The sequence below is a fragment of the Fundulus heteroclitus genome, unplaced genomic scaffold, assembly GCF_011125445.2.
Source record: "Fundulus heteroclitus isolate FHET01 unplaced genomic scaffold, MU-UCD_Fhet_4.1 scaffold_225, whole genome shotgun sequence".
NCBI classification, from domain to species: Eukaryota; Metazoa; Chordata; class Actinopteri; order Cyprinodontiformes; family Fundulidae; genus Fundulus; species Fundulus heteroclitus.
The window spans coordinates 11,159-83,247 of NW_023396637.1; the positions used below are offsets into that span (position 1 = coordinate 11,159).

Genomic DNA, 72,089 nt, shown 5'->3' on the forward strand with positions numbered 1-72,089 from the left:
AAGCATGAAGAGACAGTGGAAAGAAAAAACACCCATTAGCGGGAAGGAAAAACCTCCAGCAGAACCGGGCTCAGTATGAACGGTCACCTGCCTCTACCGACTGGGAGTTACAGAAGACAGAGCAGAGACACAACAAGACAGACATAAAAGCACAGAAGCACACATTGATCCAGTAATCTGTTCTACATTAGATGGTATCCCTGGATGATGTCACAGTTAACAGAACGTCAGACCAGATGTACCTACTATGAAGAAAAGAGAGAGAGAGCAAAAAGTTAAAAGCTGAAATGACAACAGTCATTTCAAATGCAATGCAATACTAGAGAACAGTAGACTGGAGAACAGTAGAATATCAGAATCAGAAGAAATACTTTAATAATCTCAGAGGGAAATTGTTGTTTCAGTAGAAATCAGTAGAGTGAGAAAAATACTATTGCCTTCATTGCCTTTGTGCTTATAAAGGAAGAAATGGATCCACCACTGTCAAAATTTAAAATTGGAGGTTAAAACTTACTGAACACCCAAACAAAGCCAACATGAGTATTGAGTAGGGCTTGTTTCTGAACACCACCAGAAACCATCCAGGGGTTGCTAGAAGATAATCAAAGGAAAATGTTTTATTACAGTAATTCTGAGTTGCTAAAACACATTTTTTGAAACTTTCTCTCGCTTTCCCAAAACCTTAAACACAAATCACCAAACTTAAGCTACACTGTCAAAACCTTTGACTTGTCTTGCTATATCAAACAATTGCTTCAGAACTATGTTATCTTTACCCAAAACCAAACAATGTTTTCAGATATCACACGCATCCAGCTAATGCATAAACACTACACAGCAGTCATTACACACTACAGAGATAAATGCAAAACACTCAAAGCAGAGCAGGGGAAAATTAGATTTATTATGAAGTACTTGCACAATCCTGCACACAAATATAGTCACAAACAAAATATGCAGCAGATCGATAGCAATGTCTTGGAATCATTCTGCCTCAGCATCATGCCTCTGTGCATGGTCAGGCCACAGGACCTCATCAACGTCACAGGCAATCCTGTCCCTTGCTAAACAACGGGGAAAGAATCCTTTAGCATGACGAATCCAACCTTGAATCGATTCCACTCCAATGTTGTCACATGCTGCATCCATTGACTGAAGGAGATTTTTCTGTGCATAAGGATTTCTGTCATAGACCTTCCACCTCCATGCAGAAAAAAATTCTTCAATGGGATTAAGGAAGGGCGAGTATGGTGGGAGGCACACATTTATAAAACGTGGGTTATTTTCAAACCACTCACGTATTCTAGGACCACGGTGAAAGTTCACATTGTCCCAGATTACCACGTACATGGGATGCTCTGCCTGCTCATCACCTCTCTCTTCACGTCTCAGTAATGCTTCCTGTAGAGCATACAGAAACGTTATAAGATGGGCAGTGTTGTAAGGTCCTAAAGTCACATGGCGGTGAATAACCCCGTAGCTGCTGATGGCAGCACATATGGTCACGTTGCCACCACACTGCCCTGGCAACTCTACAATGGCTCGTTGACCAATAATGTTGCGGCCTCTCCTTCTCCCTTTTGGTGAGATTGAAGCCAGCTTGATCCAAGAAGATGCACTCATGAGGCCTCTCCATGGAATCCAGTTGAAACATTCTCTATAGAAATGAAAACAAGTTCATTTTTGATATAACGTAAATGACATAGCATTCCAGGCTTCATGACTCTGTATACATGTGCTGCATTACATTCAACACAGTAAAGATGTACAGTAACTCAATAGTGCTGGATAATCTCTGGACATTACGTATTACTTACTTGTACATATTGATATCGTAGCTCTTTTACCCTCTCAGAATTTCTCTCAAATGGTACTCTGTAGGCTTGTTTGAGACTTATGAGGTTGCGTTTCAGGACACGGTCAATAGTGGAGAGACTCACACTGTCGATTCCTTCAAAGTTCTCGTTGTCTTCCTCAACTCGCTGTTGTATTTCTCGCAGACGAATGAGATTATTTTGAAGGACCATATTGACAATAATGGTCTCCTGCTGTTGTGAGAATATACCTCTCCTTCCACCGGCATGTGGCAGTCTTTCAATTCTAGCAAATAAAACATCTTGTTAGAATTGTACAGACAGACCTAATGCAATGTAACCGAATATGTAAAATAAATAAATATATATTTTTATGTAACACTATTATTAGTTTTACTGTAATACTGCAAGAAAAGGGCCAATTTTTAGAGATGTTACAGTAATTTACTGAGACATTTCACAACTATACATACTGTACTGTAAGTTTGAGGGACCACAAATGATAGTACACTTACCGGTTGTGTTCTGTGAATGTCCTGACAATGGAGGCCACAGAGAACCTGCTTATATTTGGTTGAACACGTAGTCCTGCTTCCCTCATACTCATTCCATGAACCAGAACATGGTGTATGATTGTTGCTCTAATTTCATTGGAAATGATGGCTCTTGTTCTTCCTCCTTCTCTTCCTCCTCTGTCTCTTCCTCTGTCTCTTCCTCCTCCTCCTCTGTCTCTTCCTCTGTCTCTTCCTCCTCCTCCTTCTCTTCCTCTTCCTTCTCGTCCACGTCCACTTCTACTTCCACCTTCTCTCCTGCCCTCCATTGTGAAAATCACACATGCCATTCAGATTTGACATGGCTTTATATCCCCATTACTGATTGGGTGCAACACATTACTGATTTGAAACAGGTGTGTTAAATATTGAGTGCTTGTGTGTTACCGATGACAACAGTGTGTTACTTGTCTTTCACGTTTGGGGCTGTGTTGTGCCATTCTGAGTTGAAGTGCACCAAAATGCTACATGTGCTTTTTGAATGACAATGTGTTTACAGTTTTGCACAAAGAGCGATTCCAATTTGCTAGCTGTGTCTAACCACATGAGAAGTGTTTAAAGTTCTACAAACTGTGTGCTTCAATCAATAAAGTGGTTTGTACACTTGCAGCTTTGGTTTTGCGAATGGATTTTAGTGTTTTAGCAACTCAGAAATACTGTAACACATGGCATCTTCAATAAATTTAACCATATTTATGTCAGCTAAAGAAAGACAGGATGAGAAGGACAGATTTAGTGCACGGACAATCCTTTTCTGACCTTCCCTAATTGTAGCTGTCTCCCTGTCCTTCTGTTAGAAATGGACAGGATAGACAAGGAAAAAGACAAAGTCCAAGAGTCAGAAAGACGGGGGTAAACAGAAAAAGAGACACTGAGACATAGACGGAGAGACAAAGAAAAGGGAATGACAGATACAGAGGCAGAAAGAGACAGACAGACAGACAAAGACAGAGAGAGAGAGAGAGACCGAACGAGAGAGATAAAGACACAGAGAGAGATGGAGACAAAGAGAAAGACAGAAAGAGAGAGTGAGACACAGACAGACAGAGGGACACAGAATAGGAGAGACAGTGATCAACAGAGAAGGAGAGACAGGGAAAAAGAGACAAAGATGGAGTGACAGATACAGAGAGACACAGAGAAAGAGAGGGGGACACATAAACAGTAAGAGAGAGAGAGAGAGAGAGAGAGAGAGAGAGAGAGAGGAAAACACAGAAAGGGACAAACATAGAGACAGAAAGAGAAGGACAGAGAGGAAAGAGAGAGACAAAGATGAGGGGGAGGCAGATACAAAGAGACAGATTCAGATATAGAGAGAAATGGAGACAGAGACAAAGAGACAGCAGACCACGTCAGATAGAGAGAGACGCACAGAGACAAACAGGGACAGAGAAAGACAGACAGAGAAAGAGAGAGACGGACAAACTGGGATAAGGATAGTCAGAGACAGAAATAAAAACAGGGCAAGAGGCTATCAGAGAGAGAGGGACAGAGAAACAGTAAGTGTTTTTCTCAATCTGTCCTCCTGTCCATGGCATGACCAGGAGGACAGATTGAGAAAACAGATTTTGTGTAGATGTGTAATTTTACCTTTTTAGAAGTTCCACTGATAGTCCATCAGCTTGGAAAGCAGAACGGAGATATGTGGGTTCACCGCTGCCTGTTCCTTTGCACCAGCCGTCATGTGGTTTTGGATTTTACTTTTCCTCTTGTAGCTTTTGTTCCCCTTTCTGGATTGAGGCCCATGAATCGTCTGAAAACAGATAAGGAATACATATATCAGTGTTCTTCATTCTTACATATTTCCTTTTTAGATAAAATGCATGAGACATACCAAGTAATTTTAACAAAAGGATTAGTGAATTTGTTCTCACCTTTAGATAAACTCTAGTATACATATTGTCTCCTCTGGATGCTCAAGGTTAAAAACATAAAACTGCAGAAAGTGTAGCGAGACCAGCCTGGAACTCAGGTTGTGTGCCTTCACAAACAACTTCAGGCTCAATGCTTATCATCCACTGATGAAGGGAATTTGTGTCTCCTGAAAAAAAAAATCTTCACTGATATTTTACATTTTAATTTACCGTTCAGGTACTTTGTTTGTTCAGGTCCCTATTTTTATGTGTTACCAATACATTTAATAATGTTCAGACTATTCAGAATTGTACAGACAGGGGCAACACAACAAGGTTATACAAAATTGTATTTTAATGGCACATCTGACCTTTGTATACTTACATCTGCATAAAGCAGAAGCCCATCCTGATCTCAGAAATGTACGAGGAGAAGCTTGGCCACTATGATCCCAACTTCTTCATCAGCTGATCATACATTTTTAATGTGTTAATTTGTTGGTTTGGTCCTAAATATAGTCAATAAGGAGAGTTCCAGAGTTAAAAATAATTCAGATTTTCTCATACTGCCACAACCTAAAAAAACAAACCTATTGGATCATTTGAGATATGTTTATTCAATTGTTAAACTACCAGTAAATTGTAGCAAAAACAAGGACAGTTAAGGCTCCCGCCTGATGAAAAAAAAGCACCAATCTCTTTTTTTTTTCCAGCTGAAGAAAACTCTTTAGCCATTATTAAAGGTCTAATAACAAACAATATTTTATGTCGCACACATTAAACTCAAATAAAGTAGCAGCAACTGGTTATTAAATTCAAGAACACAAGATAGATCAATTATTTTTTGCACATAGATTTATGAGGGTAGCCTTAGGGCAGCCTAAGCTCTGACATCAAACCATCCGAGTGAGATGCTTACTCTAACAACGAATCAGATGTAGGATGGGTGCACAGAAATGTATATATTTTTTCAGATTGAATGTTAAGTACAGCAAGATGCAATATATTTTCATTAGCGGAGGTCTCGCTAGCAACTACATTATTTAAGAGTAACGGCAGCGCGAGGATGAATCCATTCCGCCATCATCAAATACTATTTAGGTAGTTGGCTGAACATAAATGTAAAAATGCTAATTATTTTAGGAATGAGTGTAATAATGCTGCCAGGCTCCCTGCTACCGAGGGCCTGGCTACAGTCTGTGGATGAGGCCTGGCTACAGGCTGTGGATGAGGCCTGGCTACAGTCTGTGGATGAGGCCTGGCTACAGGCTTTGGATGAAGCCTGGCTACAGGCTGTGGATGAGGCCTGGCTACAGGACACGGGTGGCGCCGGGCTACAGGCTATGAGCGGCACCGGACTACCGGCTGCTGACAGTAAGAGAGTCTATAGGCTGGAAACTCTGGGGAACCTTGGAGACCTTGGAGCCACCATGGGACCGCTGCTGCTTGGCTCCCCTATGAGGGGCTAAGGGACGGCCAACCCTGAACCAGGCGAGCATCTACCGTCCTCCAGGACATCCGCCGGACCACCTGTCACACCAGGGCCGTCCTCCGGGACGTCCTCCGGGACGTCCGCCGGACGGCGACCCCAGCGGAGCAGAGAATCAGGCGATCGGTGACAGAGCCGGACCCTCGGAGGACGGCGCCTGTAGAGGACCCTCAGAGACCGGCTGCGGACCAGCATCCTCAGAGGCGGACGGCTGGCGAGGACCCTCAAAGGCGGACGGCTGGCGAGGACCCTCAGAGGCGGATGGCTGGTGAGGACCCTCAGAGGCGGACGGCTGGCGAGGACCCTCGGAGGCGGACGGCTGGTGAGGACCCTCAGAAATCGGCTTCTGAAAGGCAAAGACCTAGGAGGTGCCGGGTTAAGGGCTGAGGAAGGTGCCGGACTACAGGAAACAAGCGGCGCCTGGCTACAAACTATAAGAGGCCCTGGGTTACAGGCTACAGGAGGCCCTGGGCTACAGGCTACAGGAGGCCCTGGGCTACAGGCTACAGGAGCCCCTGGGCTACAGGCTACAGGAGGCCCTAGGCTACAGGCTACAGGAGACCCTGGGCTACAAGCTACAGGAGACCCGGGGCTACAGGTTACAGGAGACCCGGGGCTACAGGCTGCTACCGAGGGAGCCTGGCTACAGGCTGCTACCGAGGGAGCCTGGCTACAGGCTGCTACCGAGGGAGACTGGCTACAGGCTGCTACCGAGGGAGCCTGCCTACAGGCTGCTACCGAGGGAGCCTGGCTACAGGCTGTGGATGAAGCCTGGCTACAGGCTGTGGATGAAGCCTGGCTACAGGCTGTGGATGAGTCCTGGCTATAGGCTGTGGATGAGGCCTGGCTACAGGCTGTGGATGAGGCCTGGCTACAGGCTGTAGATGAGGCCTGGCTACAGGACACGGGTGGCGCCGGGCTACAGGCTATGAGCGGCACCGGACTACCGGCTGCTGAAAGTGTCAGTCCTTTAGAAACGACAGCCAGTATAGGTACTCCAAAAGCTGGCTGACAGTAAGAGAGTCTACAGGCGGACCCTCCTGGGTCGACGCGTCACAGACTGGCGGTGGACCCTCCTGGGTCGACGCGTCACGGGCCGGCGGCGGACCCCCCTGGACCGATGTATCAAGGGCCGGCGGCGGACCTTCCTGGGTCGAATAGTCACGGGCTGGCGGCGGACCCTCCTGGGTCGACGCGTCACAGACTGGCGGCAGACCTTCCTTGGTCGCTGCGTCATGGGCCGGCGGCGGACCCCCCTGGACCGACGTGTCACGGATCGGTGGGCGGACCTTCCTGGGTCACCACGTCATGGGCCGGCGACGGACCCTCCTGAGTCGACGCGTCACGGGCCGGTGGCGGACCCCCCTGGACCAACGCGTCTCGGGCCGGCAGCGGACCCTCGTGGGTCCCCTCTCGAGGCTTAGGCGGAGGCGTGTCCTCCTGGGCCTCCCCTCGGGGCTTAAACAGAGGTGGCTCCCCCTGGACCTTCTCCTGGGGCTGGAGCGGAAGTGGGTCCTCCTGGACCTCCTCCTGGGGCATGAGCGGAAGCAGACCCTCCAGGGTCTCCACGTCACCAGCTGGCAACAAACCCTCTTGGGCCTTCTCCTCACCAGCTGGCAGGAAACGCCCCTGGACCTCCTCCTCACCGACTTGTGGCAAACCCTCGGGGACAGGAACGTGGACCGAGGCGTCAGCCGGATCCTTGGGAGCAGGTAGGGTCGGCTGTAGAAAGCCTTGAGAGCCGCCCTATAATGGCCCTCAACGTCCTTAAGTTTAGCATCCAGTTCCACTGAATACTGACAGAAAAGGGCATCTCTGAGGCGTCTTATTATTGGAGCAAAAATCTTTATTTTGTCCTCCAGAGACCTGTACTCAGCTTCGGGGGTGCCACTGGGTGGAGCTGTGATAGAATTGGTTGTAGAAGGCAGGGAGCTGAGGTATGTCGTGCAAGAGGGCAGGCAGGAAACGGCAGCATGAACAGCGGGCACAGCTGGCCAGGACAGGAGTTCGGCAGCAGACGACCGCTGAGTTGGCTCGGCCGACCGCGGCACGGAAAGAGTAGAGGACTGGCTACCAGATCAGCATCTTGTCAGGGTTTTGTTTACCGATGAACTCAGGACGCACTCACGGGACTAAAAGTTTGAGTCTTTATTGAAGGAAGTATGCTGGGTGGTGAGTGATGAAGACCGGAGGTTCAGGACTGCAGAAGGTCAGGGATGAATGTGATGGCAGGAGCTGACGGCCCGGAGTGAGAGAGAGTCACGACTATCCAGGCAGCAGGGAAAGCTTAGTACTGCTCGGCTAGCAGGCCCCGTAGCCACAACAGGTTAGCAGTTCCTTGGAGACACCAGGGCACAGAGCTGAGCTTCTCCAGGGCGGCTAGTCAGGTTAGCAGAACTTCAGAGACACCAGGGCTTCTCCAGGGCGGCTAGTCAGGTTAGCAGAACTTAGGAGACACCAGAGCACAGAGCAGAGCCTTTCCAGGATGGCTAGTCCAGTTAGCAGTTCTCTGGAGACACCAGGACAAAGAGCAGAACTTCTCCAGGGACAAACAGCAAAGTAAGAGTCTATAGAAAACTGGCAGGACTAACCTTAAACAAGAAAAACAAATCTTCCAAGGCAAAAACAGGGACTGGCATGGAGAGGTGTGGAATGATGACGGCCCAGTCCTGAACTGAAGGCAGAGGGAGGTTTAAATAGAGCACTTCACAGGTGGAACAAGGGTCTGGCTAATTGACTGGTAAATTATTATCAGGTGTGACTGACTGCTGAGGAGGTGAAGTGAAAATTGACAGAAAATAACTGATGACTGAAAACTAACAATAAATAAAGTCAAACCTAACCCAAAAGAGATGAAAAAATGAAAATAACAGAAAAACAAAGCCAAACCAAAACTCAACCATAACACATCTACGCTTGCGACGACGTGACGCCGGTCCTGGCAGAGAAGAGGAATCTCCATGTCGGGGCGGAGCAGCATGAGCCCGCAGCGACACCACCAGCCCCACATCCAAAGAAGAAGGCAGTGGTGGATCAGAGAACAGATCTGGACGGAGCTCCCACAGCACATCCTCATCTACCTCCAGGAAGAACTCTGGATCCGGATAGAACCGCTGTGGGGAACAAAAGCTGGAGCTCTCCGGTGAGTTACTGCTGTGATCAGGCATGCTGGAAGGAGTACCGGGGTGGCAGACAATAGCTCTTCCTGAACTTAACTTTTATGTCTGAGACAGGTTAATTTTTGGCCAGAAGCTACTGTAATGATTTCCTCAGGTGAACCCGGTATTCAATCAGACACAAAATGTAAACGTTCAAAGGGTTTATTGCAGGAGTGAATAGTGAACAAACGGACAGGTAAACATAAAATCTTACGACTGAATCCCGTTCAAGGCAAGCAGATTGACAGAGTCCAGAGCAACACAGGCAAGGAAACACTGATGAGCTTCTGGCAGAAATGGCTTGGCAGAACCAGGTATAAATAGGCAAGTAAACAGGTGGGCAGAGTGAATCTAATCACTAGAGTGGGCAGAGCTGAACAATGAAAGAGAAGTAGCTGGAAGTGGGACTGAGCTAAAATGGACAGGTGACAGGTGAGAACAGGTTCAACAAAAACAGTTCAACAACCACTCAAAAACACAGATAAACAACCCTAAAACCTAACCAAATAATAAACATAAACCAGAACAGAACATTACAATGAGTGATTACAAACGAAGTCTAACCAAATAAAGCAGAAACTAACATGTAGCTGTCTGGATGAGGCTCACTTAAAAAATCTTTTAATGTCGTATCACACGCAGTGTGCCAGAGTTAGGCACAGATTGTGCCAGTTTGCGGTTGTCATGGACGTATCAGACAGAAAGTGACGTATTAACCCCGATAACATTATAAATATCAATTTCAGCTAAATATCTAATGATCGGCATATTTTTGGCAAAAAATAAATGTCAAAAAATGGAACTAAAAAGCAGTTGTGCTGCACATAATGCTAGCTTATAAATGACCGAAGATAACTTTAGCAAACAACGCGATAAATGCACGAGAAGCTCAGAATCATCACATAACATTTATGTATGTCCTTTAATCGACACAAAAACTGCAAATAGTACTTACCCAGAGAAAGTCCTTGCTCCTCCCGCTCTCCTACCCGGCGCGAACATTGGTCTCTTGCCGGTAAATGTCCCACAATGCAGCTGTAAATTTAAATTTTACAGTACAGTTATGCACATGATCCGACGGTCCAATCAAATTCAATATTCTTTCCAGAAGCATTTCTGTCTACAGCTAAGAGCTGTATTTTCAAAACCCAGCCTCATGGCTGTATTCTCATGCTGTAGTTTTTACAGCAATTCATTACAGTGTATATACAGAGCTATATACACAGTAGACCGTGCGTTAATGTAACACGGAAGGTCTGGAGATGCTACGTTGGTGTAGCTTGTAGGTCCTGAACGGGGGAGGGAGAGAGGCAGTGTCAAGTGTTATGGGGGTCTCTAGGCCTTGTTGATAAGGCTGTTAGTGGATGGGAAATAACTGTTCTTGTGGCGTGATGTTTTGGTCCTGATGGACTGCAGCCTCCTGCCTCCTGAAGTGTCTGAAATAGTTTGTGACTGGGGTGCGAGAGATCAGCCACAATCTTCCCTGCACGCCTCAGAGTCCTGGAGGCGTACAGGTCCTGGAGAGATAGAAGATTGCAGCCAATCACCTTCTCTGCAGACCAGATGACACGCTGCAGTCTGCCCTCGTCCTTGGCGGTGGCACCAGCGTACCAGATGGTGATGGAGGAGGTGAGGAAGGACTCAATGATGGAGGAGTAGAAGTGCAGTTGTCGGATCTCTGTTATGCAACCCTCCGTTTGGTCACCCTCTGTTTGTTCCCTGTTTTGTGTCAGTTTAGTGCCTGGTAATTTTTTATGTAAGCGTCACCTTTTAAACTATTTTTCATCTCATCATGTTGTTACTCTGTGTGTTTTCACCTCCAGGATTCCAGTCACAGGCCTAACTATCCACAGACCCGCCCCCCACCTGCACCAGCAGTTCAAGCCGCTCAGGCTCCTCAAGCTGTAGTTGAGCCTTCACAGGTACTTCTGGTCTGTTTTTGGTCCTGATGAAAAGTTGCAACTAAAAAGTCATCATTCAATTGTTCATACCTACTTATCCCTGCAGAGTCATGCGGGGTACACACTGGAGAGGTTGCTAATCTATCACATATCAGAAAAGAGACGCATTGGAACAGCAATCATGCTGGCACACACACACACACACAAACACACACGCACACACTACCATTGACTGATGACTCCCATTGATTTTCATTCATTTTTCAGCCTTTCTTTGCCCTAACCCTGACAATAACGCTAAACCTAACCATAACGAGCACATACCAAACCGTAACCTAAACCCCATTCATACCTTAGTCCTAAACCTTACTGATAGCAAAAAACAAAGTGAGGAACAGCAAAATGTCCTCACTTTGGTACCGACGGTCCTCACTTTGATGCTGAAATCGGAAAAATGGCCCTGACTCTGATGACTAAACAGGAGTGTGTGTGTACATGCTCTCGCTCTCACACACACACACACACACACACACGGGCGTGCGTGCGTGCACACACACTCATGACTAAGGACAATTTAAAGAAACCAATTTACCAAACATGCATCATTTTGGAATGTGAGAGGAAGACAGATTACCCAGAGAGAACTAACACATGCATAAATAAAACATGTGAACATGCAACTCTATGCTGAAAGTCCCCTGGCTTGGGTTCAAACCAAGAAGCTTATTTCTGCAAGACATAATATCTACCATGCAGCCCTGCATCTGAACATGCTATTGTTAATTTGTTTTTCAGCATTGAAGCATTAGACTGATGAAAATTATTTTTGCAACCCTTTATCTTAACTTAGACATAAGAGGCCTGTTTACACTACACTTTTTCAACCGAGCCGAGACCAGTCCGAGCTCGGTAACCGAGATAACTCGTGTGTAAATGGTCAGCAGCCTGAACTGGACCGCGCTAGACAACCGGACCGCGCTAACTGCAGACCAGTTCCTGAGCAGGTTTCGGACTGGTTTTTTTAATCCCGGTTATCTGATAACGAAGAGCACATGAGCAGACCGCGTCATCCCCTTACAGTCAGCTGACTGTCCGCGGTTTTTCCGGTGTGTCTGGCTGCACGTCCCGATTCACACTCGATTCAGACAAATTTCGGACATTCATAAAAATACTAGCTTCCTTACCGTGCCACACGATTTCCAGTGATGATTCTGCTTAGCAGTGTGATGAACCTCAGTGTCTGTTGTTGTTTCCTGCGTCTGTAAATCTTTATTAGACGTTCGTTTGTCTTATCCATGTCCCAAAAGCCGACCCTGTCTAACCATAACATCCTGAATGTTACGGGCACTGCCATTTTGATTTGCTCGGTCCCGCCTTCAATCCCAGAGAGCAGCAGTACCGCAGATCGTCACTAGGAGGCGAGGAGCAACCAAGGAACCGGGATAGCATTAAAATAATGCGCACATTATTTTAATTTTTACATTAGACTAGGTAACCTAAACCTGTTCAGTAACCAAGGTGGAATCCCTCTACTCTTCCCCAACCCTGTCAAATTAAATTTGATTCCCCATTCCCATGGACAATCATCCATCACTTTCATACCTTACAAATCCAGGAGTACCAGTGTGGGGTATCAGAGGGCAGGCCGGGCCTTCAGTCACCAGAAAACCTCATCCTCTCTAAAGGATGATAAAAACTGATGTGACCCCAGGTGACATCACGCTCTCGGCCAATCTGACCGAGAAGTACCTCTATTAAAACTAGGAGTTACCATTACCAGCTAATATTAAAGGATGTTTAGAGCCAATCAGATCCTGGTTCTTCCTATATCAAATCAAAAGGTGCATAAACCATAGGTCTTTGTGTGTCTGAAGCAATCAATTTCCATTATTTACCATAAAACCATATTGATCAACATGATGTAACATTAAAGTGTAGATCTCATAACACAAAACAATCAAACATGTGAGTCAGTGGAACTTTAGGCAACTCCTTCCGTTGAAGAATAAGGAATCAGAGTTCTCTGGCTTCTTCAGCCCCAGTCCTCTTCTTGGTTCCCTCTCGCAGGCTGGTCGATTGAGCTGGATGGTAATGAATGTTCAGTTCTGGATGGGCACTGAGCATTTTATTTTGCATTTCTCTCTAATAAAACACTTTGTGAAGATGGTTGGTAGACACGAGCCCTTGTTTCTATTGAGGAACAGAAACAAGGTGCAATTAGTGTTCTTATCAAAACCCCCATTGATGTGTCATTTATTAAAACATTCTCCAAGCACTTTCACATTCAAGATATTTCTGTGCACAATTATTTAGCTGCCAGAGTTCTGTAATTTAATTATTAATTGAAAGAGTAATCGTTAAGTCCAAATGTATTTGCCGTAGTTTTCCAGTAATTCTTAACAGAATGCATTTTATGTGTGTCTTAACTTTTATTGTCTGACAGTTGAAGTTCTCTGCAACATAATTTTATCACCATATTCGTTTCATATCATTTCCCGTTTTATTTTGCAAACCCAGCTGGGAAAAAGGAAGCCTTTCCATGTGGAAGCCTTTTCCAACTCCAGCTTGCCTTGGATCAAACCTTTCCCCTCTCTCGCTCTCTCTTTTTTAAATAGAAAGAAAGGGAGGTGCTGTTCTGCACAGAGAAGACAAAATATTAATACCATGCTGTTACTGTTCAAGGATGCCAAAGTTCTACAAAACAAAGCAGCGAGCAGGAGAGGTAGAGAACAGGAGCTTTTTTAAAACATTCTAACATTGTTGAACAACCAAAGCTACTTAAGCAAATCAGAATTAGTTCCCAATTTAATCCTAACATAAAGTAAACCATACATGTGATTATTTGCCTTTTTTTAAACTGACGATTAAGGACTTTGTTTAAGAAGTTCTTGGATGAACGCTTCTCTGCGCTCCTATTTGTCTAGGCCTGATATCTGATCTATGTGTTTGAGTGCCTGGTCAGGAAAGGTTAAGGTTCTCTGAAGCTTTCTGTTTTCAGCAACCCTGAAAACCCAGAACCCTTTACAGTCAGTGTTAGGTGTCAGGTAACCTGTGGGACCACCTCGTGGTCTCTCTGGTTCCACCAGCTGTGTCAAGTTCACAACAGCTCCAAACCACAGCAGCTCGTCCCTGAGTGCCGTGCCCCAGGGGTCTCCACACCCCATTTGTGTGTGGAACGTCTCTGGTTGTAAGGATCTCACCTTATGTGCCGTTCAAGGTGTTCTTTGCACAACAGGAGTTCCAATGTTGGGTGTCATTGCTGCTTTAATGTTCCTCAGAGAAAACCTTCATTCATCGATATCACCTTCAAGCTGTTACCCTTTTATCATCACAGCCTCCCAGCAATCCTGACCAGATCCAAAATGTCCCCATAATTTAATCTAATTCAATTAATCTTACTTTTTTTCTGTATGTAAAAGGATAACTATTAAATTATCCTGATCTAAAAGCCCTCTAGGTTAATAGTTAGCCAAACTCAGTTTTATGTGTTTTCCTCAGTATGTTTTAACAACTGGTTAAAAGGAACTATTGAGTCATTTGTGTTCTAGTTGAGAGATATTAAATCTCCATAAATATTGTAACAATTGTACACCGGTGCTTTAATCCCAAATTTACCCATGTTAGTTAGTAGTGGCAGAACTTGGCTTACTCTAAGATGTTCATTAAATGAAATGCTATTTAAAAGTTCAGATTACTCTACTTATATAGTAAAAACTAATTAATTCATTCATTTATTTATTTAACTGTTTATATAATACCCACTTAATTTATTAAGTTGCTCTATGATTCCATCAAGTTGCTTCTTTCAAAGTTTTCACCTTTACATAATTTTAATGTGTTTCGTAATGTGTGTTTTGTTTTAATTGGGGGAAAGATCAGGCGTATGGAAACGCCAAGGGAAGGAGCGGGCGTATGGAAACGCCAAGGGGAAAACACACGGCATATGGAAACGCCAAGGGAAAACACCGCCGGAGCGTGAGGGAAACGCTGGGGCCCAAGGGAAAAGGATCGCCAGGGCGTGAGGGAAACGCCGGGGAGCTAGAGAAAAGATCGCCAGGGCGTGAGGGAATCGCCGGGGCGCAAGGGAGAAACTCGCCGGGGCGTGAGGAAAACGCCAAGGCGCTAGGGAAAAGATCGCCGGGGCGTGAGGGAAACGCCAGGGCGCTAGGGAAAAGATCGGCAGGGCGTGAGGGAAACAGCGGGACGCAAGGGAAGAAATTGCCGAGGCGTGAGGGGAATTTCTAAAATAACAGGGAGCAAAGGGCGTCCTAATACACCGGGAACACGAAGTCTACAGGGGTCAGAAGGCGTCCTAACACGCCGGGAACACGAAATCTACAGGGGTCAGAGGGCGTCCTAACACGTCGGGAAACACGAAAACTACAGGGGTCAGAGGGCGTCCTAACACGCCGGGAACACAAAAACTACAGGGGTCAGAGGGCGTCCTAACACGCCGGGAAACACGAAATCTAAACACTAAGAGACAGAGGAACAGAACAGCGACACCTGGGGAAAACAAGTGAAACGAAAACCACGGAGGGCTAGAGAGGACTAGACTAACCTAACTGGGCAAAACTAAGATAAGGAAACAGGAGAAGTGAAGCGTAGGGACCTTGGAAAGCGCAGGGGCCTAAAAGAGTGCAGGGACCTTTATAAACGCAGGGACCTTTTAGGAGCGCAGGGACCTTTTAAAAGCGCAGGAACCCATCCATAGCAGGAACCCAGAGAGCGCAGGAACCCAAACAGCACAGGAACCCAAACAGCGCAGGAACCCAAACAGCGCAGGAACTAAGACACACAGACATTAAGGGGATAAAACAACAAAACTTAGAAAAACAAATACGGAACTAAGACCTGAATTAACAAACTTGACAGGGATCCACAGGGCTAAACAGAAAACTACTGGGCCAAACAGGAACTACAGGGGCTAAAGCTAGAAAACCAAAACAAACCAGAACACTAGGAAGGGGACCCAAACCTAAAGAAAAACTATAAAACTAAGCAAAACAGGGAGATGAGGGCAGGTGCAGCTAAACTAATGAAAAACTAGATAACTAAAGCTATAAAATAGAACACAAACAACAGAAGATCTAAGGTAAAAACTAGAATTCAGAAGCAAAACGTGAAAGACTAAAGGCAAACCTAGAACAATAGAACTGAGCTGAAAAGAAATAAAACCCAAAGCAAAACAGAAAGTCAAGTAATCTAAGCAGAACAACAAACCGAAACTAAAGAACTCTAAGAAATCTAAGGAACACTGAAAAGCTCTAAAACCAAAGAATGTTAAGTAACTCAAAACCCCAGGGCCAAAATAACTCAAAACAACAGAAACTAGAAAAACGCTGGGCAGCATAGTCTAGACATGCTGGGCAGCGGCAACAGTTACGCTGGCAGCGGCGACTGGAAGCGCCGCCTTTAATTGCTGGGCAGCGTCGAGGGCGGGCCTCGCGGAGAGCGATCCCGGAAAACACGAGGAGAGGCAGGGCGTCGCCACACAGCTATCTGGGCAGGACTAACCAGAAGCGGGGTATCCATGTAGTCCCCGAGCAGAGACGGAGCAGATGCTGCCAGCATCTGCACCAAGCTCTGTGTGTGATCGGGTTCATCCTTTTGGCCGGTCCGTAATGTCATGATTTGTCTTTGGATGAACCCGGACACAGCACACACACACAGAGCTAGTCCTTAAAGTGAGTTTATTGAACAGGTTGGAAGGTGAATGACGAGAGTCTTTTATGGACGGAGATGAAGGGTGCAGAAGCTGGCTGACAGGAGGAGTGAGGGGAGTCTGACCAGGGAGGAATGCCGGAGCTGAAGACTTGAGACCAGGGTGAAGCACTTGAGACCAGAATAACAGAACCGAGAGCTTGAGACCGTGGAACAGCTGCTGGAACTTGAGAACGTGGAACAACTTGTTGGAACTTGAACGTGGAGCAGCTGGGGGAACTTGAGAACGTGGAACAGAACGTGGGACAGCTGCGGGAACTTGAGAACGTGGAAGAGAACGTGGAACAGCTGCGGGAACTTGAGAACGTGGAACAGCTCAGGAACTAGAGAACGTGAAACAACTTGTTGGAACTTGAGAACGTGGAGCAGCTGGTGAAACAGAACGTGGAACAGCTGCGGGAACTTGAGAACGTGGAACTGAACTTGAGACTGTGGAACTGCTGCAGAACGTGAGACCGTGGAACTGCTGGAGAAGGTGAGACCATGGAACTGAACTTGAGACCGTGGAACTGCTGGAGAACTTGAGTAGAACGGAACCCAGGAGACGTGAACAGGAGAAGAGAACTTAAGCAGGAACAGAAGCGTGTCTAGAGTTGAGGCTGGCTGGAACGAAACTGAAGTGAAGGCTTCTGACGGAGCAAAACATGAAAACTGAGCTGATGCAGGGTTCTGGCAGAGACTGAGCAGGAGAAGAACACTACGGACCGGCGAGCAAGAACAACAGAACCCACACTGTCCCTGTCTCGAGAGCCAGCTCCCGGCGTAAACGGCAGAGGAAACAACGGTGCGGGGAAGGAGGCCTACATGCTGGGCTAAAAGCTTACCCACACAGACCAATGCTACCGAGCCTTGTTCTGGCCAATGTAAGACAAATTCAACGAGATCCAGTTAACAATCACCGCATGTAAGATGGACAGCTTTGTAGTGGTTTTCACAGAAGCGTGGTTCGACAGCAATGTCCCCGATGCTGCGATGCATCTAGCAGATTGCACGCTACTCAGGACAGATTGCACAGCTGCTGCAGAAAGGATCAAGAAGGTTTTTATTGTCACGGCATGATACTGTTGTGAAATCTTTTCAGGACATACTCCGGCTTAGGACACACAACAACCATTAACAACATAACATAATAATACGTAGTGAACAAGGAAGGGAGGAGGCCTGGCAATTTACATTCATAATGCCTGGTGCACAGCGGCAAAGACGGTCAGAACCTTCTGCTCCCCTAATCTGGAATACCTTGCAGTTTAAGTGCACACCATTTAAACCTGTTAGAGAGTTCAGCTCTGTTATCATCATTGCAGCATACATCCATGGCAGGTTTAAAGCACCTAAAACATTCATTAAACCACACACAGGGAAGAAAGACAACAGACGTTAATTTTGCTCTCAAGAGGAGAAACGACAGAGATCTGCTCCTTTACAAATCTTCCATCGCTCTGAAGCACACCTTGTCGTCACCTCTCTTTTTATTTCCAATAGGGGAGGTTCTTAATTACAAAACACAGTTGTAGCACTAAGGAAGTAGGGGAACAATGGCATCCAAGATAACGTAGCATGATTTAATCACATCTCATCCAGGCACCTAATGCAGACCATTCACTACTCAGAGAATGGGTCACAAGTATCACAGATAACTGGGTGCATCACAGTTACACAAATTCCTTGTATCATTATACACACAACATGTTTCCTGTCTTCTACAGGTCTCCTAGAATGGCAGAAGATAGTGACACAATAAAAGAAATACAAAATATTTCCAACAATCCAGCCAAAAGCTAATGCTTAGATAGCGCTGGGGGAACTTTATTGTTTTATTACTGCGCAAATGAACAATAACCCAGAGGCTGCTGTGATTGTTGCTGGTGGCTTTAATCATGTTGAATTTTTAACAGTGCACCCCAAGTCCCATAAATTCATTAAGTTCCCGACCAGAGTTTACTGTAATATCCCAATAGTATATAAAAATGCTACAGCTCCATATTTAGGATCATCAGATCCTGTGTGGAGCTGATACCTGCCTACAAGCCACTGATCTGCAGAACCAGATCTGTGATAAAAACTGTTCAGGTTTGGAAAGAGGATGCTTGTTCAGCTTTACAGGACTGTTCTGAAAATACAGACTGGGAAGTGTTTAAAGAGGATGGCGACTTAGAAAGTTACACATCAACTGTGCTGTCTTATATCCACTTCTGCACTAATGCTGTCCTTACCATGAAGACAATCAGAGTGTTTTCTAACCAGAAACCATGGATGGACAGCACAGTGCGGTCCCTGCTTAAGAGCTCAGATCAGAAGACAAACTGGTCTAAAGCAGAAATAGTAGAGAACTTAAAGAAGGCATCCAAAATAGAAAAGCAAAGACACAAGCAGTGCATCGAGGACAACTTCAGCAACAACAATCCAAGTGACATGTGGAGAACCAAGCGCAGCAACCAGCAGCTCAACAATGACCCAGCTCTCCCTGGTACCTTAAACAGATTCTTTGCACGCTTCAAATCTCCAAGCAGTATGGAGCCTGAACAACTTCCCCAGCCAGAGGCACACTATCAGCCTCTCGTCCTGCAACTGCACCAAGTGACCTCCTCTTTGAAGAGAATAAACACCAACAAGGCTGCAGGTCCAGACATGGTGTCAGGTCAGACGCTCAAATTATGTGTTGACCAGCTAGCAGGGGTCTTTCTGGACATCAACCTCTCTGGACTTCAACCTCTCCCTGTAGCTCTCCATGGTTCCTGCCTGTCTGAAATCATCCTTCATTGTGCCTGTCCTCCAAACCACCATCGCCTGCCTTAATGATTATCGTCCTGTTGCTCTGACCCCCATCTTCATGAAGTGCTTCGAGAAGATCTTCCTAACGTACATCAAGGACGCCATCCATGCTGGCCTGGCTGGTTCTGAAGCTCCACAACCTGGGACCTTATCCACTTTTCTCTGCTCCTGGGTCAGTGACTTCCTCACCAACAAGCCCCAGGGTGTGAGGGTAGGGAAACGCACATCTGCCCCACAGATCCTCAACACAGGTACGCCAGAGGGTTGTGTCTTCAGCCCTGCTCTCAGCACCCTCTTTAACCAGGATTGTTCTGCTATCAACCTGACAAACACAGTAGTGAAGTTTGCAGATGACACCACTGTGGTGGGTCTCGTTTCCAACAATGATGAGACCCACTACAGAGATGGGATCCCCAATCTCACACAGTGGTGCTGCAGGAAAACTTCATCCAGAAAACCAGCAAGACCACAGAGGTCATAGTAGACTACAGGAGGTCCAGGACTGAACACTGCATACAGGGGGAGGTGATGGAGTGTGTGGACAGCATTAGGTTTCTGGGCTTTCACATCTCCTCAGACCTGTCCTGGACTGTGAACACCTCCCACCTAGTGAAGGGGTCCAACAATGGCTCTTCTTCCTCAGGAAAGTGGAAAGTACTGGACTTTCTTCTAAACTGCAATAAAACTTCTTCAGAGCTACCATAGAAAGTGCATTATGTCTTAGCATAACTGTATGGTATGGGAGCTGCACAGTACAGGAGAAGAAGGATTTAGCACGGGTAATAAGAACAGCGCAAGGGATTGTGGGATGCTGTCTTTGGATGTGGACTCAGTTTATGCAGAACGAGTCTAAAGAAGGTCTAGACCAGGGGTGTCAAACTCATTTTGGTTGAGGGGCCGCATACAGCTTAATCTGATCTCAAGAGGGCCACACGAGTTAACTCATTGCAAGATTAAATAGAACTAATAAATGTGGACTTGTTGAGTTTTATATTAAGTTAATTTTACTTTTACACAATATATTATGAATAACCTCAGCGTTTTAAGAAAAGTATGTGCAATTTCAACAATACTTTTTCTCAGTTAAACATTTACTTGTGCATTATGCATAAGAACTGATCACAGTGATTATACAATGTTGAAAAACATTTATTCACATTTTTTGGAACTTAAAAACACTGTCCTGCATGACAAAATACATCAAACAGATAAAAATTAAGAAATTATTTGAATTTTTCCCCACCTGAAGCTTAATCTGCTAATTAAAACACAGCGCCCCTCGTGGACAATATAGGAACTGCATATTTTCAATTAAACAAAGTACATGTTTTTTTCAATAATTGTTTTATCATTCTCTTCCTTTTATCTTGTCCACTTGTGAAAGTCAAATCTGATGAGCTCTTTGTGGCATCTTATTGCCACATTGCCAGACAGGACACTGGAGAAAAAAAAAAAAAAAAATATATATATATTTTTTTTATTATGATAATGCATTTAGCCACAGGGCCGGACTAAATTGTTCGGCGGGCCAGATCCGGCCTAGACCCATCTACAGTGATCCCACCCACCCAGGTAATGCACTGTTTGCCCTTCTACCGTCAGGTAAACACTTCAGAAACATTAAATCCAAAACTAATAAACTTAGAAACAACTTTGCTCCAAGAGCTGTGAGCACTATTTCCCCCTGATGGGAGACTGTGGTAATTTCCTAACTTAACAATCACAAAACTTGGTGATTTTACTGAAAACATCATGCCATCGTCTGTCAGAAGCTAGGGCGCAAACAAACAGGGTCAGAATAAGGAGAGAGGCGAGAGCCTCAAACAGCTAACTCTGATGCAAACCATGTATAGCCGCAGATGCTCATGTTAACGTACATGACTCCAAGTGTGAGATAATGGCGGAGCTAGAAAACTCACGAGGGAGAATTAAGAGGGCCACACTCAAACCAAGCTTTGTCTGACAAGTCTGGAGCTGTCTAATAAAGAGAAGGGAGACAAGCTAACAACAATCAAAAACAGGATGACTGAGGCAGAGGGCCGTATTAGTTCCAACGAAGACACCATCAGCACCATGAACGGGCGCTTTGATACTTGTTCTGCAGAAAAATTGACCTGTGAGCCAAATGCGACGATATGCAAAACAGACTGAGACGTAGAGTTGGGTAAAATAATTGAGAAATCTGTGCATCGCAATAATTCCACTCCCATTTCATAATCGATTTGGGAGCTCCTCTGAATCGATTCACCTCCTGACCCGTGGGGGTGCAGTGCGTTTGATTACCGTTACAAGCACCTTAATGCGGAGGCCAAATTAGATCGCACAACAGTCATGGCGAGCAGCGGCAGAAAGCCAACTCCGTCAACCTTTAAGTCTGATGTTTGAGCTAATTTTGGATTTCCGTGTAAATCCAGAACTCTGCAGACTGGGAAGTGTTAGCACAATCACTTAACCCGATATCATGTGAATGCTCTACAACAGGGGTTTTCAAAGTATGAAAGGGTGAGCCCCCCTCCAAGGAGCACAATGCCTGCTCACCCCCACCCCCCTTGCCCGTTATCAACCCACACACAAACAAATGCCACTACAAAACACCTTCTAATTGCTTTTATTTTAGAACCATCTCATCTTTTAAAATGACACCCTATCTGAATGAAACACATGAACACATGAACATTTTAAAACATTTCCTCCCATTTTAATTATTTTATCAGGGCCTTTGTATGGCAAATACGCCCTTTTTTAAATTTTTCTAATAATAAGAACAACCCCAAGCTCATTTTCAACTGTTTTCTCAAACAAACGTTACATCTGAGATTCTGAGATTAATCTTTGAGATACCAACAGTGTTTTCACTTTTTTTTTTTTTTTTTTTGAAATGCCTACATTTAATAATGTATGCATTTTCAAATGCATACATTATGAGGAACAGATGAGGAACAGATGCGACTTAGACAACGGAAAGAAAAAACAGACAAGAAAGGTATGAAGCAAAAAAAACAACAGAGACCAGGGATTATATACATAAATTTAATAACAATAAACATGAGCAACAGATGCAAATTCGGGACAGTGTTTTCACATCTTAACAAAAACATTTTGATCAGATCTTTGGAACACATCTGTAAATGTTGCACATTTCCTTGAAATTAAAAAATAAATCAAAAACCTAAACAGTTGCAAAATCGTGAAGCTCTTTTTGTGGCTCATCTAAACAATTTATCTCGGGCTAAAAGAGCGTTCTGTATGAAAGAGCGGAGGCATACAAAGGAAAAAACAATTACGCACGCTATGCGCACCCTTTGTTTTTTTATCATGGTCCTGAATCATGAATAACTCATTTTATTTATGATTTTAACTAAACTGGCAACATGGCAACACATTGGCAACATTACTGTACAGCTCATCTTAGTTTTAGTGGGAACAATGTGCTTGTGCTTTTGATGCGCAAATCCGGTTAATGCGGGGTTGCACTGTGGAGAGGTATAATCGCAGATCATCTTCAACCAGCAGCCTTGACCAGTATTTGCTTTTTATCATTGCGAGTGCGGAAAACCCACATTCACAGAGATAGGTTGAAGTGAAGGGGATGAGCACGTTCACTGCCTTCGTGGAGAGCTGTGGAAATTCAGTCCCTACTGACAGCCAAAAGTGCGCAAGTGACACGTCACTCATCCTCTGTTTTAAGTCCATGTCACAGCTCAGCTCAGCCAGAGCCTCTTCCTCTCCTGCCGAAAGTCCATCTTTGAGTGTCACGGGGAAGGAAAATGGGTTTCTCACCCACTGGTTTGCCATTGTCTCCTATCCAAAATACTCTCCAAACTGCTCGCGCATCCCCTCCAAATGCGCGCAGACCACCTGCTGTAAAAACTCCACCTTCAGCCCCGCTCTGGCCAAAACATCCTCTAAGGTAGGAAACATTTCCACTGATCCCCGCTCCACACGCGCACCCCACAGTTCAAACTTTTTCCTAAATCCACAGAGTTGATCTTGTGCGTTAAAGACGTTGCACTCTTTCCCCTGCAGACAGATGTTCAGTGTGTTTATCTTTTAGAAGACATCCGAAAGATAGGCAAGCTTTGCAACCCACTTCATGTCCTCCATGTGTTTTACCAGTGGAGAGTTGATTTCAGCGAGGAAAAGAAGGACTTCCTCACGGAGATCACAAAGGCGCGAGAACCTTTCCTCGGGAAAGCCACCGGACCTCCGAGTGCAGAAGCAGCTGTTTAAAGTGCGCGCCCATCTCGTTGCAGAGGATGGAGAAGAGACGGGCATTCATGGCGCGCGACTTTATAAGGTTAACAATTTTTACAGCCTCGTCCAGTACAGTGCGCAGCTCTTGGGGCATCCTCTTAGTTGCCAAGGCCTGGCGGTGGATTATGCAGTGCGTCCAAATAGCAGCTGGGGCGACCTCTTGCACCTTTTTTACGAGACCACTGTGCCGGCCTGTCATTGCCCTTGCCCCATCAGTGCATACTCCACAGCAGCGGCCCCAATCCACATTATTTTCCCGCATGAAATCATTCAAAACCTTGAAGATTTCTTCTGCTGTAGTGCGCGAGGGCACAGGGTGACAAAACAAAAACTCCTCATGCACATTTAGCTCTTTAACATAACGCACGTACACCATTAATTGAGCACAGTTGGCGACATCAGTCGTCTCGTCCAGCTGAAGGGAGAAGGCGGGGCTTTCACGAACACTGTCCACTACCTGTTGCCGCACATCTGCGCCCATATCTGAGATTCGCCGTTGGATGGTGATGTCAGACAACTGGATGACATTCAGTTTGGCAGCAGCTTCTCCCATCATTACTGAATACATGTCCTTAGCAGCAGGAAGGAGTAAAGTTTCACCGATGTTGTGGGGTTTCCCCGTCTTTGCAATGCGTAAGGCCACCCGATAAGATGCTTCGGTTGCCTTAGCGTTAACAGAACTGAACGTCTTTATTGTTTTTTTCTGTGTGCACAGCTCCTCCAGCTTCCTCTCAAAAAAACTCCCGCGGCTTGGTCACTAAACTTGGGTGCTTTGTTTGAATGTGACGCCAGAGCTTACAGGGTCTCATGCTATCATTAGCCAGAACCTCCTTGCAGATTACACATTACGGCCTTGGAGCATCATCGGGAGCAGTCCAGGAAAATCCAAACTTTAAGTAGTCATGGTCATACTTCCTCTTTTTTCTATTTACACCAGAGTTTGTCTCCCCTGCCTTTTTCTTTACTAAAAATTTGTCCATTCTTTCTCTCACATCAGTAGACAGCAAGCAGATAGCTTCTTCTCCGGTTTATTTTTTCCACTTGCACCGTGCCTCCCCTAAAGTGCTCTGGCACCCCCAAGGGGAGGCGCGCCTCACACTTTGAAAACCACCGCTCTACAACAACCAGTGGCTAAACCTGTTGACTCCAAACAGATGTAAATCGACAAATCATTTACTTCTAAACTGACACCAAGCTTTGCATGCGCACAGAAAATCACAGGCTGTTGCCGTGTTCATTTGCCAAGACTTACAACTAGACAGTGTTGTTGAAAACCAGGGTTTCAAGAGTATGTTAAAGACACTCGAACCCCGCTACACAATACCAACACATTGTCATGATCTCATCACCAGTGCTGGTCTGATTCATTACCGGACACACCTGTGCAGCTCTGCCCTGTTCTCATCACCACTTATTTGATCCACCTGCTCCTGTCACTATATAACCAGCCTTCAGACCAGACACTAGTGACAGATTATTTCGAGCCACCAGTGAGATTAATCCAGCGTTCTGTACCTGACTCCTTGCCTGCCTTTTTCCTGATCTGTTCTGCCTCCCAATTTTCTGAGCCTGTCTGACCCCTGCCTGATCTGATTGCCTGCCTGTTTGCCTGACCTGTTCTGTCTCTGAATATCTGAGCCTGGCTGACCGCTGTCTGATTAGCAAGCCTGCCTGTTACCAGACCTTGGCCTGCGCCCTGACTTTGCACTGGATTTCCACCTGGATTCTCACTGGATCTCTGATCACCCGGCTCTGAATCTGGATCTCACCTCGGACCACGGAATCTGGAAATTCCCCCTGAACCTCCTGCCTGTCATCATTATTACAGCTCTGACCTTCTGCCTGTCCCCTGACCACCAAGTATCTGCCCAAGCCCACCACAGAGCTTCCCCAATCAGAACGGGAATCATTGGCGTCCCTACCAACCATCCGGAACCAGCACTCACTGTTTCCACCAGTTCCCAAACCGTGAGAAGGTTAGTGACTGCTTCTCCCTTTTCCTATCCAAAGAATTGGTTCCAGAGGTTCCCGCCATAGAGGCTGAGGAAAGTCCCACAACTTGCTGCAGTTTACCAATGAATAAACTGTCATTAAACGTCATCTGTTTGTTCTGACTGAATTCTGGGTCCTTAATCTCTGAGCGTAACACACATGACAGAAGTCGCCGTGCCGACATGGCGTGTGTTTGCATACACTAAACTTGTTCAGTGTATATAAATCTGTGATTTGTATTTAAGTCCGCACTAATATGAACAAATGCATTATTAAAGTGCATTTTATATTTATATTATCTTTATATTATCATTTCCAGGAGATGAGCAATTCTTAAGCTTACTTTACATGCAATTTATTTTGTATTGTTTATACAGAACAGTTTTTTGATATTCTTTTACGCACATTGTGCAAAGTAGTTCTTGATAATGTGCCAATTGTAATGTTTATTTGCTCAGAAATGTGAGGTCGCATTCATGTTTACATAGGCATGAAAATAAATATTTACAAAATATCAACAGGAACTTAAATAATTTTTGTCTTATTACATTTTACTAAATGAAAATCAAAGCCTTTAAATTGGTATTGAATTGAATCGCAACTTCAATAACTGAAATTGAATCGAATCGAATCATGAGGTTCCTAACAATACCCAGCCCTACTGAGAGTTTAAGAATATATGGAGTACCCGAGGTACACAAAGGGCGGTATGTTAAGTATGTTAAGTTTTATGTTATGTTTTTGTTAAGGAACTACTCCAAAATGTTCTCCAAGTTCCACCTAAACTCAACAACACTACCATCGACAGGGCGCATCATGCACTCACTGCAAAGCCCAAGAGCCCGACAGCTACCCGTTGCTCGCTGATTTACAGGTTTATGGACTACTCGGCAAAAGAAAACATTCTAAGACTGGCTTGGGCATAGGGGAGAGTTCTGTTTGAAGGAGAACAGGTTTTCTTTGATCACGACTGAGCCACAGAAGAAGAGAGCATTAGTGTTGGTGGTCATTAATCAGCTAAAACAGAAGAATATAAAGACAAGATGCCTGTGCAGATGCCAGTACAGATGCCAGCACAGATCAAAATATGGATGAATAATGGGAACAAGACATACCCGACTATTGTGGAAGCTCTACCGATGCTTCAGGAGCTGGAAGTTCACACACAAGTGAATCAAAGTGACCGGATAGAAGCAGATGGAGCACCGCCAGACGGCGACAAACTAACAGTTCAGAGGTGCTCTCACACTCCGAGATCAAGACCTTTCTGACCACAGATGACTAAATCGTATCTCTGCCGAGTTTGTGTTAGGGCACAAAACATTATATGTTAGGGAACATAAAAAAGACATAAAAGAAAAGAGGATTCTTCTTATCCAGTGGACGGATCACACATCTAGTGCTTCATAGGTCCTGCTACGCACTGCTCTACTAGACAGATGACAGAAGCTTTAGCACTGTGTTTCCACGGAGGAACGGTCACCACCCTCCGCCCAAGATGTTAGAACAAAAGAAAACAGCATGGAGGGTTTCACTTGTGTTACTTATAATGTGAAAGATTTGTGTAGCTCAATTGAGAGGAAGAGGGTTTTCAACCAATTAAAAAAGTTGAATTGTTCAATAGCAATGATACAAGAGACACATCTGTCACATAAAGAACATGCGAAACTAAAGAGAGAGTGGGTAAACCAGCAGTTTTTAGGGAGGGAGAAGGAGATTGGTGGCAATCCTTTTGAATAAATCAGTATATTTGTGGCATAAAAAACATTTTCAGATAAAGAGGAGAGATATGTGATGATAACTGCTACCATGGGAGAACCTGAAATTGTACTCACAGTTATTGGCAAAAAAAGAAGTGTTCCATCAATGCTTCTTGGCCTTGAGAAGGCATTTGACCGAGTACACTGGTATATTTTACAACAGGCTCTCAGACAAATGAGTTTCAATGATACCTTTCTTAGATGGATCCAAGCCTTTCATAAGAACCCTGGACCTAGTGTTTGTGTAAATGGATACTGCTCTGAGTTTTTTCCAATGTGACGTGGTACTCGACAAGGAGATGCTTTGTTACCTTCATTATTCACGCTCAATATAGAGCCGCTTGCAAAATCGATTAGGTCCAACTCACGAACTCATGGAATATGTGATGAAACCAATGCTCAAAACAAATTGTCATTTTTTGCCAATTATATATTAGGTTTCCTGGAGAACCCCATCTGTCCCTGATCTTCTTCATTGCCTTAATGAATACGGTATGATATCAGGATACAAGGCCTGTCTTTGGATGGCAATAAAGTTTTTCGGTTTTTCGGCAGAGGCTGATAGACCCCTACTGAGAGTTTCACCATCAAATGCTCATCATATGTTACAACCATATTTTATAATCCACTTAACGTTAAAGATGTTAAAATCATACTACTGTTATTGCCTGTTTGCACACTCTTTTTTCAGGAATATCAATTGCACATTTCTGTAAATCTAGCCTCAAAGTGATTTAATAAAAGCACCTTATTACCTCATTACTTGTGATTCATGAAAGACGGACTTAACTAATCTATGTAACATGGTTCATATCACTTGTGAAGGGACTGATATCAAAGCCCTCGGACTCTGACAAACTCTTTTATTTTTTAGTTTTTTTATATTTTGCACGCTCTAATGTGAAAAAAGCTGTACATATGTTTATTGTCTGTTTTTTGTTATGTGTACTCTAAGCCAGAGTATGTCCTGAAAGGAATTTCACCACAGTAACATGTGGAAGAATCTTGAATTTTCTGAGGCAACAGCTTTTGTTTACATAGCTGATTCGGATGACATGCTTTGAGAGACGCAAAGTGCTTGAAAAATTAACCATACTAAGGAGATAGGTGATGGACTGTTAGCCTCGTGAGACCATCCTGATCTCGCGAGATTTCAAGGTTTCACTCGCAGATCAGTCTGGCTACTCTCCGTTAAAGAAAATTTGGAGCCGTTCACCAAACGAACGTCCAATCAGCGTTGGCTTTGAGGCGGGTTGAGGTGTGACGCAACGGGAAGCGTGACAGTTCAGTCTAAAGAACATGGCGGCTTCAGCCGATGAAACTAGCGTTAGCGTGGCTATCGAGCAAGTTTTATCGGAGTTACAGAGTATTTCTCTGCTGAGCTAACGAGCCTTTACCTGCAGCAGCAAGAGCAGCTTGGCTTGTGGTCGTGTTTTCGTCGTCGCTCGTAACAGAGTGACGACGAATCTGATTGGTTTATTTGGCCCGTCTATCACCAACATAGGCCAATCAGCTAACCAGTATTTTCGCCCCTTCCCAAAATTACTTCAACGGAAGGTTTCCAGATGGATATGCGGAGCAAATCTATCTGGCGGAGTCAGGTAAATGGACTGTCCCAAGACAAGTAAGACCCTGTTCTGAAAGTTCACTATCTCAAAAGAAATTTTAGGAATCAGTAGGATTGATTCATATGAGCATGATAATAGGACAAAAGATTTACATGACCTGCCGCAGCCCACCACCATTCTTTTTTTTTGGGGGGGGGGGGGGGGGGGGGATTTTTCACAGCTCTAGTGGCTCGCTTTTTATGAAAGTAGGCTGACAGGAAGGGGGGTGGAAGAGGGGGAGAGAGACATGCGGCAAAGGATTCGGACCTGGGTCGACCGCGTCGAGGACTAAGGCCTCCACACATGGGTCACGTTACCCGCTGCGCTACGAGCGTGCCCAGCCCACCACCATTCACAGAAGCTGAGCTTGCTTTCTATCTCAATGGCGTTAGTTTCCATACGTGCACATGAGTTAGAGAGGACAGGAGATCTTTTGGAGAATAGGATATTTTCTCTCCGGGACCTAAGCCCCTTTTCCACTCCCTACTCAGCTTGCCTCGACTCCACTCAATTTAGACACTGGTACTTGGTAGCAGCTCCTATTTCAGTATCTACTAGGTCATGGTACCAAGCGAGGCAAGTCAACCAGAAAAGGCAACATCAGAAGAATGGCTAGGGGTGGCATCACTGGTTGAATCATGAAAGCAATTACTTCTCAAGCTTTAAGGGAAAAGACAACACTGAAAAATTAACACCGTGGTCCAGTGTCAAGGTAGAACGTTTTTGTGCATGTTGGCGAATGATAAAATATAAAGCAAAGTAGATGGAAGGACCTAAAAACGAGAAAATGTCTTCCATTGTTGCATTGTTGCATTGATGATTGTTGATTTTGTAAAGTGCCTTGAGATGACATGTTTCATGATTTGGCGCTATATAAATAAAATTGAATTAAATTGTGTTTGTCGTAAATACATCAGATCACATTACATTTTTGGACACCATGCTATGATGATCACACCCACATTGGGGTGATACTAAATGTAATGTGCAGAGTATAAAGCTGAGTCAAGTGAAGCTGAGTAGATATTAATGGAAAAGAGCCTTTTGTCCAGGTCTATGTGGAAGAAAATGCTCACCGATTTGCCAGGTCAGACTCTATTTTACCACTTAACAAAATAACCATTGAAATAAATAACAAACATTAAATCAAAGCAAAATATGTTCAATTCAATTTAAAAAAAAGTGTCATAAATTATGCTTATTTTTGTGTCAGTGTTATGGTCTGTTTAGTTTTTATTTGAATTCTCTGTAGAAGGAACCCAGTTGTTTCTTGTCTTTGAAGAGTTAACCTCTGGGTTTAACTTGGTTCTGTTTGTTTCCAAAGTTTTCTTATAGCCGGGAATAGATAAGATAAGATAAGATAGACTTTATTGATCTCACAGTGGAGAAATTTGCGTGTCACATCGGCTTAATAATCAAAAGAAGGTGCCAAAAGGAGGAAAATGTGCATGATGTATATACGGTGCGTCCACATATATACAGTGGGTCTCGAAAAAAATAAAAAATAAAGCAGAGATTTAAGATGACTTATGTACATTTAAGGTGACTAATATACATATGGATTTGACGTTGTACATTAAAGCAGGTAAAGAACAACAGCGAGGTAGTGAGATAACTATAACAGCTGAAGTCTCTTATTTAACAGGATTATTGCACATGGTATTAAATAGTAATTGCACATTAGTTATTGCACAAGTTAATGCAGTTATAGTGCAGCATTGTAAAGTCTGATGGCAGCAGGGATGAATTACCTGTGGTATCGCTCCTTTTTACAAACAGGGTGTATAAGTCTGTCACTAAAGGAGCTCCTCTATAGTCTGGTGCAGGGGGTGAAAGGTGTTGTCCATGATGGATGTAAGCTTGGATAACACCATCCTCCAGAGTGTAGCCCAGGACAAAAGTGGACCTTCTCACCAGCTTATTCAGCCTCTTTTTGTCCCGCTCTGCGCTGCCTGGGGCCCAGCAGACGACAGCGTAGAGGAGTACACATGTTTATTGTCTGTCACCACAGAGTCATAGAAGGTTTTGAGCAGGGGCCTGCTCACTCCAAAGGACTTAAGCCTCCTCAGGAGGTGGAGGCGGCTCTGGCCCTTCTTGTACAGGGCGTCGCTGTTATGAGTCCAGTCCAGTTTATTATTGATGTGAACACCGAGGTATTTGAAACTCTACACAGTTTCTATGTCCTGCCCCTGGATGTTCATGGGGGAGTGAGGTGGGGGTCTTCTTCTGAAGTCGATCACTATCTCCTTGGTCTTATTGTTGTTTAGACACATGAAGAATAAGGCTTCATGGTGAATGTTACCCAAATGTGTCCTACTAATTAGAGTGATTGAGAGATTACTGCATGTGTACAGGCAAAACCATGAATATTAAGAGCTTTTTAGGAAAGTGATGGTCTGCACTGGCTTTTTCAGTCTTTTAGGAGACTTGTCTGATGTCTGCTTGGTCCATTTTGTATTTTCATCAACATTTTTCTATAGCAGTTTTTACATCTGAAGTAGCAGCGTTCACTAAAGAGGCAGTGTCTTAATAGCTTATCTTTTCTGCAAGGTATCTTGACTTGTGAATGCTCTCTCTTTGTTTTCAGGTGGCCGTAATTGTGACTGAAGCTGACTCAGAGCAAATAGAGGACATCTCCACTCCACCAACAGAACCTCAGGTGGAGCCAATAGAAGCAGTTGCCACAGAATCCTGAGCTAACCTTTTATTGCTCCCTGTGCGGCCATGCTGTTCTCAGAGAAATGAAAAAATGTCATTGTCAGTAATGCAAATTTATTCTTTTTTGTCTTTGTCAAGTTTGTATGATTAGGTCAGCACATTTTTTGATGGCTGTATTGCAAGATAACTGAAGGAAAATACCATATTTTGAGACTATAAGGTGCACTTAAAATCTTACAATTTATGGTGCGCCTTATAATCCAGTGCGCCTAATATGTGATTATCGTTGTGCTAACTAACGGATTTTATGTGGTACAATGCACTCAAATCAAATCAGTTAAAATGTGTAAGTACGACTTTGGTTAGCAACGAAACCGCTTCGCTCAGTGAATATTTGGAGCATAACGGTACACTATGTCACTACCTGATCGGCCCCCTGAGCAGTCTACAAGACTACCTGACTGTAATTTCTAAACTTGAAGAGCATTCATGTGAGGCAGCTTGTGCCCAGCGTACACACTAGCAACAACAAACCAAGTAAGTTAATTCAATGTAAAAGTTACGTTTATTTTGGCCTTATGTTAGAAACAGGATAATGTAGTTCAACTACTCTGTCCTCCTGACAGGGACAGATAGCTCTCCCTCTCAGGAGAGCACTGTGTACAAGGAGGGGCGGAATGATATTACACACTTGGGAAGAATGTTTAATGCGCCTTATAATCCGGTGCAATTTATGTGTGGACAAAGACACACATAGACACATTTATTCACAGTACACTTCATGATCCGGTGCGTCTTAGGATGGTAATTATATATAGTAATATGGTAATTTTTATTTTAAAATAGTCCCAATAACTTTTGCACTTGCTCAAATTTATACCGTTAAAGTTACGTCTCTGGTGTATTGTAATACATGTTAATTCCTTGAATTCCACGGAAATGTGAACAGTATTATTCAATTTAATTCATTTAAGAAAGTTAAACTTGGGAAGCAGACATATACTAATTGTAGCTTCAAATTAAAGCTGAGACTGTGAGATAGATAAATATACCCTGTACCCTTGTACAGAGTATATTCACTGCATAGCTGTGTCCACTTCTGTGTTCATATTTTGTTAGTTGTCTGCTAATGCTGGGCATACACTGTACGATATTTTCAATTGTGGTACTCATATACAGCTCAAACTGTACGACGAAACCACAGGGTTTAAAAGTTCACCGCTCACGATATATGTTCTTACAATGTGCGGCCCAATTCTCTGATGCGACCTGACTGCTCACACAGTGCGTTCAAAAACCACATGTCAGTCTCAGCCCCTTAGAGAGATGGAGCTACTCGGACTTGTCTACCCAGAAGCCAAATATCAACAGTAGAAGAAGAAAAAGGCGGTAGTGTCGATGCTCACTGTTAAGTATGAGGCTTACTAGAACAAAACGTGCAGCTTTGGAAAGTCTAAGAGTTGCTCCTGCGTAGTTTGACTCCCTGTCACATGTACGGTCATCATGCTTCTCTCCCCTCCTATGTTTTTCGCTTGAGAAGACAAATAAGAATCTACTTGTTTGCGCATGCGCAGTGCGCAAGGTCGGGGGAAATCGGCTCGTAGACGGTCTTAACTCCGCATCAACAGCAGGACGTGCTATCAAGCTGAAACTCGGCCCGATCAAAAAGATTCTCGTATGACTGAAGAATCGGCCCGAAAAGGGCAAAAACTCGTACAGTGTATGCCCGGCTTACAATATGTTTTTATATGTTGCTTTTCCAGTCTTGTTGGTTATGCTTTCTTACTAGGGGAAATATTCACTTAGCACTTCATCTGTACAGTTTCTAACAGACATTAACTTACACACATGCCCTCATTCATTAGCAGCCTTAATTAATCGAACCGCCCACAGTCTGATTGGCAGCCAGCTGCTGTTAATCTTCAAGCCTATTCTGTAGTTGGAATTTTTTCTTGTGATAACTTATATAGCAAAATTTTTGTACTCAGGTATTTATTTATTTATTTTCTTCAAAGTTATAACCAGTGTCCAAGCATGAGTGTCATGAAACAGAAGCAACGTTTATATCACTTGTAATTATGCTTATGGTCCCACACAGCTCGCTACTGAGATGTATATTATGTACTGCTTTCTTGTTTGGTTTGCAACTTTGTCAGTATTATGTGTGAAAAATACCAGATAGCACGATTAACAGTATAATCACAGTAAAAATAAAACTATTGGTATGGATTTGGAATCTCAATTAGTGTTCATCATTGATTAAATGATTATGACTTTTCGTGCTGCTGTGTTAAGCAATACTAACAGTATACCAGCTGAAAGGCACTCATGTAGAAACTGAAGTTTCTTTAGGTCAATGGTGAAAATCTGTTTATGCTTTGTCTGTAAAAACACATGGTAGAAGGACGAAGTGAGGAAGAGTGATTTCCTTCCCCTCTGATGGGGCTCTGCTGCACACAACCAACCGATGCAGGCAGTTGGCATATGCCCATTGCTGTCTGTTTTTATATCGTCAATATATATATTTGATTACACATGTACTACACATGCTAATGTGCCACTGTCTGTCTAAAATATACAATGAATGTGTGTGTATGTGTGTGTGTGTGTGTGTGTGTGTGTATGTATGTGTGTGCGTGTGCGTGTGTGTGTGTGCGTGTGTGTGTGTGTGTGTGTGTGTGTGTGTGTGTGTGTGTGTGTGTGTGTGTGTGTGTGTGTGTGTGTGTGTGAGAAAGACATATTCAGTCTTTGTAATGGGCCATAAATGTGTGATTGAAATTTGTTGAGTGAGGCAAAAAGTGGAACAAAATACATAAAGTAGTGTTCAGGTATCGACCTGTTCTCGGCTTCCTCTGGTTCCTTTATCTGATAATGTGGTGTTTGCATTGTAGACTTCTGTAGTAATAAAAAGACTCTTCAAACCCGTAACTATATTTTACCATATTTAATCTAAAAGGCAGAGGAATGGTTTACAGACACATCAGCGCTGATGGCAATGAATGCGGCAAGAGCCCCGATTGATCATTTCTTAAGCATTATAAAGAAGTCTAGGTACATGCCCATGCAAGGGCTGTGCGCTTCCTAACATGTCAGTAAAATAATGTGTCACCACTTGGGTGCTATCTGATGACCTTGTGTCCCAGCCTTGTGTCCCAGACTGTCTAGGTGTGCATGCTGCTCCCAGGACTGACATTCCACTCGTTCATCCCATTTCTACATTCTACTCATATGCCATATTTCTAACAATCCCCCTGATGATGTGCCTAAATGACACATCACCAAAAATAACCAACCAGATCTGGGTGGACTCGTGGAACGTCAGTATCCAGGCTGTCCATCTTTTATAAAAAATCAATCACTCAACCCTGTTACCCCATACAAAAACCTATATATGATCAGGAGACTCCATCCAGCTAGCACGTGGATTCCATCCTCCCCCCACCAAGGACAGAAACGCCATCTCTCTGGTAGCCTCCTGGGTAGTGTAGTGTAGTGTTGTTTGACAAGCTAACCCTTATTAACCTAAATGTGCAGTTATTAAGAAAGGCAGAGGAAAACACTAGCCCTAAGCACAGCAGAAAGTTCTGTCTAAACATCATGTCAATCAGTCACTAGACCCTAATCGTTGTTATGTTCATCCACCTCAGTTTCTTCCTTTCGCCTCCTACCTGTCAGGGTCACCTTCTTGAAGAGGAATAATTATCACTCAATAAACAATTCTAACATTCAGGCATGGCCAAAATAAGGGCCCTAAAATCAAACTTTTTGCCATTACTTTAATGATTCTAAATGATTTCCATCTAATCAAATACATCTAGTATACTACTAAAAATAAACTTTTTCTGTTTTTTCATTACTACTTATGTATTTTATTGCTTTGAAAGAATTGCTTTTAACTTTTTATTGATTTAATCCCCAAATTGTGAAAATCATAAAATCATTGTAAAGGATATCTTGAGGGAAGGTGTTTCTCCTCTTAGATCAAACATCATTGTCCGTAGGTGTTTAGAAGATGGATTACAGCCTTCCCCTCATCGGCTCCATCCCACAAAAGAGCCGATGCCTGTATCATCGACATTTTATAGGCAAGCGGGACACCCCAACCTCTCGCTGCTTGGGATCCCACAGCTTTGTCGACACACCTAAGGAAAATTGCCCGGAGGCACGGAACACAACAACAAGCACAAGCAGCAAACATGGCAATAACAATCATAGAAGAAGAGAGTATACTCACGAAATAGCTTCTCCATTTTCCAAACCACTTTTCAGCCACATTGGTAAATTTATTCTCAATCCCGGAATAAGATTTTAATTCATTTGACAAAGATTGCAATCCTTTTATGGCCTTTGACAGGGGTCCTCCAGGAACTGTGTTATTTGGGATGAAAGAACAACAACCATCTCCAATAATACTACATGCCCCCCTTCTTTTGCTAGGATCATATCCAAAGCGAGCCTATTTTGATAAGCCACTAAGGAGGTGGCAGAAAGTTGTCTATGTACTGCTTTAAATCTATCACAAGTGAAGTTGGACAAGCGCTGAACATTGTAATGTATATGGTTTATCCGATCAACCCCCACAATACGACCAAACATCAGCCCTGTTTACCTGTAACTTACCAGCAGTGACATCGCCATCATCAAATGTGAAAAAAATCACATTGTCTAATATACACATAAACCACCTTCTGCATCCATAGTGTAGTGTCCATATCTTGAAAAAATTACAGAAAACAGTTCACTCAAAAACAAAATAGTCAGAAAAAGTCTTCACCTTTCCCCCAGGTGTGAATCCCTTCAAAATTTAAATAAGCAAAATTTCTTACAGTGAATTGATCCACACAATCAAAAATAAAACTTTTTTTTTCTTAAACCTTGCAGCATCACATTTCCACATTAACCCTCTATGCAGCCTTTGCAAACATTCTTAATATTTGTCCAAAACTTTAATCAAAACTGGATTAGGCAGAAGCAATGACATCACCTTTTTTCTCTCTGTCACCATGATCAGCCTTTTAACCTAGTTTCTGTATACCCTCATCATCTGAGAATGTCCAAAAAAAGAGACTAAAATCTCTCTTTTAGGACATTCAAAATATTTTGACCAGGTTTCTTTGCAATCAAAAAGCAGAAAGAGAAATGTTAATACAGGTCAGTAGAAAGGTAAACAAACTAAAATTATAAAACAACCACCTTTCTCCTCTGGAAGATCTTAATAAAACTAAGTATAATTTAGTCATATCTGTTCCTTGCATGTCCAAATCTGTTTATGACATCTTACCATATCCCTGTTTAAAGCTCACATCTTCTGTTGGACAAAGGTGGAATTTTCAAGGATCTTCAAGCATCTGAAAGCAATAACTCAGAGAAAACAAAAATGTTAGTGTTTAGGTTACATATGCAGTCCAAAGAAAACCTGATACTGTTAGTATCCGCCTATTGTTATGTTTTATAGTTCTTGGCTGATCCTTTCTTTCCTCTCTGTTTAGTAATTTTGCTTTACAAATTATTTGCATAATTACCTTTAATAAAGTCACATTTTATTACTGGAGATTCAATTCAATTCAATTTTATTTATATAGCACCAATTCATGAAATATGTCATCTCGAGGCACTTTACAAAGTCAAAATCAATCATATTATACAGATTGGTCAAAATTTCCTATATAAGGGAACCAGTTGATTGCTTCAAAGTCTCGACAAGCAGCATTCACTCCTGGAGAAGCATAGAGCCACAGGGAGAGTCGTCTGCATTGCCCATAGCTTTGCAGTAATCCCTCATACTGAGCAAGCATGAAGCGACAGTGGAAAGAAAAACCACCGATTAGCGGGAAGGAAAAACCTCCAGCAGAACCGGGCTCAATATGAACGGTCATCTGCCTCGACCGACTGGGGGTTACAGAAGACAGAGCAGAGACACAACAAGAGAGACAAAAAAGCACAGAAGCAAACATTGATCCAGTAATCTGTTCTATATTAGATGATAATAGTGGGTGATCTGTCTTCCCTGGATGATTTCATAGCTAACAGAACGCCAGACCAGATGTACCTACTATGAAGAAAAAAAAGAGAGAGAACAAAACGTTATGAAGAACAGTAGAACTCGATAGAGTGAGAAAAATAGATCCAGTAGCCTAAGCCCATAGAAGATAAGATAAGATAGTCTTTATTGATCTCACAATGGAGAAATTCACTCGTCACATCGGCTCATACAAGAAGATGCAGAGTAGGAAAGGTGCATTCAGTTATATACAGTGAATCTTCATATCTACAACGGATCATAAAGAATACCAAAAAATACAAAAAAGGAAATAGGAATGTAAATGTCTCATTTACATTCTTAGTGGTCTATATATATATATATATATATATATATATATATATATATATATATATATAAACATATCTATATACTTAAATATATACATATATCTATGCGCCTACATACATACGTACCTACGCGTATATACGTGCATACATTTGTACATACATACATACATGTGTACTGACTTATGTTCAGGTGTTGATAGCAGCAGAAGTCACTACATCAGGATTATTGCACGGGTTGTAGGACAGTGTATTAAATAGATTATTGCACCTTGGTGCAATAATCTATTTAACATCCCCATAGGTAGGTCAGGGCAACATAAGCCTCTCTAATTATAAGCTTTGTCAAAAAGGAAAGTTTTAAGATTAGTCATAAAAGTAGACAGGGTGTCTGCCACACGGACCAAAACTGGGAGTTGGTTCCACAGGAGAGGAGCCTGATAGTTAAAGGATCTGCCTTCCATTCTACTTTTAGAGACTCTAGGAACCACCAGCAGACCTGCAGTCTGAGAGCGAAGTGCTCTGTTAGGAACATATGGGGTAATCAGAGCTCTGATATATGATGGAGCTTGATTATTAAGGGCTTTATACGTTAAAAGAAGGATTTTAAATTCTATTCTTGATTTAACAGGAAGCCAATGAAGGGAAGCTAAAATTGGAGAAATATGATCTCTTTTGTTGATTTTCATCAGAACTCTTGCTGCAGCATTTTGGATCAGCTGAAGACTTTGAACTGCATTTTGTGGACTTCCTGCTTCCTGATAGCAAAGAATTACAATAGTCCAGCCTTGAAGTAACAAATGCATGGACTAGTTTTTCAGCATCGCTCCTGGACAGAATGTTTCTAATTTTGGCAATCTTCCGGAGGCGAAAAAAGGAAACTCTGGAAACCTGTTTAATATGGGATTTAAATGACATGTCTTGGTCAAAAATAACACCAAGATTTTTTACTTTATTACCAGAGGCCAAGTTAATGCCACCCAGATTAAGTGATTGATTAAGAACTTTATTTTTTGAGGACTCTGGTCCAAAGATTACAACTTCTGTCTTGTCAGAATTTAAATGCAGAAAATTTAAAGTCATCCAGCTTTTGATGTCATCAAGACATGACTGTAGTCGAAGTAATTGATTGGATTCATCAGGATTTATGGATAAATATAGCTGAGTGTCATTAGCATGACAGTGGAAATTAATCCTATGCTGTCTGATAATTTTCCCAATCGAAAGTGTCATGATTTGTCTTGGATGAAACCAGAACACAGCACACACACACACAGAGCTAGTTTCCAGAGTTTATTGAAGCAGCAAGAAGTGGATGATGAAAGCCAGAGTCATTTACCAGACGGAGGTTGCAGGGGTACAGGAACTGGCAGACGGGAACAGACAGGACCAGGACACGAACAAGAACAGGACAGGCATGATGTTCAGAGGACTGGAGACGAACCGGTGACTATGAACAAACTGAGGTGAGTTTTTATAGAGGTGTGAGCAGGTGGAACGAGTCCAAGGTTGATTGCAGCCTGACAGGTGTTCCCAATCAGGGCTGCACTGGGGAAGGAGCAAAAACTGTTCAGAATGCAGCATTCAGGCTGCATCATGACAGGAAGCATATATATAATAAAGAGAATTGGTCCAAGAACTGAACCCTGTGGTACTCCACAAGTGACCCTAGAGTTTGAAGAAGATTTATTATTAACATGAACAAATTGGAATCTGTCCGACAGACCAGCCTAATGCTTTCCCCTTATCATTAGGCCAAACAATTAAAGCAAATAAAATAAGAAATAACCAAAACCAACAAAATAAACAAAGGAAAATGTCCTCCAATGAGCACAATTATGTCTGTTTCATTAATACATAGATTATCAACATCTTTCAGACTTTTGATTTCAGTCTGTCACATTTTGACCAAGTGAATTTACTGCTTGCCCTGCCTTTAAAAAATATACAACTGTCCAAATTTCTGTTAGGCTAAGTTAAAATCTTTAAAGTGAACTGATTAACACTTTCCAACATAATTTTCATCAGCACAATAAATGATTTTCTCTTTAACTCTATGCGTTTCTAATGTTTTTTGCAATGCTACTAGTTTTTCCCCTATTAAACACTGCTTTAAGGCAAGGCAAAGGCAAGGCAAATTTATTTATATAGCACAATTCAGTACAGAGACAATGCAAAGTGCTTTACATGATTAAAATATAGGAAAATAAAACAGAATAAAAGCAAGTGGGGATAGTGTATAAACAAAAAAGAACATTTGAAAACAGTAAAACATTTTAACTTGAACATTCAAAGGCAATTCTAAACAAATGTGTTTTTAATCTCGATTTAAAGGAACTCAGGCTTTCAGCACTTTTACAGTTTTCTGGAAGTTTGTTCCAGATAAGTGGAGCATAGGAACTAAATGCTGCTTCTCCTTGTTTAGTTCTGGTTCTAGGTATGCAGAGTAGGCTGGAGCCAGAAGACCTGAGTGGTCTGGAGGGTTTATACGCTGATAACAAGTCTGTGATGTATTTAGGTGCTAAGCCATTCAGGGATTTATAGACTAACAGAAGTATTTTAAAGTCTATTCTCTGAGATACAGGGAGCCAGTGTAAGGACTTTAGAACTGGGGTTATGTGCTCTACTTTCTTAGTCTTAGTGAGAACGCGGGCAGCAGCGTTCTGGATCAGCTGCAGCTGTCTGATCCACTTTTTAGGCAGACCTGTGAAAACACCGTTGCAGTAATCAATTCTACTAAAAATAAACGCATGGATTAGTTTTTCCAGATCCTGCTGAGACATTAGTCCTTTAATCCTGGAAATGTTCCTCAGGTGATAGAAAGCCGACCTTGTAATTGTCTTTAGATGCTTTTGGAGGTTCAGGTCTGAGTCCATCACTACACCCAGGTTTCGGGCCTGATTAGTGGTTCCTAGCTGAAGTGACTGAAGCTGTGTGCTAACTTTTGATCTCTCCTCTATTGGTCCAAAAATTATTACTTCTGTTTTGTTTTTATTCAACTGAAGAAAATTTTGGCACATCCACGTATTGATTTCTTCTAGGCATTTACTCAGTGCTTGAACTGGTTTATAGTCACCTGGTGACATGGTGATGTAGAGCTGTGAGTCGTCTGCATAGTTATGGTAGCTGATGTTGTTATTTTGTATTATCTGAGCTAGAGGGAGCATGTAGATATTGAATAGGAGGGGACCCAGGATGGACCCTTGGGGAACCCCACATGTGATTTTTGTCGTCTGGGATGTAAAGTTACCTACTGATACAAAAAAGTCCCTGTTCTTTAAGTGAGTGATCGACAGTCCAATCTGTATCACAGCGAAGTAATTTGGAGTTCCTCAGTACCAAAGTGTTCTGTGATACGTGGAGGAGGAGGATCTGAGGCTCTGAGGCCTTTGGAGAATCCTGGTTTATTCACAGCAGAATGGCTATGTGGAGAGGATGTCATCTGTAGGCCAATCTTCAATGTTCATGTTATGAGAAAATTCCAGAAAAGGAACTTCTGGGCTTTGTGGAGAAGAAGGGGAGGCGGATCCAGTCTGGACCGGTGTTTGTGAAGATGGCGGTTCTTGGTCCTCTCGTTGTCCTGCTGAGATCTGGGATGGATCCTCCTGTAGCTCTGACAACGCCTCATTCTGTGTCATCTTTCTGGCCAGCTTTATCTTGGCTTGTTCGGGCTGCACTGGGCTTATCATTTGTTTTGGCACTGGATGTACTTTGTTTTGGGACAAAGCTGATGACGCATGGTTCACAGAATAGAAGATGTTTGAAATCAGCCGTTTTGCACCTGACCTATTTAGAGAGAAACGATCTCTGTTGAACAGATGTCTTCTTTCCCAGAAGATGTTAAAGTTGTCTATGAAGGTTACAGTTGTTTCTTTGCATGTTTTTTCCAGCCATTTGTTTAGCATCAGAATTCTGGAAAAAATCTCGTCTCCGCAGTTAGCGGGTGAGTGAGGCCCGCTAAGAAAAACCTTGACATTCAGGCCATCAACAAGTTTCAACAAACGAATGTAATCCTCTTTTAATACTTCTGATTTTCTTATATGATTGACGTCCTTCAGGGCTTCAGCTTGTATTATGAGGTTTTCCAAGGTCGGACGTTTTCTCAAGATCCTTGGAAGGTCTGTCTGAAGGATGTCTGTTAAATCAGACACCAGGCCACAGTTCATATCGTTATAAATCAACACCTCTGTGTTTTTCTTGTTACAGAAGTGTTTAATCCCCCTTACAGATCCATTGCATAATATCAGGGTCCTTGGCCCTGTGGCATGTCTTTTCTCTGATGTCTTAGAACGAAAATCGTTGACATACCTCTGGTTTTTGTCCTCCTGGGTCACATTTTGGAGCGGAGCAAATCTGTTTAGTAACGGAATTCCAGCATTTCCAGCAGGTTTACTCCTATCATTTGTTTTGAGAACAGCCCGCTGTTGTTTCCCTTGTCCTGGGACATATCTCTGTAGTCTCGGCCAGTTTTCTTTGTCTAGGCGTGGGGTTCGTTGGTCCTTTGGTCTTGCACCCAGAATGGTCCAGGGATTCTCTTTTTCCTCCGGGGACTGTTTGTTCGCCGAGTCGCTGGGCTGGTGGTCACCATTCAGAATCACAGGCAGGGTTGTTTCATTTCCATGCGTGGCGTTTACATCATAATTCACTTCAAGTCGACAGATTGTCAGTTCCATAACAGCTATCTTCTGTAAAAGCTTGTCAAAGTCCATTGTGTTGAAGGAAGGCATCTTTTCAAAATCCAAATCAAAAAATAAGTAAAAGAAAATAAAAAGAAAATAAATAAATAAAAACTAAATCCAACTTTCTGTGGTTTAGGTTAAGAGATAAAAAGGAGATAAAAAGTAAAAGGCAGGAAAATGCAAGCAAGCAGAGAGCAGAGAAAAAAGCGTCCGAACAGGCAGAGAGGCAGAGAGGAAGTTAAGGAAACTTCAAAAACAATAAGCGAGCTACACAGAAAAATAAAATGAAATAAATCATTAAGCTCCCACAATTTTGCTAAAGCCTGAACCTAGGCCCTAGAACATCGTTTGATCATCATGCCTAACAGACCACAACTCTAAATAAAACAAAATCTTCTAAGAAGTAAGCCCTTCAGTGTATTTACAATCCAAGTGTCCACTGATTATATACAAGAAAGCTATATGTAGTTAATCTGATGGCAGACACTTTCTCTTCTTCAGTAATTATTAGGAGTTACCTCTCCCTCAGTCCTGCAGACACAATCAGATATTTGTAGGGCTGGGCAACGATTAAAATATTTAATCGCGATTAATCGCCCTGATTAATCGCGATTAATCAGGGCGATTAATCGCATTGTATTTACAAACTCCAAGAATGAATTCAAAAGTAGTGTAAAGAGCACTTTTATTTTAATGTTCTGCTGCCATATGAACAAAAGTGTTGTAACATTTGTAGCACTTATCAGTAACACATATTTAGTGTAAAGCTCAACTTAAACATGTAAAACAAAAAATAGCAATAATAATAAATTAAAGCTTACCGCCACTGACAGGGAATTCTCTTTATGGGGAAAAAATCTACAAAAAACAGGCAATTTCTGAGGTAACCGCAGGGAGCAGCATTACCATTTTATGTTCAATACCAAAGTTTAACTTGGCAGTGGTTACAACTAACTTGTTTCTGTCATATTTGTTGCTGGAAGAACTTTAAACTGAAATGCTTGCTAACTCGATATGCTTGCGTTGCTTGCGTTTATTTGACGTTGACACGCGTTTTTTTGTTGTTGCTTTCTCGCGTGCATATAGTGAATGGCAGGGGAAAAACAGGCAAAAACACATGGATACTTTGAAACGCGAAGCGACTTCACCGACGGCGACTAAGCAGACCCCCCCTGCTCCGCTCCGCACAAAACTTGTTCCGTTCGCCAACTCACCGCCTCGCCTAAGCAAATAGCGTACCACGAGCGAGCTATTTTTAGAAACGTAACGTCACATCACGTGGTACGCAGTAGGGCAAGCTTGCATAGTCCGTCGCTGTTTCGCTGTAAAAGAGACGTGCGTTACCCTTGGTTTTACTCGGTAAATGACTGCTTTTTCCAAATCTAAAACCATGGTTTTTAAACATTGTTGCTATGGAATGTGCAACAGCGACTCGAGGTACGCTGATCGGCCGCATATGAAGGATGTTTTCTTCAAGAGTGCCAAGGAGAAATGTGTGCGCTGGGTACACCGGTGCGGTCAGCCTACACAACAGTTCAACCCGGAAAAAGTTACCAAATTCACCTACATATGTAGCAAGCATTTTGTTGGAGGAAAGGGCCCAACCGAAGAACATCCTGACCCAATTCCAGCGACATCAAGTAGTGAACAGGTAAGAGTATTTTGGTGGCCGACATGTTAATAATGAAGCGCCTGCTACCATGATAACATATAGGCTATCATGTTAGCAGGCGCTAACATGATACCCTGCTACCAGGATAGCTTACTCAAAAACATTTCAAATAAGACAAACATTAAACATATACCGATCCCTGGACGGACGCCATGATCGCCGCGCGGGAAAAAAAAAAAACAAAGCTTACCGTTCGATCAACTCGGCCCGTTTTCCGTTTTTTTTTAAGCCCTCGACACTCAAGCCATCGTTTGAGCTGAAGGTTGGTGTGTTCTTCGACAGTGCGGCCAGTAATCCGTGCGCCTGGGACATCGTCTTGGGAAAGTTTAACGGCTATAAAGTCGGTCATATCGCTATTTCTGTTGCGCGTGTAATAGCTGGTTGCTACGGGCGTTCTCTACCTGTATGTCCTACCTAAGCGGCAAAAGGGGCGTTGCTCTTGAGACGGTGACGTCACGTGCGCGGTACACTATTCCTGCGGGAAACACCGCCTTCCGCATGTCGGCTTTGTTTTTTTCCGGCCAGCACCTTTCTTACTCTGAATCCGAGGCTTGGCTGACAGCGAGGTTATAGGCGCATTATCGCCACCTACTGTTCTGATTCAAACCCCTACACCGCAGCAACAGACCTTCACAAAATAAAAGCATGTGAGCAACATGCGTTAACGCGCGTTAAAGAAAATATCGCCGTTAATAGTCTAATGAGTTAACGCGAAATTAACGCGTTAACTTGCCCAGCCCTAGATATTTGTTTTACTGCAGTTCCTGTCGAAGGCCAAAAACACTGACACAACAACACATTCAGTTGTTTACCTTGAGTTAGATTAGCCTTAACATTTGTTTTGTCTGGAAAATCTGGAAACTGTTCAAGGTTTTCCCTCGGCTTTCAGGAAACTTTCTATGATGTGCCTGTTGAAAACTTGGAGCCCATCAAATTTCCTTTTTTTCTGCTGTCCTTTGAAAAGCAACTAATCTTCAAATAATTTATTTTGTTATATTTATTATTTAACTAAGACTCCTTTTATTATTTATTGAATATGTATTGCAACGCAGCTCACTCCCGCATCAAAGGCAAATGTATAATTGTCGATCTAAGCCAAAGCTGATCCACCTAAATTTAAACACATATTAACTGAAAAAAACAAGTTTATTTTTGCTAGCAATGATCTTGCAAATGTATTGAAATTACTCTGCAGCCTATTATTCGCTTATGACGCATTATTTTATACAAGAAGCACTGCAGGTGACAAATTTGGGTCACGTGATGCAGCCTCTGCAAGCAGATGTGTGTCGGTGAGCTCCAGGTATTCCTCAGCGGTGATAGCTTTATTCTAATGACTGCATTGCTCCAGATATACAATTTTATCCTTGAAACAGTGTACAAATACCTTCTACTCGAGCCGGACTAATTAGTGCTGAAATTTAGCTGTTTTTTTTTACGTTTTTCATCGACTTAAGAAAGAGTCCTCTCACTTGGGGAAGATGGCGGCTGATCAAGATAAACCAACACTGAAATCCCTGATGAAGGCTATCCATGAATCAAAAGAAGAGCTCACTGGATATATAAATCAGAAAATAGATTCTATCCAGCTGTCGCTAACAAAAATAGAACCATTAGTGTCAACGCTGGCTGAACAGGTACAGGAAATGGAAACCAGAATTGGAGCAAACGAAGACAACCTCAACCAAATAGTGAATACTCCACCCGCTACCCTGCTAAGCTGAGGATCCAACACGGACATGGTTTTAAACTTTTTTCAGCCCCATCTGAGGTGGAGACCTACCTGTCCACTGTTCGGGATGAGGGATAGAACATTTCCCTTGCAAGATGATCACGCACCATGGCTGTTAACGGTAAAACAACGTTACATAAAATAACCCATAATTCCTGACCATCCCTCAAATGCTAAACCAATTTATGTAATATTGGCCGCACTTGTGCCTGAAAACGCTACATGTGCGTTAAGTAGATTTTGTTGAATATAGTTAATATAGTTCTTGAGTGTTTACTGTTGGAGCAATCATATCTTTTTCTTCTTTTAAAAAAGAAAGAAAGAAAAAAAATGTTCACTGCTGAGGATACCGCAAATGTTTAGAAGCGGAGTTATCCCACAATTTGTTTTTTTTGTGTAGTGGTATAGAAATATACGTATTGCTATATAAATAGCTTTCAGGTGCGAGGTTCCGGTTGGGCAAAGTGGGCGTGGTATATAAGAAGCCGCTGCGCCCAATCGAACACACACAAAATTGGAAACAATACAACATTTTTTTTTAGAATGTAGTAAGTATGTTCGAGAAAGGGAGGAGTTAATTAGAAATTTAAATAGGAATAAAAATAAGTTAGATATTAGAAATTTGCTTCAAAGATCATCGGGGGATGTAGTTTTTAATAGTATTTTTAATTTTCTAAGGAGAACAGGTATGGGAAGAATATAGTGGTTTTACATCTGATCCATACTCCAGTCTAGAAGGTGGCGGTAATGCACCTGAAAGTTGTTTGCCAACCTCCATAAAAAAAAAACAAGGAGAAGAAGAAGAAGAAGAATCGAACACACAGGGCCGTTTCTCAATTCACGAGAACGCGAGTCCGTACTCGCGTTCTCGTCAAGTCTGTTCTCGGTAAGAACACAGGAAGATCGGACTTGACGAGAACGCGAGCACGCAGCACGTATTGTGCATTGGAACAGAAGTATACTCGTGACGTCATCACACCCGCAGCGCTTGAGCATTCCTTTAACGTTCAAAACTATTTATACACTACACCATCATATCTTATTGAAAACTTTTTTTTTTAAAATTAATTTCTAAAAAGTATAAAAAATATCTAAAATAATTACAGAACTGTGGGTATAAAACCAGCAATAGCGGGAATTTCTTTGTTGGGAGTTGTAATTGTTGTACTTGTAGAGGCGATTGAATCTTCTTTAAAAATCAGTACTTTGTAGAAGCAAAATGAGCAATACGAGCAATGTTGCTGTTGCTTCGGTCGTTGGTCAGCTTTACCAGCAGGCTGAAGAGGAGGTGATGCAGTTGAGGAGGCAAATCCGAGCAAGGAGAAGATTGATGCAACAGAGGAGGCTCAGAAGGCAGGCTTTACTCAACCATCTATTGCCAACTGGTAGGCATTTTAAGATTGACAGCCTATTTCCTACTTTTATCTTTAAAAAAAAAACATTGATGATGATATTAAAAACGTGATCAGGTTGAAATCGTGACTATTTTTCTATATTAATAAAAATGAAGACCCAGTTTTAACATTAATAACAGTAGGGTTAAGCTACTTTATTGCACCTCCTGACCTTCACAGCATTGATCATTAAGAAAGGGAAAAAAAAACATTTTTATGTCTGTCCACCTTTAAAGTGATTAATCTATAAATTATGTGCAGTTAGTTCAGCCAATTTTTTCAGTGAAATGGTAAAAATACCAGAGAAGGGAAGCCATTTGTTACATTTACTATATATTTTACCTTTTCTTTCTTGAGAACTATAATAATCTGCATGTTAAACAGGTATAGTTTTATGCATAGAAAAGGTGACAAAAAACAATTATGGTAACATTTGGCATTTTTTATTTACATGAAGAAACAGAAACAAAATATGTGAGGATAAACACCTCTGTGCCAATCCTCCAAATATTTTTTTAATGAAGGGGACCTGAAACCAGCCTTCAGGCTAAACAGGGCCACCATCGTCCTCCTCCTTCAGCTGCTGCCCATCAGAAGGTCCATGGATGGCCACAGGAGAAAAAGGTGCTGGTGATCCTCTACTGGCTGGCCTGTGGTGCATTCTATAGGGAAACAGCTTGCCAGTCAGATCTCTTACCTTCTTGTCCTTAAATAGAGCCAGCAATGACACACAATTGATACATAGATTATATAAATTGGATAGAAGATTAAGACATATCAGCATATTACCTAAATTACAAGTTAATTATATATTTGGTCCAGGTCAAGTGGAGGCACGCTACAACAGACACCACGCCAAGGCTGATTAACATCATTGAGCGTGTCTTTGGTGGTCTGAAGACACGGTGGCGTTCCATCTTCTTAAGGGCGCTTGAGGTCCGCACGACGTTTGCCCCAAAAGTAATCGCCGCCTGCTGCATCCTCCACAATATTAGTATAGCAGCAGGTGACCAGCTAGACGTGGAGGATGAGGAGGATGACCCAGAGGAGGATGAGGAGGCTCCAGCTGGCTGCATGTTTAAGTGAACGTGACTACACATGACCTAATGTAGATCAGCTGGAGTCATGTTCACATGCTGCTTCATTTCATTTTTTCACCACCTGGAAAAATACATAAAATAATGCGTAAATTAATTTCCTTTCCAACTATTTTTAATTGTAAGTTTATAGGCATTGTCTGTTTGTATAAGATCTTAATAGGAGTTATTTCTTTGTTTTAAACCATGTTAGTAACTGTTAATAATTTGTTGAATATATTACACCTTCATTCTGTTCCAAAGATAAAACATTTGTATAAAATAAATGTTTTTTTCATATACTATTATTACTAATTTTTTCTTTCCCTCTTTCTCCTCTCAATTATTCGTGTCCTGACTCAGAAGAAACTCACTTAGATAGGAAAAACATTTATAGAATGTATTTATTTATTTATTTATTTTATATGCTGCTGCCGTCCTAGGGAGACATTTACAATTTATTCCAGCAAGTATTGAGTTAATAAAGCAACACACGTCAGTCAGATAAACACAAAACAAATAAATCATAACCAGCGGTATTATGCACACTACTTTTTTTTTAATTACGCACCAACTCTGTAAACAGGCCACATAGGGAAGCTTAAAAGTATAATATTCTCGCCTCAAACGATCTTAAAACATACTTTTGAACAACAACAGCAGCAGAAAAGGGAATTTTTTAACTTACCGCTGTGAGCTCTGTTTGCGCTGTCTCAAATCAAGCTGCGGCCGCGGTGCATTCTGGGCAAGCGGTCAGTCTGAAGAACGCACAAGTCTGCTCTGATGCATGCTCGATAAAGAGGGCGGGCGAGAACAACATCCGGGGAATTCGGCGCGTTCTCGATTTGGCGTTCTCAGCATTGGAACAGTGCTCGGGCTGAGGCTGATGACGTGTCACGAGTACACGAGCACACGAGAACGCTCAAGAACGCATATTGAGAAACGGCCACAGGTCTTCCTCAAGCTTTGGCTGTGACTCGCGTCTCAGGGACTGACAGTCAAAAGGCATAACATCAGGTGCATGCTGCTCTGATCTTGTGGTGGCAAAACGCTACTGTGCGGCTCTCCTCCTCGTCATCGGTTTGTGTGTGTGTGCACGCGTACATGAGTTTGTCTGGATTGGGAGGTAAGAAGTAACGCTCATTGTTAACGCCAATTTGTTGCAGTTCTGTTAAATAGTGACTAACTTTTACAGGTCTCCCCATATTACCATTGCTGCTCTGTTGATATCCCGGATTTTGCGCATCATCAACCTCGGATTGTGGTGGCGGCTACACGCCCTAATGCGGTACCGCGCACGTGACGTCACCGTCTCAAGAGCAACGCCCCTTTTGCCGCTTAGGTAGGGCATACAGGAGAGAAAGCACGGATAACTCAGCTATTACAAGCGCAACAGAACCAGCGATCTGACCGACTTTACAGCCGTTAAACTTTCCCAAGACGATGTCCCAGGCACACGGATTACTGGCCGAACTGTCGAAGAACACACCAACCTTCAGCTCAAACTATGGCTTGAGGTTCGAGGGCTTAAAAAGACTGGAAAACTGGCCGAGTTGATGAACGGTAAGCTTTGTTTTTTTTTTCCTGCGCGGCGATCATGGCAGCATCGGCCGTTTTTTTTTTTTTTGTTGTTTGCAATCACCGTCCAGGAATGGGTATATGTTTAATGTTTGTCTCATTTGAAATGTTTTTGAGTAAGCTATCCTGGTAGCAGGCTATCATGTTAGCGCCTGCTACCATGATAGCCTATATGCTGTCATGGTAGCAGGCGCTACTTTATTAACATGTCGGCCACCAAAATACTCTTACCTTGACTTGATGTCGCTGGAATTGGGTCAGGATGTTCTTCGGTTGGGCCCTTTCCTCCGACAAAATGCTTGCTACATATGTACTTGAATTTGGTAACTTTTTCCGGGTTGAACTGTTGTGTAGGCTGACCGCCCCGGTGTTCCAAGCGTACACATTTCTCCTTGGCAGTCTTGAAGAAAACATCCTTCATATGCGGACGATCAGCGTACCTCGAGTCGCTGTTGCCCGTTCCATAGCAACAATGTTTAAAAACCATGGTCTTAGATTTGGAAAAAGCAGTCGTTTACCGAGTAAAACCTAGGCTAACGCATGTCTCTTTTAAAGCAAAGCAGCAGCGGGGTTCAGGAGTTTGCCCCACTGCGTACCACGTGATGTGACGTCATTGTGACGTTGTGTTTCTAAAAATAGCTTGCGCGCGGTACCGCATTGAAGTGGTGTTTGGCGTGCGGCTTTGGCGTGCGGCACCGGCGCGCTCAATTCACCTCCTGTTGCGGCGTGGCCAGAGGGTCGCACCAGATTCGGACATTTTAATTTGTACTTTTTTATTTTTGTTCCAGCCCTTTCGATTTATGACATAGCCTGACCATTGATTCATTTGGGCTGATATTATTTTCCTTTTGTTGTACATTTTGGATTGTTGTCCTTATTAATTGTTTCTTTTTTTTCCTCTCTCTGTTGGCAGTGCTGAGGCCCGGCGGCGGTGTTGGTGTGGTGACGGTGTCTTCTTTTTTTTGTGCCGTGATTCCTGAGTTTGGGTTGTCTCACTGCGTCTGGTGCTTTACAGGGGTTTTGTTTGCTGTGTTTGGGCGGCTACTGTCCTATAGTGGCCCCTTCCGCCGGTAACCTCAGCTACTGTAGTTACTTTTCTTTTTTTCCCTTTAGTATTATAAAGAATTGGTTTTAAAAAGAATATTTTAAGAAGCATCTAATAAAAAGCTGTTTGTACATTTAAAAATTGTCTCAGATGTCTTAATCCACGCATGAGTGAACTGGTGTGTCCTATCAAAAAGGGGAGTAATATTCCTTGGGTGAAATTCCCAAGGTGGCGTTGAGGAGCAATTTTATTTGGGTTCAGAAATTTACAATTTCCCGATTTCAATCTAGTCTCGCCACATTTGTTTACTGGGGGTTATGGTGTGGGTTTTCTTTATTCTCCATTTTTCTTGGGATTTGTGGGAAACTTACTCTATGGGGTCCTTTCTGCGAATATTGAAAGCTGTAAATTTATGGCAAACAGTCAGATCTCTGTATTTTGTCCGAGTTATATACATCACATGTTGTCACTTAACCAAAATATTTTTTTCATATTACTTAAAATGAATAAAACAGAACTATTAAATTGTATTTCGTCGAATGTTAGAGGGATTAACAACCCCATTAAAAGGAAGAAAGTTCTAACATATTTTAAGAAACAAAGCACAGACATCGCCTTTATTCAAGAGACCCATCTCACAGATATAGAACATTTAAAGTTGCGTCGGGATTGGGTTGGTCGTGTATTTTATTCTTCTTTTTCATCTAAAGCTAGAGGTGTAGCCTTGCTTATTCATAAAAACCTTAGATTTCAGATAAATTATATGGAAAAAGCCAGATCTGGCAGATTCATTTTGGTGGATTGTTTAATAAATGCAAACAGGGTAATACTTGTACCTTTTATATGGTCCAAACTTGGACAGCCCAGAATTTTTTAATGGTTTAATTCTAAAACTGGCTGCAATTGAAGCTCTGTGTATATTGGGTGGCGACTATAACCTGGTTCTAAATCCATTAATGGATCACTCCTCTCCTAAACTTGTTACACCAACCAAATCTGCGGTTGGACTTGCTCAGGGCATGAAAGAGTTAGGATTGGGGGACGTATGGCGTATACGTAATCCAACCAGTAAAGACTATTCATTCTATTCCAACGTCCACAACACTTATTCAAGAATTGACATGTTTTTGACCTCACACCCACTTTTGTCACAAATTAAAACCTGTTCTTACTTAGCAGCTATGATTTCAGACCATAACCCTATACAAATGAAATTAGAATTTCATCAACCTGTTTCCTCTTCTCCTAGATGGAGATTCAGAGAATATCTTCTTAGAGACCCTGAATTTATCACTTTTATAAATACCAAAATTCATTTGTATCTAGAAGTAAACTTAAATACCTCTTCACATTCAAATATATGGGAAGCGCTCAAAGCTTATATGAGGGGGCACATTATTTCATATGTGTCATATAAAAACAAACAAAAAAGGGAACAGCTTTCTCAAGTAGAAAAAGATATAAGGACCTTGGAGACTGACCATTCAAGAACAAAACAACCAGAATTACTTGCTGCTTTAAAACAAGCGGATTTCATATGACAACCTATGTACAAGTAAAGCTGAGGCAGCAATGGCTAGAACAAAATATCATTACTACAAATTCGGCAATAAAACAAGCAAGCTACTGGCATGGCAGATAAAAAAGGAGGACAATGAAAAATTTATTCAGACTATTAAAACAAATGATAGTAGATATTTAGAAAACACAAAAGACATAAATTTGGAATTTAAAAAATACTATCAATCGTTATATAGATCTGAGCTTCACAAAGATAGTGCAGATATAAAAAATGTTTTAATCAATTACATTTACCGAAGATTAACACAACCGACAAAGACATACTGGATGGTGAAGTAAGTGAAGAGGAAGTTTGCCTTGCTGTTAAATCGTTACAAATTAATAAAGCCCCAGGGCCAGATGGCTTTCCAATTGAATACTTTAAAACCTTTTTAAACAAATTACTAACCCCCCTTACAAGTATGATCAAGGAGGCATTCCAAAACACAGCGCTTCCTCAATCTTTAGAACTTGCGACAATAACATTACTTCCCAAACCTGGAAAAGATGTTCAAAAGTGTGGCAACTATAGACCCCTCAGCCTTCTTAACTCTGACTATAAGGTCTTGTCTAAAATAATAGCATCTCGACTGGAGAAAATAATCCCAAAAATTATACATGCAGACCAAACAGGTTTTGTTAAGAACCGACAGGGAACTGACAATATTCGGAGATTGTTTCATGTTATTGATATTACTAAAAGACAGAGGTGCCCCCTGGTAATACTTTCTATGGACACTGAGAAGGCGTTTGACAGAATTGAACCTGATTTTCTTTTTGAGACGCTGAGAGCTATGAATTTTGGTGAAACCTTTATTCGATATATAAGAACACTCTTTAATAGCCCTACATCGCAGATTTTGACCAATGGGGTGCTGTCGGATGCCTTCACGCTCTCCCGAGGCTGTAGACAGGGGTGCCCAAGTTCTCCAACCCATTTTCCATTGCTATAGAACCATTAGCGATTGCTATCCGTTCTGATTTATCTATTACTGGTATAAAAGTAGGTACAGAAGAACATAAACTTGCATTGTACGCAGACGATTTGTTAGTATTTATATCTAAACCATCTGAATCCTTTCCATCTTTACTGGTGTGCCTTGAAACATATAGCACAGTCTCTGGCTACAAAATCAATTACTCCAAAAGTGAAGCGTTTCCACTTAATATGACAGAACAAGAGATACGGGTACTGCCTGGTTCATTTAAATGGTGCATTGATGGTTTTACATACCTTGGCATTAATATTAGTCCCTCGTATAATCAAATTTGCCGAAATAATTACACATCATTAATAAATAAAACCAAAGCAGAGCTGGAACGATGGATAGATCTCCCACTATCTTTGAATGGCAGAATTACTTACATTAAAATGTGTATATTACCTAAATTTATCTACTTGTTTCAATGTGTCCCCTTAAAATCCCAATGACATTTTTCAAAGATTTAGATAAAGCAATATCTCATTTTTTTTGGCGAAAGAAGTTCCCAAGAGTTAAGCTTCTTACTTTACAGGTTCCCTATGCTAAAGGCGGATTAAACCTTCCAAATTTCAGAATGTATTACCTAGCTTCCCAGTTCCGTACTCTATGGTGTGGACTTATTCAAAAGGCAACGATGTGAGGTGGATCTCGATAGAACAACAAGAAATTAAATCCATGTCACTGGCAATCATCCCCTTCTTGAGTTCAAAAAAGCAACTCTCAACAATTACATCAAATCCTTTAATATTAGCCACCTACAATGCATGGCTTCAGTTACACGCCCTCTTAAACATAAACATACGATTATTGGTTAACACACCACTTAAAGATAACCCCAGCATTCCTCAACCTATAGCAGATGGTTTATTACAAACGTGGGTCAGACAAGGTATTAGATCAGTTGGCGATCTTTATGTTAATAATGTCTTCGCCAGCTTCGATCAATTATCTGAATTTTATAACCTGCATAGGCACAATCATTTTAAATATTTGCAGATTAGACACTGGATTTAGAACCAAATATTAGAGATATTTCCAAATAAACCAGAGGAAACCCCGCTTGAATCATGTTTATTAGATCCCAAACGTACCACTACAAATGGTCTTATCTCTTGTGTTTACAAAATTATTCTTGACTATTCACCAGCTTATGACTAGCACTCGACAAAATCGAAATGGGAATTGGACTTAAACTGCAACTATGATGACAAAAGTTGGAACAGATTGCTAAATTCATCTCAAACAATATTAACATCAACAAAACACAGGCAAATTCAATTTAATATTTTTCACCGTATATTATATATTATATTATATATTATACCCCGTATAGGTTGAATAAGCTGAATGCCAGTATCACTTACAAAATGTCAGAGGTGTAAGACGTCTGTAGGGGATCTTCTTCATATGCTTTGGAATTGTGTACACTTGCAAACTTATTGGAATAATGTAATTCTGATAATATCAGCAACTTGTGGGCTTCCTTTAGATCCTGACCCCAGGATTTGGATACTTGGAGATGTTATGTCCTTGAAATTAAATTCTTGCAAGAAATACTTTATTTTATTGGCATCATCTGCAGCAAGAAATACTTTATTTTATTGGCATCATCTGCAGCTAAAAAGTCTATAAAAAATTGGAAGTCTATGGAGCTGAACGGCGAACTGTTGTCATATTGCACTCCTGAAAAAATTCTCCATTCCATGCATGGGACATTAGCCAAGTTTGACCGGATATGGACTCCATTCCTGGACACTCTAACCAGATTAGACCTGAGAGACTGATTTGTATTGATCCTTACTATCTTTTTTCAATTCTTCTAATATTTTTGTTTTATCATTTTCTCTTAACTCTGGCATTTCAAAAGTATGGATAGTGCTAAATGTATATACTGCATTTATTGCTACATAGAGAGAGTGGGTGGGGTGGGTACTTTTTTGTTGTTTTTTGGGGGGGAGGGTGGGCCTAAAAAGAAAAACAGAATAATATTGTACATTGGATGTAGATTTTGTATGGCCATACGTTCTGAATAAACATATATATACAAAAAAAACCTGTATCAGTTAACTGGGGAAATGCGGGCTCTAAACCCGCATTTCTAGGCTACATAATATTTTAGAGGTTGGTGCCTGACCTCTGAGACATGAAACCCCATGAAGCCACGCGTAACCGGTCAGAATGGCAGCTTTAATGTTAAACACAGAGGAAGACGCGTTTTCCTTCGTGCCTAACAAGGGAGCTCTAAACCCACATTCTCAAGGTTTACAGTATTTTCAGAGACCTGGCCAAGGTCCCCCGGACTTATCACTGTTGTAACCGCACGCAAAAAACATTTCACCCGACACGTTTGCAAACAATTATTCTGAAACATTCCTCTGCCCTTAAAAGTTACAAAAAAATCTGCTCCTATAGGATCTGACATCACAGCTTCAAGAGAGTTAATAAAAAAGAGAAAATCTCACCTTATTTTGTTGCTGCGCAGCTGCTGTGATGCCATCTCGTCTGCAGACTCAAAAATGCAAAACAAACCCTACTCAGACCGAGGTTTCGGCACCATCTGTACAGGTATCGACCTGTTCTCGGCCTCCCCTGGTTCTTCTATCTGATAATGTGGTTTTTGCATTGTAGACTTCTGTAGTAATAAAAAGACTCTTCAAACCGTAACTATATTTTACCATATTTAATCTAAAAGGCAGAGGAATGGTTTACAGACACACCAGCATTGATGGGCTCTTGATCGAACATGACGCAACGGCAATGAATGCGGCAAGAGCCCCGACTGATCATTTCTTAAGCATTATAAAGAAGTCTAGGTACACGCCCATGCAAGGGCTGTGCGCTTCCTAACATGTCGTCAGTAAAATAATGTGTCACCACTTGGGTGCTATCTGATGACCTTGTGTCCCAGCCTTGTGTCCCAGACTGTCTAGGTGTGCATGCTGCTCCCAGGACTGACATTCTACTCGTTCATCCCATTTCTACATTCTACTCATACGCCACATTTCTAACAGTAGTAAAAAGATTAACTCTCTAAAGGACTTTTCTAATTTGGATCTTCAGTGGAAACAGGAGGTGTTAAAGAGAAGACAGCCAACCCGGAAAGATCTGCTTCAAACAAGTGGGAGAAAGGTAAGGTGACCAGATTTCTAAAATCAAATCTGGGGACATTTCTTGCTCGTGGATAAAAATCAATACATCTAATCAAGATGAAATTAGGAAACGGGGACAGTAATGGTTTCATTTATTTTTACATGTTTATTAATATTTAAACAATAAAAATCAAGTGTAAAAGACAGGAATGTGTCTCTCCAGACCTTTAGTGCATCCTAAGATTAATAAAATCAATAAACAGTGTTATTAATAGAAACTAGAACTGTGTCTCTGGGTTCGGGGCAAAGTGGTGGGAGTGGGTGTGGAGGGGTCCAGAGTGGTTAGCAGGGTTTTTCAATTTTGTGGGGCCCAAAGAGCTCTGCCACCCCCTAAGGGGAAAGTGACATGAGGAAAAGAAAAACCAGTAAATACAAACATTTAGCCTGTGGCTGTCTGTGGAGACAGAGTCCCCCAAATTTAAAAAAACTGCAACAAATACTCATTCTGTTCACATCTACATACCAATGAGAAATAGGTTTTTCTGCGTTAACATCAAAAAGTAGCAGTCAAGCCCGCTGGTAAAGGATGATATATGTTTCTTACTGTCAACTGACCACATAAGGGTTCTGTGCATCACAAAGCCGATTAATTTCTCCCACTAATGAGCTATAAGCACATAGAGCACATAGTGCATAGAGCCTGTTTGGGACAAGACATTGTCCAATGGATTGTGGTGATGTGAGGTAAAACAAAGGCACAGACTTGGAAAACCCCTTGACATGAATGCAAGTGATTTTGTGTGTAGTGCAGCATGAGCATGTATAAACTTACATAAAGTGTGTATAACTACATTATGTGTATGGTAGTAGCTGATGTGTGAGTATATTGTTTGATCCTTTAAGGTGAGTTAACTCCGGTCAGTGAGTCAGCTAACATGAGATCATCTCTGGTTTCTTCAAGGCCTTCTGTGTCTGAAGAGCCATCAGCCCCGGTATCCAGAGGTCTGGATAAAATAAGAGGAGAAGAGGATATATTATGTGCAGAACTGAAATTTTTAAAACACAAGAAAAAAAAAAAAAAAAACTAAACTGCCTCTTTATTGTGCCACAGCTAGGGAAGTGCAGTGAAACTCATGTTCAGTGCAGAGACTCAGAAAGAGGTTATATCCTCAGACAATTGGGCTTCTCAGCTCAAACCTGAGTATATCATATCAGAGCTTTATCACTTGAACTTTATTAATACTCTAAGTAAATATTTCTCCCTTCTCGTCAATCATTCTTTACATCAATATTCCTATTTTCCTCCACTCTCATTTAATCTCCTTACTGTCTTCCTATTCTCTTCCTTTCACTTCTTGTATCAATCTTACATTATTCTAAAACAGAGACATTATATATTTAAAATCACTTCCAAAAACATTAGATTGTACAACATGAAAATGTCCAATTATTATTATTATTATTTCCTCTGATTAAATACAAAAAATGCCAATTACCACAATACTAGGAGATACAAGCAAAAACAACATAATAAATTAACCTTAAACAGGCAGTTATCTCTTCCTCCATCGTTCTCAGATCATGTAAATATTTTCTCATTCAGTTTTCCTGTTACTGACTCCTATTTTTTCATGAGGAACTTTCATAAATCCAAACTGAGCAGTAGAAAAGCTAAACCTAAGCCTGGAAGTCTATGCTCATAAATCACAACCATAAATCAGCAAAACAACTTGTAATAACTCTACTAATAACTAACTATCTGAAATATAAACTAAAGGTCACCAATCAGTTCTAAAACATCTTTAGACGAACCCTTGTTGATCCATAGAGAACCAGCGTACCAGATTAGCGCTTTACAAAGAGTTTTCAATCATTCTGTTACATTTTATCTGAGTGTCTTTTACTCATCTGAGCAGCAACTCGTGGTCTTGTCTTACTTTTTATTGATTATTTTTTAACCTGGAAAAAAACCAAACATTTCTCACAGGATCAGCTTGATCCAAATAAAATGAATCGATTAAAACACTTACCATAACATAGCAGCTCCCCATCAGTTGCCACCAGTTGACGACTTTCCACTTCTTCTTCTTCTGTTTTAAAAGTGGTGCGCTCGTCTTCTTCTTCTTCCTCTTCGTGTTTTAATGGCATCTGACATCCAAAAGGATCATTACCGCCATCTAGTGGTGCGCTCTGTTCCTCGTCTTTATATTAACAGCAGCGCAACCAGCTACCGCAACACATTTTCCCCCTCGGTAAAATCGGGGACATTTCCGGGGACAGCTTTAGCCGGGGACAGGTGGTCCAAAACGGGGACAGTCCCCGGAAAACGGGGACGTCTGGTCACCCTAGAGAAAGGTAACCTGCTCTTTTGAACTGGAGTGGTACACCCAAAAGGGCTGCCTGTGCTACAAGACTTTTCAGCATTAGGGCAAACAAAGAGAAGTTTTCCAACCCAGTGACTGAGATTTTCATGGAGAACAATAGGCTCATAGTCATTAGAAACAAATACAAGTAACATCATACACAATTTTCATGGAAAAACGATAGGTCGCCCCCCTTCCCCAATTATTTTTTTAAATATCAAATTTGATATATATATAGTTGCACAGTATCAAATTTAGTAAATAGAAAGTGGCTTGTACTTGTATGGTTTGTACTTGTATATCAATTTCTCAAGTCCGACGACCCCAAAGTGCTTTACACTACAGTCACTTATTCACCCATCCACAGAGACACATCCAAACCCAGACAGTTTTGAGCTATGTAAGTAGCCACAGCTGCCCTGGGGCAGACTGACAGAAGCAAGGCTGCCATACATCGGCAACACCGGGCCCTCTGACCACTGCCAGCAGGCAATTCAGCTAAAGTGTCTTGCCCAAGGACACGGTCAGAGTGAAGAATCGAACAGGCAGTTACAGGATGAACTCCCTAACTCCTGGTCGCTGCTGTTTTCTATCTATCTATCTATCTATCTATCTATCTATCTATCTATCTATCTATCTATCTATCTATCTATCTATCTATCTATCTATCTATCTATCTATCGATGCTGTTCAGTAAAACACATGGAACAGGTGAGAGAGTTGATGCTTTCCTGTAAGCTGGCCATGATTAAATGTCAAGCACATTGCAAAGGCAATGGTTTGTATTGGTGTTTGTCTATGGCTTTTATGGAGTTAGAGGTTTTTGTCACAATTCTGTTACTTCTGGTGTTTCTGTGGTTGAGATGTACGGATCTTATTTGTTTGTATTTTTGTGCAAGTGAAGTACTGTTGCAAGTATGGGATTATACGCCCTATTTAAAACTAAAATGGTTTGAGAAAAAACCTAATTGGCATTAGTTTAACCAGTCAGCAAGTTCCATTCCCCTGTATGCTGATTGGTCAGTTTATGTATGTATGAATAAGTGATTGGTTTATTTGAATTTATTTTTTCATTGTACTTCTCATTTAAAGATAACTGATGTGGTGATTTGTAATGACCCTGAAGAAGGCCACAAGCCAAAATGCACTGGTCTGTCAATAAAGTCTGCTCCTGAACCTTGAAGTGTTGTTGAAGTTTTCATCGACCAGTTCATTTATGCTCTTTATGCACCTTAAAAGTTAGTGAAATGTTTGGGTCTCACAGAAACTTGACTGCAAGAATACTATGCTAGTGTAAATAAATCAACTCCTTGTAATTGATTACATTTTCCAATTCCCAGAAACACAGGCTGCTGAGGAGGAGAAGCAGCCATCTTTTAGTCTGATTTATTAGTGAGTCACAGGCCAATTAATAACTTTAATTCTTTTGAACATTTAACCCTTAGTTTCCCTCATCCAGGTTGCATAATTCCTGAATTCCTCAATATGATTGAACTTGACTTTGTAAAGTGCCTTGAGATGACATGTTTCATGATTTGGCGCTATATAAATAAAATTGAAAAATTGAATTGAATAATAAAACCACTTGTGTTTTTTTTTTCAATTTTTTTGTTTTGTTGCTGCCCTTGCTCTCAGTTTTTAGACCAATTCTCAGATTTCTAGTGTGATTTAGTGTTAAACACTGGCATGGTTATTGTAGTGGGAAAAACATTCATGTTGACACTGTATATGATAACCTTAATGTAGCCTTTAATACTATCCTAGACTCACTTAGTTTTGCTCAAAATGTGCATAAACCTACACATTCTTGCCTCCATACTCCATTTGGCATTGATTGTGAAGAAATAACAGTATTTCAATTCAATTCAATTCACCGTTATTTAAATAGCGGCAATTCATGATACATGTCATCTCAAGGCACTCTCAAAAGCCTTTTTTTAGACAGATGACAGACTTTTATGATACTAAAAAGGAAAATAGTTGCTCTAAAAATAAACTCGACTGTATTGCAGAAATCAGGGATGTCAGCACATCTCTTACACCAGAACAATAAAGAGGCTGAGTTAATGTAACGCTGCGTGCGAGGGAAAAAATGGGGGAAACACATAAATGAAGACTAAACGGTTGCTACAGAAGGAAGAAGAATAATGGGTTTGGGCTGAAGCCACCAATGTTGCAAGTGCCTTAAAATTACCCTCAAAATGTGCACCTAAATTACGTGTAACTCAAGTATGTGCACCTGAATTCAAGCAAAAGGCAACACAGCACACCTTGTAAGACTTGAGAATAACTGACATAGAGATCCAAAAGTTTCTGGCACAACTTCAAATACTTTGAAGGTGCATGAAGAGGGTAAATGAACTGGTAGAGGAAAACTTCAGCAACACTTGAAGATTCAGGAGCAGACTTTGACAGACCAACACGTTTCGGCTTATGGCCTTCCGGAACTTTAGGTTACTGAAACATGAGTGAGGTATCTCACTATGGGACACAACCCCAGCGCTGTCCCCCAGAAGCTCTATTACACTACGCCAGTCCTGACTGGCCAGCAGAAGTGACGTCGGCTCCAGGAGGAGGTGCTTCCTCCCTCTATAAATAGCTGACATCACGCAAGCGATCTTCAGTCTTATAAGCACACCTCTTCCTCGCTCCAGGCAAGGAGGGTGATCTGGTGAGATACCTCACTCATGTTTCAGAGCACCGGGGTTAATTCCTTAACCTAAAGTTCTCTTTTGTTATTGTTTCACCGTGTCCCGTCTACGGTGCAGCCCTCTCGGTGGACCCAGTTCGTTTTACCCAGTCAGGCGACCCCCACTTACTTATTACCTTGAACGTAGGACGCATAAAACAGACAAGTATGCTTTTAGTTATATTTTATCTAGGTAAAGACAGAGAAATAGTTACAGTCACACCAGCGCTGATGGGCCCCTGATCGGCAGGCGGCCTCGAGTGCTCATCACACAAACATTATAAAGGGATCTCGGGACACACCCATACAAGGGCGGTACACATCCAAACTGTGACATCAGCAGGGAAGCTGTGTCACCTCCGGGGTGGTATCTGATAGATATGTGCCAATCTTTTGGGTCAGTGCCATCTAAGTGTGCCATGCAGTTCTGGGATAAACAGCTCGTTCCACTTGACCTTGTTGATATCCTAACACTTTCAACATTCGTTTCGGTATCCCGTATTGCCAGATAAGCTTACTCAAAGACCAAAAGATGCATGCTGCAGTTATCTAGTGTGGATCCCACGCCCAGAACTGTGTAAGCCAGAGTTGGTGCCGTGACATCCAGTCTATAGAACCTAGTAAAGATGTGAGGGGTTGCCCAGCTGGCAGCATCACATATGTCCTCCAAAGGTATACCCTGAAACAGTGTAAAGGATGAGGACATGTCACGAGTGGAATGAGCTCACAGACCTGCAGGGGGTGTCAGGCCTTTACTCTGATAGGCCATAGTTATAGCTTTGACTATCCAGTGGGAAAGGCATTGCTTAGTAAGGGGCTTCCCTTTATGTGGTAAAGCCCATAACACAAACAGCTGCTCAGATTCCCCCCCCCCCAGTGTCCTGTCTAGCAATGTGGCAATAAGAGTTGATATCTTATTGCCAAGTAGAGCTCGACAGATTTTGCTTTCACAAGTGGAGCAAACAGCTTTCGCTATAATGCTCCGCTTGATTTGTGCATGTAAATAGCTTTATTGTGATTCCTGCAGGGAGAATTTCAAATTATATGGACACTACAATGGGAAAGTAGGAGAGTAAAAGAAAAACAAGAAGAGAAAAAAAGAAAGAGAAGAGGTGAAAGAAAGAAGAGATAAAAGGAAGAGAATTATAAAACATCCTCTGTCTGCTCCATCACCTGGAAAGAGACACAAAAAGAACAGCACAACCAACAGACATAAAGCAACAGATACAATCGAGTAACACCTTGATACCATTGCTAAATCATATGTATTATTATTTAAGCTGACATGTGTAATGTGATACCTGAAAAAAGAAAGTAAAAGAAAATAAATAAATAAATTATAGCCTTTCTGTATATAAGGGAACATTTAATACCTGGGACCCAGCACCTGTGGGAGTTTGTGAGAGTGCACTAGTTTAGGTGAAAATTATCCAGAAGGAAATAGCTTGATAGTGGTTGTGGAGAACCAAAGACCCGCCTTCCCTGAGCACAGAGGCAGGGACCCGTAACCCCGGACTCCCAAAGGGACCCCCAAAGCAGTGCGCCCGAGAGGGCAATCACAGGAAATCTGCAACACCACCCCCCCCCCCCCCCCCCCCCCCCGCGAGGAAAGAGGATAGACGACCCCGAGGAAATCCCCCAGCCACCGCAATGCTGACGCCCCCAAGAGCTGCGGGGACGAGCCCGTGGGCTCCGCCGGCAGCCAGCCGTGCTGAAGTGGTCCCGGCCATGGGCCCTGGGGGCCAGAGGCCCCAGGGGCGCCCCGCCCCCGCGGCAGGGGCCCCGGCCACCCCCCAGGGGCCAGGCCCCGCCGCTGGGAATGGGCCGGCGCCCACCCGGGAACCCGCCCCAAACCCGAGGACCATCAATGCGCCAGAGGGCCAAGGCGCCCGCCAGCGCAGCGGAGGAGGGCAGGACGTGGGGGGATGGGCTCCGCACCTAGCGGAGACTTGAGATGTTCTTGGGAGAGGGAGCGGACCACACCCATACCTGGGGGAAAAAAAAAAAAAAGGGAAAACTCAATCACACCATCCCTCCCTTGTGCCCCACTCACCACACACAGACACAAAAAAAAAAAAAAAAAAAAAAAAAAAAAAGGACGCTGTACACACATTCCCACATAGCATTCACATCCAAAAATCCCAAGTAGGGGGGGTGGGGTCACCACAATTCAACAATATGACTGCCTGTGCCCGACCCCCGGTCCCGCCCCCGGACCAGACGCCCCCCACGGATCAGGCCCCCCAAAGAGGGGGGGCCAACACGACCCATACGGGCCACCCGACCAGAACCCCACCTCACCCCCTAAATACTTAATAAACCCCCTCCCACCCCGACCTTACCCTAGCCACCCCTGCCCCCCATCCCTTCCTGGGGAGAGCAGAGGCGTCAGCCCCAGACCCGGCAAGCCGCTGGCTACCCGCAGCAGCCCCCCCGCCAAGACCCCGGACCCAGTGGCCCGCACCTCCTCCAGGCCCCAGACTCCGTGCCGCGATCGGAGATGTGCAAAAGACCCCCGATCCTCCCTACGCCCGCTCAGATGTTGTGTTGTTGCATGTTGTTCTCAAGTGCGTTTAAAAACTGGGAGCGCTGAAGGGGGTGCAACAGCTGCTCAGATTTGCAAAAACCAGCTGTTTTCTCCACATAGATCTGAAGAGCTCGCACAGGGCAGAGCGTATGCAGCCGTTCATGCTCCTGAGAGGAGAATGGTGGAGGGCAGAAAGCCATCAGCTCCAAAGGGCGACATAGTAAGGCCGGGTAAAAACCTTTGGCATATAAGCCGGATTGGGTTTCAGTGAAACCTTAGGATTTCGCTCAGTAAACCGCATGCAGAAAGGGTTTACTGAAAAAGCTTGAATGTCACTAACACGTTTGGCAAAAACCAATGCGACTAACAAAGCTGTCTTAAATGAAAACCCTTTAAGCTCAGCCTGCTCCAAAGGTTCGAAAGGTTCATGTGACAAAGCATAAAGCACCATCGGCAAATCCCATGAAGGGGTGAGGCTTTTGGACACTGGCCGGAGCCGTCGTGCACCCTTCATGAACTGGCACACCAGAGGATGCTGTCCCATTGTTTTGTTTCCAAAGCCTACACGGCAAGCCGAAATAGCTACTAAGTATACTTTGACAGTGCAAAAGGCCTAGCCTTTGTCCAGCAGCTCTTGTAAAAATGTCAGAATAACTGACACAGGGCTCTGCATTGCGCTAAGCATGGTTTTTTCGCACCAACTCTCAAACGCACACCATTTTACTTCATATGCACTACGATTTGAGACTGGTCTTGCGCTCTGAATTGTGTCAATGACGTTCTGGGGAAGCCCGCTGGCTGCCAGATTTACCCTCTCACAGGCCAGGCCCATACAGCCAGGCGTTCTGGATGAGGATGAAATATCTCTCTGCGTGCCTGCGTTAGGAGATCTCTGCGGAGGGGGAGCTGCCGGCTCGCCCTGCAGTAACTGGAAAATCTCGGCCAACCAGTGCTTCCCCAGCCAGCGGGGGGAGCTACCAGGATGAGTGAATATTTTCTCTCTCGCACCCTGGCGAGGGTAGGAATAATCAGTTCCAGCGGTGGAAAAGCATACAAGAGCACCGGAGTCCACTCCGAGGGCCAGTAAAGCACATCCGCTCTGATAGAGGAACTAATTTCATCGGAGCCTCAAAGGTCCTAGGTATCCGATCAAACATTGATGGAGATTCTGTGAAGAGATTTCTTTCAGATCATGACTGCTCTTGGACCTTCAACAGCCCACACTCTTCTCATATGGGGGGAGTGTGGGAAAGGATGATTGGTGTCACACGCCGCATTTTGGACTCAATGTTTCTTCAGATCGGGTCTTCCAAACTCACACACGAGGTGCTCGTAACCTTCATGGCGGAAGTCACTGCCATTGTGAACAACAGACCATTAATTCCTGTCTCCTATGACCCTATGGATCCGTTCATCCTGACACCTGCAACATTGTTAACACAGAAAGTGGGTCCTTGTCCGGCTCCTGTGGGGGACATTGATGACAAAGACTTGTCCCGACAGTAGTGGCGCAGGGTCCAAAGTCTGTCTGACAAATTCTGGGACAGATGGCGCAAGCAGTATTTATCTACTCTGCAACCTCGCAAAAAGTGGACCTCTGAACACAGAACTTTAAAACCAGGAGATGTTGTACTCCTAAGAGACAATGCAGTGAAACGCAATGTCTGGCCTATGGGCATCATTGCTGAGATGGACTTGTTCGGAAAGTTCAGGTTAGAGTACCAAGAGAAGATGGCGTATAGTTGTTCGTACGACATGCAAGTGAAATAGTTTTGCTTATTTCTTCCAAGGAGTAAATGTTTGAGGAAGTTGTATAAGGTGAAACGTTTGTAGTTTCAGACGGGGAGTGTGCTGTTTGTATGTCAGTTTGTTTACATTTCCCAGATTTATACTATAGAAGTGTCTAGTTGTTGCCATCTACTGGCGCAACTTATGTATTACATTTTAGAGTCTGCCATTTTTTGATGATGTCATAAAAAGCAGACCAGGCAGGACAATACAAAGCATGGGCCGTTTCTCAATTCACGAGAACGCGAGTACGGACTCGCGTTCTCGTCAAGTCTGTTCTCGGTAAGAACACAGGAAGATCGGACTTGACGAGAACGCGAGCACGCAGCACGTATTGTGTATTGGAACAGAAGCGTACTCGTGACGTCATCACACCCGCAGCTCTTGAGCATTTCTTTAACGTTCAAAACTATTTATACACTACACCATCATATCTTATTGAAAACGTTTTTTTTTATTAATATCTAAAAAGTTTAATGAAATATATATAAATAATTACAGAACTGTGGGTATAAAACCAGCAATAGCGGGAATTTCTGGGGAGTTGTAATTGTTGTAGTTGCAGAGGCGATTGAATCTTCTTTAAAAATCAGCACTTTGTAGAAGCAAAATGAGCAATACGAGCAATGTTGCTGTTGCTCTGGTCATTGGTCAGCTTTACCAGCAGGCTGAAGAGGAGGTGATGCAGTTGAGGAGGCAAATCCGAGCAAGGAGAAGATTGATGCAGCAGAGGAGGCTCAGAAGGCAGGCTTTGCTCACCCATCTGTTGCCAACTGGTAGGCATTTTAAGATTGACAGCCTATTTCCTACTTTTATCTTAAAAAAACATTGAGGATGGTATTAAAAACGTGATCAGGTTGAAATTGTGACTATTTTTCTATAAATAATTAAAATGAAGAGCCAATTTTAACATTAGTAACAGTAGGGTTAAGCTACTTTATTGCACCTCCTGACCTTCACAGCATTGATCATTAAGAAAGGAAAAAAACATATTTTTATGTCTGTCCACCTTTACAGTGATTAATCTATAAATTATGTGCAGTTAGTTCAGCTCATTTTTTTCAGTGAAATGGTAAAAATACCAGATAAGGGAAGCCATTTGTTACATTTACTATGCATTTTATCTTTTCTTTCTTGAGAACTATAATAATCTGCATGTTAAACAGGTATAGTTTTATGGTGTGAAAAGATGAGAATTGAAAAAAACAATGATGGTAACATTTGGCATTTTTTATTTACAGGAAGAAACAAAATATGTGAGGATAAACACTTCTGTGCCAATCCTCCAAATATGTTTTTTAATGAAGGGGACCTGAAACCAGCCTTCAGGCTAAACAGGGCCACCATCATCCTCCTCCTTCAGCTGCTGCCCATCCAGAAGGTCCATGGATGGCCACAGGAGATAGAGGTGCTGGTGACCCTCTGCTGGCTGGCCTGCGGTGCATCCTATAGGAAAACAGCTTGCCAGTAAGATCTCTTACCTTCTTGTCCTTAAATAGAGCCAACAATGACACACAATTGATACATAGATTATATTAATTGGATAGAAGATTAAGACATATCAGCATATTACCTAAATTACAAGTTAATTTTATATTTGGTACAGGTCTAGTGGAGGCACGCTACAACAGACACCACGCCAAGGCTGATTAACATCATTGAGCGTGTCTTTGGTGGTCTGAAGACACGGTGGCGTTCCATCTTCTTAAGGGTGCTGGAGGTCCGCCTGACGTTTGCCCCAAAAGTAATCACCGGCTGCTGCATCCTCCACAATATTTGTATAGCAGCAGGTGACCAGCTGGACGTGGAGGACGAGGAGATTGATCCAGAGGAGCATGACAATCCAGCGGCTGAAGACAAGGAGCTGCTCCAGCTGGCTGCATGTTTAAGTGAACATGACTACACCTGACCTAATGTAGATCAGTTGGAGTCTTGTTCACATGCTGCTTCGTTTCATTTTTTTTCACCACCTGTAAAAATACATAAAATAATCGTTAAATAATTTCTATTCCAACTATTTTTAATTATAAGTTTATAGGCATTGTCTATTTGTATAAGATCTTAATAGGATTTATTTCTTTGTTTTAAACCATGTTAGTAACTGTTAATAATGTGTTAAATATATTACACCTTCATTCTTTTCTTTTAAACATTTGTATAAAATAAATGTCTGTTTTTTCATATACTATTATTACTATTATTTTCTTTCCCTCTTTCTCCTCTCAATTATCCGTGTCCTGACTCAGAATTAACTCACTTAGATAGGAAAAACATTTATAGAATTTATTTATTTATTTTATATGCTGCAGTCGTCCTTGGCAGAAATATACAATTTATTCCAGCAAGTATTGAGTTAATAAAGCAACACACGTCAGTTAGATAAACACAAAACAAATAAATCATAACCAGCGGTATTATGCACACTACTTTTTTTAATTATGCACTAACTCTGTAAACAGGCCACATAGAGAAAGCTTAAAAGTATATTGTTCTCGCCTCAAACGATCTTAAAACGTACTTTTGAAGAACAACAGCAGCAGAAAAGGGAATTTTTAACTTACCGCTGTGAGCTCTGTTTGCGCCGTCTCAAATCAAGCTGCGGCCGCGGTGCATTCTGGGCAAGCGGACAGTCTGAAGAACGCACAAGTCTGCTCTGATGCATGCTCGATAAAGAGGGCGGGCGAGAGCAACATCCGGGGAATTCGGGGCGTTCTCGATTTGGCGTTCTCAGCATTGGAACAGTGCTCGGGCTGAGGCTGATGACGTGTCACGAGCACACGAGCACACGAGAACGCTCAAGAACGCATATTGAGAAACGGCCCTGGTTTTCTCACAGTGACACTGCAACTTGGATTTGGTTGGTCTTTGAAAGCACTGTTGGTATGTATTGAATTTTGCAATGGATATTTGGTTGACGAAGAATGATGCAGCCATTTGTATAAAGCAATGCTTGAGCTAATTGTATTTTCTGGAGCAATTTGTTGTATTTTGTGCTGCATTGTTTGCTACTGTGTATTTCTGAGAGTTTGTATGTTTGTTTCTCAGTTTTACCCTAATCCAACTGGCTTCAGTAAAGAGTCAACGCAAGGCCTCTTGTCTCTGTGGTCATTTTGGAGAGGAGTTTATCTGAATGTCGACTCCAGCAAGGCGCTGGAGGTTGAGGACATGACAGTAAAACAACAGTGCTTTCAAAGACCAACCAAATCCAAGTTGCAGTGACACTGTGAGAAAACCATGGCCGTTTCTCAATATGCGTTCTTGAGCGTTCTCGTGTGCTCGTGTGCTCGTGACACGTCATCAGCCTCAGACCGAGCACTGTTCCATTGCCGAGAACGCCAAATCGAGAACGCGCCAAATTCCCCGGATGTTGTTCTCGCCCGCCCTCTTTATCGAGCATGCATCAGAGCAGACTTGTGTTTCTTCAGACTGACCGCTTGCCCAGAATGCACCGCGGCCGCAGCTTGATTCGAGACAGCGCAAACAGAGCTCACAGCGGTAAGTTAAAAATTCCCTTTTCTGCTGCTGTTGTTCTTCAAAAGTACGTTTTAAGATCGTTTGAGGCGAGAACATTACACTTTTAAGCTTCCCTATGTGGCCTGTTTACAGAGTTAGTGCGTAATTAAAAAAAGGAGTGTGCATAATACCGCTGGTTATGATTTATTTGTTTTGTGTTTATCTGACTGACGTGTGTTGCTTTATTAACTCAATACTTGCTGGAATAAATTGTATATGTCTGCCAAGGACGACAGCAGCATATAAAATTAATAAATAAATAAATTATATAAATGTTTTTCCTATCTAAGTGAGTTTCTTCTGAGTCAGGACACGAATAATTGAGAGGAGAAAGAGGGAAAGAAAACAATAGTAATAATAGTATATGAAAAAACAGAAATTATTTAAAAATTATTTAAAAATTATTTAATGATTATTTAATGTATTTTTACAGGTGGTGAAAAAAAATGAAATAAAGCAGCATGTGAACATGACTAGAACTGATCTACATTAGGTCAGGTGTAGTCATGTTCACTTAAACATGCAGCCAGCTGCAGCAGCTCCCTGTCTTCAGCCGCTGGATGGTCATCCTCCTCTGGATCAATCTCCTCATCCTCCACGTCCAGCTGGTCCCCTGCCTCTATACAAATATTGTGAAGGATGCAGCAGGCGGCGATTACTTTTGGGGCAAACGTTGGACGGACCTCCAACGCCCTTAAGAAGATGGAACGCCACCGTGTCTTCAGACCACCAAAGACACGCTCAGTGATGTTAATCAGCCTTGGCGTGGTGCCTGTTGTAGCGTGCCTCCACTTGACCTGTACCAAATATAAAATTAACTTGTAATTTAGGTAATATGCTGATATGTCTTAATCTTCTATCCAATTAATATAATCTATGTATCAATTGTGTGTCATTGCTGGCTCTATTTAAGGACAAGAAGGTAAGAGATCTTACTGGCAAGCTGTTTCCCTATAGGATGCACCGCAGGCCAGCCAGCAGAGGGTCACCAGCACCTCTATCTTCTGTGGCCATCCATGGACCTTCTGGATGGGCAGCAGTTGAAGGAGGAGGACGATGGTGGACCTGTTTAGCCTGAAGGCTGGTTTCAGTTCCCCTTCATTAAAAAATATTTGGAGGATTGGCACAGAAGTGTTTATCCTCACATATTTTGTTTCTGTTTCTTCCTGTAAATAAAAATGCCAAATGTTATCATCATTGTTTTTTTCAATTCTCATCTTTTCACACCATAAAACTATAACTGCTTAACATGCAGATTAATATAGTTCTCAAGAAATAAAAAGGTAAAATGTATAGTGTTGTAAAACTAGTCAAGTATAGGACATGTAACAAATGGCTTCCCTTCTCTGGTATTTTTACCATTTCACTGAAAAATTAGCTGAACTAACTGCACATAATTTATAGATTAATCACTGTAAAGGTGGACAGAAGTAAAAATATGTTTTTTCCTTTCTTAATCAGTAAGTAGCTTAACCCTACTGTTACTAATTTTAAAATTGGGTCTTCATTTTAATTATTTATAGAAAAATAGTCACAATTTCAACCTGATCACGTTTTTAATACCATCCTCAATGTTTTTTTAAAGATAAAAGTAGGAAATAGGCTGTCAATCTTAAAATGCCTACCAGTTGGCAATAGATGGGTGAGCAAAGCCTGCCTTCTGAGCCTCCTCTGCTGCATCAATCTTCTCCTTGCTCAGATTTTCCTCCTCAGCTGCATCACCTCCTCTTCAGCCTGCTGGTAAAGCTGACCAACGACTGAAGCAACAGCAATATTGCTCGTATCGCTCATTTTGCTTCTACAAAGTGCTGATTTTTAAAGAAGATTCAATCGCCTCTGCAACTACAACAATTACAACTCCCAACAAAGAAATTCACGCTATTGCTGGTTTTATACCCAGTTCAGCAATTTTTTTTAGATATTTTATTAGACTTTTTAGAAATTAATAAAAAAAAACGTTTTCAATAAGATATGATGGTGTAGTGTATAAATAGTTTTGAATGTTAAAGAAATGCTCAAGAGCTACGGGTGTGATGACGTCACGAGTATACTTCTGTTCCAATGCACAATACGTGCTGCGTGCTCGCGTTCTCGTCAAGTCCGATCTTCCTGTGTTCTTACCGAGAACAGACTTGACGAGAACGCGAGTACGGACTCGCTTTCATGTGAATTGAGAAACGGCCCATGCTTTGTATTGTCCTGCCTGGTCTGCTTTTTATGACATCATCAAAAAATGGCAGACTCTAAAATGTAATACATAAGTTGCGCCAGTAGATGGCAACAACTAGACACTTCTATAGTATAAATCTGGGAAATGTAAACAAATTGACATACAAACAGCACATTGAGGGAGCCCATAGGAACGCCAGATGGAGCTGCTATGATGGTGGAGAAGGGGATGGAGGTGGGTTGAATCCAGTCATCAGAGTCCAGATCAGACATCGCACAGCGACTGCTTGCTTGCTGGGTAGAAGGTGAGCTGGATTTAAAGTTCTTTTAAGACGGATCCAGGACACTGATTAGCTTTGTGGAGGAGCAGTT

At 42.4% G+C, this 72,089-nt stretch overlaps 1 long non-coding RNA gene and 1 other non-coding gene across 2 annotated transcripts; one reads left to right on the top strand and one right to left on the bottom strand.

Moving 5' to 3' along the window:
- Window positions 1-660: 660 nt before the first annotated feature.
- Window positions 661-2,139, bottom strand: LOC118559110. The gene is made up of 2 exons (XR_004928648.1): window positions 1,818-2,139; window positions 661-1,657 (listed from the first exon to the last, which is right to left on the bottom strand). It is a non-coding gene; the product is annotated as an uncharacterized LOC118559110 (long non-coding RNA).
- Window positions 2,140-10,484: 8,345 nt separating this feature from the next.
- On the top strand, window positions 10,485-33,775 carry LOC105922136. The gene is made up of 2 exons (XR_004928647.1): window positions 10,485-10,787; window positions 31,463-33,775. It is a non-coding gene; the product is annotated as an uncharacterized LOC105922136 (transcript).
- The last annotated feature ends 38,314 nt before the right edge of the window (window positions 33,776-72,089 follow it).